Here is a 72089-nt window from a genome sequence, read left to right as displayed (position 1 = left end):
TTAGCTAAACATCCTTCTGTCTGCATTGCCAAGCATGTCTAAGCATCAGCATCAGCAAGTATCTGGGCCTGTGTGGCTCTTTTTACTCCAGTAAACTAATCAAGACCCACCCTGACTGGGTGGGGCCACACCTCCATGGAAATAATATAATCAAAATTATCACCTACTGTTGGGTGAGTCACATCTCCATGGAAACAACCTAATTCAAATATCCCACAAGATTGGATTAAAACATGTCTTCTGGAGGGACATAATATATCCAAACCAGCATACCTACCCAGCTGCATCACCTCTGAGGTCCTATCCCACCATACTATCTCAGGTAACTCTTGTCATCAAGTTATATCACCTTGTTTATTTCCTTCATAGCATGGATTTATCTGAAACTATCTTTTAAATTTTTGTTGTTTACTCACATACAGAGTTTCAGGGGATATTTTCTATTTATTCACAGATGTATCTCCCACACAGAGAAATATGCTTGGCCCATAATAAGTATTCAATGAAAACTAGTTGATTGAATGAATGGGTAATAATGAAATAACCACTGATGTCTGGATTTTTATTTACGACTTAAGCAGTGCTATGCATTAATAATCTCAACACAATTAATAGCACTAGCTTAAAATATTGATGATTATGACAATTATGTTTATAAAGATTTCATGTTTATAAACTGATTGCATATCAATAATCTCATCTGGTTGTCAGAACTTTTACACAAGGAATGAGGTAAACACTATTGTATCCATTTTACAGAGGAGTTAACTGAGGATCAGTGAGGCTACAGGATTTGCCCAGAGCTACATACACAGCTGGCTGAGCTAGACAGGGAACCAAAGTCAACTGCATCTGAGTCAGCATTTTTCCCACTATAATTTTTTTGCTCGGGATTGAAAGTATTTCTGTCATATAGGACTTGCTTAAGTTCTAATGATACTTGGCAAATCCAGGGTTTTACCCATAGTATCCAATTCTCCCAATATCAATTAAGAGAAGACCCCAGAGGATCAGGACCCACACAGGCATACCCAGATTAACAGCCACTGATAATCTTTGATCATGAAAAACAATTTCACATTTATTTATTTCTAGCCTCTTTCTCATCTACAAAATTCATGGCAAAACATTCCTAATGTCAATTCCTTTCTCACCACATTGCACATGGGAAGCAATGTGTGCAGCACACCCTTGTGTCCTTGACGTGGGGTGTCAGTGCAAATACCTGTGTGGCATTAGGAGAAGGTGCAGGCTCTAATCATAGGCACCACCATCATGACAGTTGCCAAGCATGATTGTCAAATTTCAAATTTTTAACCACAACTGTATAGATGGAAGGATAGTTTTAAAAATGGTTATTTCAGCTCTTGTCTCTTGTTTTCAGAGTGTTGTTCTAGGAATGAAAATGTATACTATAAAATGAATCTTTATTATTCTGATATTCAATTGGGACATTTATCCTTAATAAATTAATTAACAGGAATTTAAGACAAAAGAGTAAATATTGATGTATTAAATTAAGGATCTCCAAGCACACTGGTCCAATTTAAGGCATTTAGTGACCCTTCTGTACCCACAGGTGCCTTATATTTTCTAACTGTCAGAGGCTCACTTCCTTTTTTACTGATACCAAGGGACAGAATGACCAGTAAGCATGAGATAATCTTTGGCCTTCAATTCAGATACACAATTATTCCATGACAACTAAGACAACTAGATGAGACTGAGTTTGTCGGTCTGCCCAGGTCATTTTCATACTGTGTACAGATGCACTGCTAGCAGTTCGATGTCTTCAAATTACTAATGCACTAATATACTTGTTTAGTTTTCAATTGCAATGATCAGATTTATGAAATATTTCTATGAACATCAATTTCCATATTGACCAAAAGTCACTTGGTGTTGTTTAGCTGATAGATGAAGGATCCAAATTGGCTTCACACACATGCATGGTGCCTTGGCGAGGAAGACTGAAAGGGAACTGTTGACCAGATCATATACACATGGCCTCTCTGAGATGGCAATCTCGAAGTAGTAGATTTTACATGGCAGCTCAGAGCTCCTAAAGGGAGTCTTCCAAGAGACAGGAAGTGGAATCTGCCAATATCTTAAGGCTGGGCACAGAAACTGGCAGAGCATCGCTTATGCCATATTCTGTTGGTCAAAGCAAACAGGACACCCACCCAGAACAAAGGATGGGGACATTAGACCACATCTCTCAAAGAGAATACTATTAAAGAGTATGTGACTGTCCTTAATCTACCATAGAATCACTCCGTGGTTAAAACACAACTAAACAGCATTCACTAGGGAAACAGTGAACGTTTTTCTTTTCCCATAAATAGTTATATAATTTTATTAATAATCAAAAATGTGCCTATGATAAAATATACACATTTTGAATTTTAAAACTCACTGCAGAGCATGATGATATAAGCAAAGTTTTTTTTCTGTCAAAAAATAGAAATCAAAAATTTTAAGCAGAGCGGTTTTGTGATGCTTGGTTTCAGTAAATGCATTGGCTAATTTCACTGCTCTCTTTTTTTTGGCTGCTAAAGTGGATATGTTAGGTAGTGCTAACAGCTAAAATTTTTTTTGTCCCACAGAATGCTTTAAATAGTTTTACATTAAATTTAATTTCAGACAATAATACAAATTGTTAAAAACAAGATTAATTAACAATTTACTTCAGAAACATTTGAACTCATACCCTAATATTTATAAAAAACAATCTGAACAAATTTGCAGATTTTCTGTTTCATTTTTTTAATCATTAAATAAAACTCTCATCTCTCTGGTAATTATTTCATAGGCCACATTAAAATATCTTTGCCACAATCTGTGCTCTTTTTTTCATAATTCACTTTTCATCTAATTGAATTAACTGAGTTGAAACAAAAAAAAAATCTAAACAAGTCACATGTCCTCTATATAGCCTTGAAATCTTAAGTCTAGCTGGGATATTACCAGAGGAATCTAAAATAATATAATACCTTCACATAAAACACTGTAAATATCAGAGAATTACAGTGGCTCTCAGCAAGCCAAAGTATATGAAGCAAAAAAAAATTTTTTTTAATTGCTTAGAGACTATCAAATATCAGTACAATTTTGGTCAATGAAACTTTTTGATTAATAAACTTAATTTTTAAAAATAATTTTTCATTTAGCATTTGTCTTCTATAAATCCACATATCAACACAAAGCCTTCCTTGTCCTTCTGGTTTAAGGGATGCCAAATGTCAAATAGTTGCTCATTACTGAGACAGCTCTTTTCTTGAAGATGATGACAAAAGTTAAGTGATGTCCCAAACATACAACAAGCCATGGTTCCTTGTGCCTTAAAAAAATCCTTGTGTACTTCTATTTTCTAATGACTAATTGAGTGATGTGTGCAAGAGAAGTTCTTTAATGAAGGAGATTAAGCCAGAAATAGGAAAACTATATTTGACAAATATAGTGATCTATTGTGATACCTTTTATATATTTAAATTTTCTTCATCATTTCCACATTTTACCTTTTTTAACATTTAACATCTACAAAATCAGGATGCATCAAACAATTGATGGTATAGTATAAATATGATTGGCAGTGGGTTTTTCTTCCTTTCTTTGCAGTTGATAAAATAGTGCTGCATTTTACAGTCAATGACATCTTACATTCTATTGTATATGGTATGTTACTTGCTTCACCCATTACATTGGGAGAGTGGGATTTCATGCTACTTCTAAATCCAAGAATTGCCCATTACTCCATAGGTCATTGCAAAGTATAGATACATTGAATATTTTTGCAACTTCACTAAGTCTATTGTCATGGAAATCCAGAACTAAATTAAATAAATATATATAGGTATATACCTAACAATTCCAAATATTATGTTTTAGTTTATAAAACATGCAGCCAAAGATGAATTCTATTCAGTTACTAATGTATATGTTTTCTAGTGCTATCACCTTGTTTATAAATACATGAAAATATTCAAAAGCAGCTGTAAAAATTATTTAAACTTTAATCTTACACAGTGAGGTTAAATCCAAAACAGAAGTTGCACAAGCTTAGTTTTTCCATGCCACACCACTGAATTTATTAAAGAGTACCTTCTCCACCTTGCTGTAATAGACATCTGGCCCCATCCCCAAAAACATCACTTTTCATGTAATAAGAGAGTGTTCATTCACTTACACCCCAACTTCCACAGCATTTTGACATAAAACCGTGATTCTCTGACTCTCCTGTACTGTTTCCAACCATTTCTCATCCATTCTCCACAACCTACCTTTTTTACTACAATGATGCATCTCTCTCCTGCTCTTTGACCATCACATAACGCTTCACTCACATACATGTCATCAGCCAAGACTGCTCCACCACTGAACACTGAAGCTTGCTTTCTGATGTCTACATCCTATCATTCAAATTTTATGTACCTCCTTATTCCCACTGTTCCTACTCTTCAATCTTTTCAAGGCCTCCAGTTTTGTTTTGTTTTGTTTTACCTCCATTGTTTCCAAAACCATCATCAGCATCTCAACTCATGTCCTTCTCTACTAGAAGTGTGTAATGACTTTATACCACTCTCTTGCTAATGCCTCCAGTTACCTTAACTTCCTCCAGGCTCTAGCACTATGGCAAGATGTCCCAATAGCACACATGACACCTCTACACTCTCAACTCTAGACTGCTTTAAATGGGAAAGAGAAACTTCTATTTGGTTAAGCCATGCTTATTTTTGGCCCTTTGTCACAGATAGACTAACCTAACACTAAGTGATACATCCTTACCTCCTTCACTCCTATCTCTTCTGGGCCTAGGTAAATGCCTTTGCCTGTGTTTTTTCTTGATCCCATTTCTCCAGCCCCTTGGAGCCTTGTTTCATCCATTACAATCTCTCTTTCCCACATCTTCAATATACTTGCTGTAACTGGTCAGTTCCCTTTAGGATATAAGTATGTTAAAGTCTCTCATGTTTAAAAGCAAATAGAACACAGATCTTTATCTCAACTTCTCTCCTCCTTTAATTACTGTCACCCCATTCTCCATCATCCACAACCAAATTTCTCAAGAGAAGTGTTTATTTACACTTGCAATGTCCATTTTCTTACCTCCCATTCATGCATAAGTCCATTCCAAACTGGCTCCTTTCTCTTTTTCTGAAACTACTGTTGCTGCTACCACCAATAATCCCCTTATTAAACCTGGTTCAGTGTTATTACACAAATTCTTAGTAGCTCTCTGTACACTGTTTACCCACTCTCTTTCAAAACTCTTTCTTTCTCTTGCTCCAGATTCCAGCTTCTCTTAGTTTTTTTTTTGTTTTTTGTTTTGTTTTTTTTGTTTTTTTTTTTTGTTTGTTTTTCCCCCTCTTACCCTTCTGGTTGTTTCTTTTCAGAAAACTATTTTATATACTTCTCTTCAAGTGACCATCCTTTAAAAGTCAGTGTTCCCCATAAATCTGAAATTGGTAATTTTCTCTTTTTCCTTTACAAACACTCCCTGGATGATCTCATACATCCTCAAGGTTTTAGCCATCCTCTATGTGCCAAAGACTCCAAAATATCCATTTCCAGCTCAGCTATTTGCCCTGTTCTCCAGACCCATATATCCAAATGCTAGCTGGAATGTCCATCTGAGTCTCCACTTGCCCTGTAAAGTCATGCCCAAAAATACATTTGTCATCAGTCTCCTAATATGTTTTCCTCCCTCCTATTCACTAATATTGTGAATGACCCAGTCAACCGACCAGTTACTCAAGAAGAAAAACTGAAATCATCCTTGACTCCTTCCTTTCCTTCACCTCCCACATGCAATAAGTACTCACAACATGAATTCTCTTCCTTGCTTAATATCTTTTGAGTCTATTCTTTTCTTTACATATTGCTACTTCTAGTGCCTGAGCTGTGACTCTCATAATTAATCATTTAAGTTGTTTTAACTGCCTCGTAATAGATACACCTTTGCCCAACCTTGCCATGCTCCTAGTTAATTTTCCACACTTTTTCCAAAGTGATCTTCCTAAAAGGAAAATCAGATCAAGTTTCTTCCTTGCTTAGAATCTTTAATGGCAGGCACCACATGGAACCACACCCCATTCTGGAGAAAGCCTGAATTTCCAACATGGCATACAAGGAATACCACTTTGTCCCTGTTTCTTTCTTTTCTTGAATATTTAAACTCCTTACTTCAAAACACAGCTTGAATATCACTTTGTCCTGGACTCTCCTTGACTGCCTTCCAGTCTGACTTTCTGGGTCCCCTGATTGTTGTCCTCCTTTGTTGCTCTGTGCCTTTCTCCCCAGGAGGCTGTGAGCTCTCAGAGATAAGCTGTTGGGTTTTATTTGGTATCTTGAGCACAAAGTTGCCATTCAATATATATTTTCTAATAAATGAATGAATGAATGAATGAGTATAGTTTATCATATTATAAAATTCCGTTTGAACTCTCATCTAAGGTTTAAGAAAGAATAGCAATCTGTCTTAATGCCCTGGAATTAAAACCTAGACCCACAAGAATTATTTCCCAGAAGGAACTATGTCCATATAATGTAGATAATCCACTAGGTTGGAGAGCAGTCCTCCGAGGCCCTGCTTGTTTCCTGACTCTTGAAGAAAACCTATCCTGAATATGACGTAACAGTGGTCATTTAAAAAGCCACTACCTGTGCACAGACAGGAAACACTTCTGGCTGGCATAAGAATACTCTTAAAAGAAAGACACTGAGCTGGCAGCAAATGACCAAACACATACAGGAAGTAGAATCTTCTGAGTTAACACTCAGAATCTCAGCTCTAATATTCCATGCACCACCAAGTGCAGAATCACAGGACCATTTCTAAAAGTAGTATTAGAGGGAATATATGACACAGTATTTTGAAAATACAAACTGTACTTATTGGGATATATTTTTACTTTCCTAAAATAAGTGCATTCTTTGACACCATAATGAGCATGACTCTGAGTACACAATTCCAGGTGTGTAAAAAGAAAATCTCTATTTTCTATAATAACTTAATTTCTGACTAGAACCACCATTTCTCTGAGACTGTGGAAAACTTAATGTTAGCCCTTCTTGGATTTCCTGTCCCCTTTATTAGGGTTCTTTCAAAGTTCCCAGGATCTTCTGCCAAGCCAAGGCTCTGGGAGAATAAATGGAGAACGGAGTTTCCTGTCTTTACCATCATCCACACGTCACCCTTGAGGTATGCAATGCCCCTCTCAGAGGGTCACTTGAGTCGTTTAGGTCCTTGATGCTCTTTGGGGGACTCTCTGTGGTCTCTTTGCCCAGACTCCAGAGGTAGCTTTTTTTCCTGGGAGATACCAAAAGTAGAACACAGGTTCTCTTTCATTCTCAGCAACCATGGACTTTTCTCCTTTCCTCTCTTCAGACTAGGGACCATCTCTTTATCTGCTATGAATCATTCCCCAACACATGCAGGACATTTTATCTAAATGCATGAATCCTTGGCCTGAACTGGGAATTTTTACTTGTGGAAATGACTAAAAATATATATTTCATAGGTGGATCACTTTCCCTGATCATTTTTCACCTATGGGAAAGCAATTAAATTCTAGATTAATTTAAGTAGTCAATTAAATTCCAGATTACCAGGGCCCTTTCCCCTTTGAAAGAAGTCTGCGATGGCTGTCACATGCCTATAGGCACCGGGCTAATAAGGCATCGAGTGAAGCCGCCAGGCTGGTGAATGTGGGATTTGTCTAAAGAGGGTGATGTCCTTAACTTTAGACCCATCAGATCATCCAATTTTCAAGAGACACTATAAATATGGATTCCTTTGTGTGAAATCTCTTGGATTTTTAAATGTCAGCTCAGTTTTTTAAAAACACTAATTTCCTACACAGTCAGGCTAAACAAAATACAGCCAAAATTGGATTTGACCCGTGAATTGTCAGTTTGCCTAATTGTGACATAGTTTGTCACTTGTTCAAAGAACCAGACTTACTGTCCCAAATACTCCTTTTCATCAGGGATCCTGTGAAAATCTACCACCTTTCTTTTTCCATTTTGTAACCAAACTCAAATTTCCTGTAATAAGGAAAGGCATAAAGTACCTTTTTGGGGGCTCTTCCTCCTTTTCCTTATTATCGTCACTTTCTGAACTCCTTCAGAACACCACTAGCACAACTCAGCCCCTTCTCGGCCAACAGAGTCCCATTCCCATCAACCTTTTCAGTAAATGTTGCTAACTGCTGAGATCCACAAAATCATTTAGAATCAGACCACAGTACAAAATTATACCATCTACATGAGCACATCTTGCCAGTTTCTAAACCAATGAGATTCTGTTCCCCAGAAGCCAAGATTTCACATATATAAATTGTCCTTTACAGTTACACAGGCTGCTCAAGGCACTATTTGCCCTTTTATTTCACAGGGATGTAATTTCCTTGAGTGTACTTTCTGGCATGAAACAGTGATTCCTCATATGTGGTTTCTTCAGTGGTTAAATACAAAAGAGGAATTCTGCAAAACTCAACATGAAACATTATTAGCATTTGCAAAGTTATTAGCACATCATTTAACTTAGTAATCTATCTAGTTGAGGCATAAAAATGCTTCCAAAGTCTATTAGGATTTTGGTTATGTTATATTAGTTATCTGTTGCTGTATAACGAACCATTCCAAAACTTCGTGCCTTAAAACAACAATGATGTAGTATGTCTCATGATTCTGCAGTGTGGCTGATCAGTTCCCCTTTGGTGTTGCCTGGAGTCACTCAAGTGACTGCCTTGAGCTGGAAGGGAAGTGGGGCTGAAGGCTCAGGATGTTCTCACCCAATGCCAGGGAGTGACTGCTGGGCATCTCCTGGGGCACCTCGGTTCTCCCCCACATGGCCTCTCATCCTCTTGTAGGCCATACTGGCCTCCTTACTGTTAGTCTTGAGGCAGAGGGTGAAGGCAAAGGCTTCAGAATTTGAAAATCATTCACTTAACATCTCCTTCTTCTGGTCAAAGGAACGCAGAAGTTTAGTTCCAGTTGTATAGTGCCTCGTGATCTAGCGACTTATATAGTAAAAAAGAGAAAAGGTGTGTGCCAGTCCAGATTCAAGCAGGTGGGAAAACAGACTCCACCTCTGCATAGGAGGAGTCTGCATGCAAGGATGAAAAGAATTCACACCTGGTTTTGCAATCTACCCCTGGATTTGTCAGCATTCCCCAGAGAAACAGAACCTACAGGATATATGTGTTTATATACATATTCACACATACACAGCTAGAGAGATTTATTTTAAAGAATTGGCTCATGGAATTATGGGGGCTGGCAAGTCCAAATTCCATGAGGCAGGAAAATTCTGGTAAAAGTGACATTGAATCTTGAGTCTGAAATCCATAGGGGAGGCCAGCAGGCTGGAAACTCAGAGATAAGCAGAAGGTATAGTCTCGAGGCAGAATTTCTTCTCTTTGGAACCCTCAGTTGTTGCTCTTATAGCCTCCGGCAGATTGGATGAAGCCCACACACATAATCATGACTACTCTCCCTTACTTAAAGTCAACTGATTTTGAGATGCTAATCCCATCTACAAAATACCTCCACAGCAAAATCTAGGCCAGTGTTTGCTCAAACAACTGGACTCTGTAACCTAGCAGATTGACATAAAATTAACCACCATGCCACCTTAACTAAAAAGTTCACACACTTTCCAACTTGTCATGGTCTCCTGCCCTGCTTTGTTTTTTATTTTAATGCCTGTCTGCACACCCTACTTATATAACATGTGGACTCACTCATAACATTTTTGCAAATGTTAATCTGTATATAGAGAGAAACATAGTCTCTAAAAATCCTCTGTAAAAAAACAAGGATGTCACTTCCTATATGCCATTATAAATCCTATCACTCTTACCTCTCTCTTGTTCAAGCTGCAGCTACTCCAATAACTTTGCAGAGGCTGCAATCTATTTTACAGGGGCAGGACCCCTGTTACGGTATGTGGAATCCTGGACCAATATGCTTAATGAAGACCCTGTCTATATAAACAATGTGAATCACACAAAATCAACATGTCAATCCCATTCTGGAAGCTGAATCTCACAGGGGTCACAAAAGAAATACTACTCTGGCCATCTGTCTCAAGACTACCCTGTTGCATGCGGCATCAGACAATCCATGTCACATTTCTTTCCCTATGCTCTGTGGTGGATAGTTGCATGCAAGCTATGACTCAGGCTGACATCTCAAATCTTTCTGCTTTTCAAGCTAGGGGCCTTATCCAAAATCTCAGAAGTCCTCTCAATTCTTATGTAAGCACTACCCAGAAAGGGAAAGAGTTATTGCCCCCCCCGCCCAGGGGTGATTCTCAATAAATGGGGGATGGGAAACAGTGGATAAACTCCCCAGCCTCCCATCCTATGAATGGACAATTCTGAGACACATTCTGCACACTTTCCGAAGTTCCTCGTGGAATAGAGCCCCCATGGCTTATAGCAGGGACTACAATAATGCATTCCTATGTTGTTTCTTTCTCCTTCCCTCTCTCTCTCTCTCTTCCCCAGGTCCCTCACCGCCTGCTTCTTGAGATGACCTCCCAAATAAATTACCTGCCCTCCAAGTCCTTATTAAGGCTCTGTTTTCAGGGAAACCCAAATTAAGATACATGAATCCCCTCTTTTTGTCAACATACATATAATTCAGAAGTGTGGAGAAGGGGAGTTAAGCCATGCAGTGAAGGGTGAAAAGTAATCATTTATAAGACCTCCTTAAGAACCCCTTGGAATTGAACAGTCAGCTGAGCTTAATACCAGTCAGTGGTGAGGTTGATAGCATGCCTTCATATTGGCTATCCCTCCTTCCTTGTCTCACTCTCTTTTTCCCTCACTCTTACTCCCTGAGATTGAGCTTCCTAAAAAAAAAATAGTACACAAGCCTTTAATTCATACTGTTTCCTGGAGAATCCAGGTTAAGATACCAAGCAACACAGAATTCAAGTCAACCAATATTTAGGGGAAAGTATAGGGCAAAATGGTTACTAAGGAGTCAGGCAAAATGACCAACGCTGGCTCTATGATTTAACTAGCTCTTTGCCATTCAGCAAGTGTCTTAACCTCTCATGCCTTACCTTATTCATCCGTGAAATGGGACTAAAAAGAGTGCCTCCTTCACTGGGTTGTTCTGAGGATTAAAGAAAAATAATGTAGATAAAGAACTTAGCACAGTTCCAGGCAGAAAGTAAGCACTTGTCAATGAATGCACGAGAAGCACCCCATGGTACTAAGAAGATAAAGCATAATTAATACTCTCCAGGAGCTCATAATCTAGTAGAAACTATGAGACTATCATGACACTAGTTAATATGATATTTTGTCATAATAAGAAATGTGATTTAATCAGGAGATAAACGTATTATTGCTATCAGGGCCTTAATGAGGAATTCCATTGCAATCTGTTGTAAAAATAGAAACCTTCGGGCACTTTGACAAGTATGAAGAGTGTCTCAGATATTTTGCCTCCATATAGACCTCTGCAGAGCTCAAATCCTGGTACTAGTCAGCTTTATAGCTTTGATGGGCATCACAAACAGGAAGCCACTAAATGCCTTGCAGTGCTAAATTTGGTGCTCATTTAGCCTTACTTAGAAAACCCTATTCCATATTGATCCTCTTACCTCACAAATGATATAACTACCCTTGAGGGAGTGAAAATATACAGAGTGAGGTGAGCTAAGCTTAGCTCAGGGATTTACGCCTGTGAGATGTGAAATGCTAAAGGCAAGGGAGCTCAAGAATGTATTTTCATCAAAAAGGCGTAGAGACTTGTGGTCACAGTTATACAAATAACTCCCTGGCAACCATACTGAAAATACGACTATGAAAAAAGGGAACATATTGGAGTTGTTAATATAGTTGAAAATATATACATGCTTGACTCAGAGCATACAGAAAGCTCCCACAAGCTTCCCTGGACATAGCAGAATTCAGTACAAGAGATATTATTACAGTTAAGATCTTCCCTTCAGAGAGTTATTGCTTAGTGAGGATGGTTTCTGTTTGGGGTGGTGGAAAAGCTTTGGTAATGGATGGCAGTAATGATAGTACAACATTGTGCATGTTATTAATACCACTGAGGTAGATTTGAAAGTATTTAAAATCGGAAATTTTATGTTGTATACATGTTACCACAATAAAAATTAAAATAAAAAAAAACAGAACCATACAACACAAAGAGTAAATCTTAATGTAAAACTATGGGCTTTAGTTAATAATGCAATTTTAATGATATTGGTTCATCAACTGTAATAAAAGCAACACACTAATCCAAAATGTTAATAGGGAAAACTGCACATTGGGGAGAGGAGTAAATAGGAACACTGTACTTTCTACATAATTTTTTTGTACACCTACAACTTCTCTATTAAAAAAAAAAAAAAAAGATATCCCCTTCACTCCAAACCAACTACCAGAATTTACTTTTAATAATAACAAAGTCTTTCGGTGTGGTTCCAAGAATGACTTATAGTAAGGTTCCCATTTGGCAATATAGAATAACTTTAAGCATCACACAGCAGAAACACATGAAAAAAAGAATTTTGCTGAATTCAGGTGGCAAAACAGTCCCTAGCAAGACTTCTAGAATATTACAATTTAATTGGGTATCAAATTAGACTTTTTGGACCACACTAGAAATTCTGATTTTATAAAAGTTACCACAGTTTTTTTAAAAAGATTTAAATGATATTCATGACTCCCTTTCTGGTATTTTATTGGTACTAGGTCATTAAAAAAAAGCAAAGTACAGAATATTGGCATATTTATCTCCCATCATAGTTCAAATAAAATGTAAATTTTAATCCAAAAATGGCCTAAATGGCAAATTTCCAATTTCCATGTTTGCAGAAATCCATTTGTACAGAAAAGCTGGTGTCCCAAAACATTCTTTAAAAAATGAAATATTAAACATTGTTTTATTGGTTTTCAACATTTACAATCAAGGTCTGGACAAGCACAGAAGATACATTTGTGGTTTCAGAATAGAATACAAATGTTAACCTTGACAATGTAAAAGTGTAGCTAAAAGGAGGAGGATGTGGAAGTAGAAAAGGAAAAGTGAGGAGTCCTACTAGTTAGATGTACTCATGTTACAAAGAAAAGAGTTTTATGATATTATTTATAGGTTTAGAAAAATTGAAAATAATATAAACATCAATCCTTGTCATGAGAGATAAGGATGGGAGAGTAATATAAGTGAGTTTTAACCTCAGCTTCCTTAGTAGGAAATCTATTGAGTATGATCTATTGATTAATGGAGGAGAATAGGAATACACACATTATTTAAAATTATCAAGGTAAGCATCCAAAACATTTTTAAAGTAACAGCTAAAAAACGTTGCCTTTGGGGAGTAGAATTGGGAATGGAGAAGACTAAGTGAGAAACAATACAAATGGGGAGGCTCATCTATATTTGATTATTTACCAAATTCATGTACTACTTTGAAAAACTGCATTTTTACATAAAATATTCCTGTGTACACATATTGACATTATAAATTAATAAATCCTTAGAGAGAAATAAGTAGAGGCAGTAATAAGTAATTTTAAAAGAAAACATTTACAGAATATTTTCATCAAAAAAATCACAGTATAATAATAATAAACTTTATTCTGAAAAGCTCAGTATTTTCCAACTTGTTAACACTTCCCCCAATGAAATAGATCTGTGATAGAAAACATTTCTCATTTTTAACCACTGACAACTCACTCAGCAGTGTAATAGAAAGAGGAACTAAAAAGACTACACTTTCAGGCATTGCCAGGAGTGACACCGGAGAAGTCACGTCCTTTGATCTATAAGGCCTTTGTTTCTTCTTCTGCTAAATGAGAGAATTAGGTAAAAAGGCAAAAAGGCTCTGAAGGTTGCTTCAGTCTTTACATCATATCATCTTCAACAAAGCACTACATTTTACGTAATTAGAATTAAAGATATCAAACTTTTTTATCTTAGGAAGTAAACAAGCCTGACCCCCTTATTCTGCAAAGAAGAAAGTGAGGTCTAATGAAACTTCTAGAGCCACAGGAGCTACTGGTGGTGGAATCAAAGCTAAAACTTGGATCCTCCAATGCTGCCACCCATGTCTTCTTCTTTTAAAACGTATGACACAACTTGTTCACATCTCTCCTCTCTGCCAATGTAACACATCTCTCATCTATATTTCTCGTCTATATCTCGTCTGGAAAAAAAATGAAAATATTTCTCAGCTTGACATTGTTTCTCATTTCTAAGTGGCAACTTAGGAGACTAACAGCATAAAGATTTGTATGTGATGCATTTCACACTTTCTCCACATCATAAGTGTAAATTCGAAGACACAAACGGAAAGGTGCTAAGTAATCCCATGATAACCTTCCATAAACATTTGTCATCAGTTGCTCTAACCTGGTCTGCTTATGTAGTCTTCTCTCAGGCAAAATTCCCAAGAGCAAAAACTGTAGACTCATAACCCATTAAAGCTAATGGATTTCTAGAAAGAAAATGTTTTGTTCTCGGTAGTACACTTCTTTTGTAGTCCAGTTTCACCGAACAGTATCCCACATCTTCCATTCAAACTGACAGAAGCAAACAATGTATTCAATGTCAGGGTGAGGTGAGGATTGTATTTACAGTTCTGTATTAAGCAAATGCTTGTGTGCTAATGTCAAAAAGCATATGGAGAAACTGAAATTCAGAAATAAGAATCTGAGAATGGAAAACTCAGTTTTGGAGAAAATTACTGCTTAATTACAACTTGTCTAGAAATGGGAAGAAACGAACATAGCCCAGGGGGTGTGATTTGTTTAGTAAAAGAAAGCCATTATATATATATGTGAGAAGTTACCACACTATAGATCAAGTTTTTTTTTTTTCTTTTTCAAGAAAATCTTCAACTTTAGAATAGGTTTTAGAGACAAAGAGCTAAAGACAGAGAGATTTATGCAGCTTCATCCTCACAGATCATGTGAAAGGAGAGAGTGAATTTGTCTACGACAAGCTCACCTCTTCAGCACCCCCACCCTATAACCACCTCCCTCCACAGAGTCATACAGCCCTTCCTGTGCTTTCAGACCATCCAGGGTAAATACCTTTATTATAACCCTTGTATAGTGGTATGTAGTGTTCTTCAAAGTGTATCTGTACCAGACTCAACTCCATCATCCTTGAATACTCCCCCCACAACACACACACATTTTTATTAAAAATACAGGCTCATTGGCACTACCACAGACCTACAGAATACATGTCTCTACGGATCAGCTCAGGAATCTGCATTTTACCTAGCCTTCAATTGGTTATTCTATACACTACATTTTGAGAATCCCTGCTACGTCCTGTTAGCTCGTCTCTTACCAAAACGTGAGCTCCTTTGATAGCAGCCACTGTGACTTACCCACCTGTTTACCAACAATGACAACCTCAAGCAGGTCCTCAATAAATATTTGCTGACTAGGACCCTGAGGAGCACTGTCACATAAGTAAGAAAAAGACAGAGAGTTAGAACTCAATGAATGAACGACTGAATCTAAAGGATGGCATAACATCTTCAAAATGAATTTAAATATTTCTCTGGCCTTATTTCTTGCCATTTCGCCACTTTCCCTAACCCCTGCCCAATCCCTTCTCAAACAAATACTACTCAGCAAAAACAAAATTACGTGGGGCATTTCATGCCCTCTCATGCTTTGTTCCTCGTTGGGTGTTGTTCCTTCTGCCTGCAATGCTCTCCTATCTTCACCTAGCTACCCATTATTTACTCTTTCTGGCTCAGTTCAGACATCATCTCCTCTGGTGAACCCTAAGTGCCTACCCTTTCCAGGCTCAGCCAGATGTCCCTTCCAGGACTCTCTAAATATTTGTGAACAAATACCTGTCTTAGATTTTTTGACCCATTATTTGCTTGTCAGTCATCTCAACAGTCCAGCAGCTCCTTGAGGGCAGAGAGCAAATCCTATCTTTCAACCCTCTCAGATACATAAACACTCAATAAACATTCATGGAAGGAAAATGGATAAGAGGAAGGCAGGGTGAATAGCAGGATAGTATTAATTCAGGAAAACATATAGTGTAAATTAAAAACCAAGCTGCCAGCTTTGTCTAATATAGGCACTTGCCAGTGGCCTGAGGGAGACCACAGCTAAGAATAAGATCCTAAGCCACTTTTAATTGTATAAATACAGGGCTGTATCTTTCCTTTGTTTAAAAAAAAAAAAAAAAAAAAAAAAAAAGTCAAGTAAAGGCATTAAGAAAGCTCTGATTAAGTAGGCTATAGTCTTGCCTAAAGTACTTGTAATAGCTATGCAGGCACTGCCCTAAGAACATACAACTAACTGCCTAGCAGCAGATTTTAGAACTGAAGACAGAACTATCAAATCACAGTGACTGCAGGGTGTTTTTCTTCCAAAGGACAAATGCATCCACCTATATTTCTGGTACTTAAAATAGAACCATCAGCTTTACACCTGGCAGCAATTGCCAGTCCTCCAGGACCATCCCAGATTATCTAACCGATTTTATACACTGGGTCATTTTAGGGTGCTTAATTTAGAGGAATCATAGATATCCAAACTAGACTTTAATTAAACAGCCCATCCCAGATTTCACACAAGGAAGTGAATTTTCATCTAGTCCTAGGTTTCCCTGAACTATTTGACACTCCTCCACAGCAGATGGGGAAGAAAAGATTTGAGACATTTGATTCAAACTTTCAAATTAATTGCAAAAAAAAAAAAAGCTGTGCTGACAGTATCTGAATTCGGACAGTTGATAGCTCTGTTGCACCAATTCTAACACATTCATTTTGCAGAACAGAGCAGGTTCATACCCGCCGAGAAGCCGCGGCAGAGTGTGTTACCCAGCAATACAAAGCTTTATGACACATAAAGGACTTGGAAAAGAAGTTAAAATGAATCAATTGGCAGCTATTTATTGAGGGTCTAATTGGGCCAGCAGTGTATTACTTAATTACTATATTCATAAAAATTAACATACTTGGCTCTCATATTTCAGAATTAAAACATTTGAATTACGTAAAATCTGATATCAAGTAACAGAAATCAGGAAGTAAAAATTATCGTATTTCCTGTTTCAAAATTTGGGAAGAGTATAAACTGGCAGGAAAAACCTGCAATTGGTTACACAATTGTACAAAAAGAGTATTCTAGAAAGAAAGAAAGAAACAGATTTGGGATGATTGTTCAGAATTGAGTAATTTCCACAATTAATTGGTTACTTTTCTAAGCCTGGAATATATTTTGACAGCAAAAAAACAGAAACTTTCAGCCTGTTTTAAGCAAATAGTGGTATTTGTTGGAAAGATACGTGGATATTTCATTGAACTCACAGGCATCAACAGAGCTGGGCCACACCAAGGGCAGAAACAAGGAATTGGGAGTCGGGAAATGTGGTTATACTCACCATTGCCCTGAGAGTGAAGAATCTCCCATTTTTCACTTTTCTTGCTTTTTCTGCTTTATTCTTCTACTTCTCTGTAGACTGGCTTTCTCAGTCTTGTGGTGCACATGACCCAAACATGACTACCCAAACCCTATTTTTCTATCCCCTCACATCCTACAGGGATTAACCAGAGCCTCTGAACCCAGATTCCACAGTCTTAGGTGGAAAAACCATCTAGGAGAGCTTGAGGAAAGTATCCACTCCCAGATGTTGTTACCTTTGAATTTTCCAGAAGAACCTACTTCCTAGGACTCCAGGTGTGATATCATATTTTGATATTCTACCCACGGCATTGCAAAAATGCTTCAGCACTTAAAACAGCATTTTGATTCATCCAGTGACCAACTGCAGTTACAGAAATGTGAAATAAGAATGTTCAGTGCCAAGTTCTTAAGTTCCAAGATCAATATTGTTGGGTTTCATTCCACCCAACAAAAAGCTCATGCATTTTTTTAAGTGAAGAGTTTCAAGCACTACCTAAGAATATTCAATTTCTACCATGCTTTATTTTTTTTTCCACAAGAGATAAACTCATCTTTACTTACTGAAAAGAGTAGTCTGTGGAGATGTTCTCATCATCAATGTGGGAGCCTCCATTGGGAAGACAAAGCAGTTACTGACTTCTAAGACTGTGTTACACGCAGACTGAGAGTACAAACCACAATTTCTAACCTCAGACGCTTTGTCTTAGAGAATAAGAGCTGTGCTTGGTTACAAAATGCTGGAAGGCATTGAAGTATCCATAACTAATTATTTAAAGACAATGCCATCTTCAGAATGGAATAAGGCACACCGCGATGTAAACGTTGATTTTGTTGCAGGAGTCAAGAATTTCCACACTCTCTCTAGCAAGCCTTTTTAATTTCTACTAATCACAAGTTTCTTTGGGGATTCTTGTCTAGGGGTAAGCTTAAACCATTAATTAAGTCACTGCGTATGTGACGCTGGCGTTCTTCCCTCCTTGTTTGTAATTCATACTTGTCTACCCATCTGAAAGAGGAAAATGGAATGCAGACGCCACAGCTGCCTGTCTCTGCAGAACCAGAGTGTGGGGTGATACCTCCATGAGAGGTTTTGATACCAGATAATTCTCTAATTCTTTTCTTCTGGGTGACCCCAGGTCTTAATGCTGGACATGGAGAGAAACTATACAACAAATTTTCATTCTAAAAAACCAGATGATCCTAAAAGACAGGTCCCTCATCTTCTCATGGCAACAACTGTGTGCTGAGTAGCAGCCTCCTCCATTATAAGAGAGGTACCTCTTCAGTTTCACACCGTCCCCATTATGACCAATTGCCACATCCTAATGGCTCCATTCTTTTGTGATATCTGGATGATCCGTAAGTATTTGAAATTGAGAGCCCCTTAGATGGGCTGCTCAGAACCTAGCTGCTGAAGTCACAGTGCTTCTGGTGCAGAGATGTTGATGAAGCATCCCAATGAGCCTTGGCAGAAGGCAGCAAGCCCGTTAAGAACATTTCCTCTAAGGCAAGTTGACATTGATTTTTTGGGATACACCTTCTGAGGACAAAACAGAGTCACAGAATCAAGGAAGCAATAATTCTTCTCTGGCCAGTGTAATTATTGAAGCAGATTCACCTTGTATACATAACAGATAACAAAAAGTGAGGCCATCCTCCTCTTTTCTACTTGCTTATTTTTAAATTATATTAATTAAGGAAGGAAGGTTATGCATGCAAAGGGGTGATATTGTGGTTCAGTATGAGTTAGAAAGTTTGAATTGTTGCCTGGCTTTTTAGTCAAGGGGTTAAAAGGATTAATTCTGTGCCAGAAAAGATTGGTTGAAAGGTTGTCCTTTGCTGGTTTGTGGTGCCACCCAGCACCACAATAGTTCTTTGCTAATTTAGAGAAGTTGCCTATAATCAAAGAAGCACCTCCAGAGATAGTCTGTTAGCCTCAGGAAACCAGTCTGCTCCCATGATCAGAGACACCCTGCAGGGAAAGAGGCAGACTGTGCTAGGAGTGTCAGAGCTGGTACAAAAGCTGGATAGCAGAGAATGTGTCTCCTTTTCTCTGTCTTCCCCTTGCCCTCTCTATCTCTCCCTCCCTCCACTTTCTCTTGTTTGTCACTCTACTCTCATTCATTGTCTCTCTCCTCACTAAAGCAGGCTGGGTAGACTTTGCAGAAATTTTCTCCTGGGATGGTGGGGTGGTGAGGGAGGATCTCTTTAACTATCAGAATTCAAGGGTTGCTCCCATTGGAGAAAGCTCAGGATTTACCTCAGAACTTGCCAAAGGAACACAGGAACAGGCCTAGTTAGCAATAAAGGCTTTAAAGCAAGTAGCCAGCATCTCAACATTGATATGGGCATTCCCATAAACTAAGGCTGCCAAAGTTCATTTGTTCAAATGCCCAGATGTAATTCAGTGGTCTGATTAGTAAGAAGGTAAATCCATGGTTCCCATCAACCAACACATACACGCACACACACACACACACACACACACAAACACACACACAATCAGTATCTGATACATTTGCTAGTAGCCATTTCTATCTTCCATTTGTAAGGCCTGTGCCTCCTGAGTATGTCAGTTCAGGCGATGGGGTCTGTGTAGTATTCTGTTCTCAGTGTGTACTTAAGAAGTAAAGTCATACCTGCATTTTGTAATTAAGTACCAGACCATATTCTTTCATCATCTCTGCCTTCTTGAACAAAGGCAATGACAGCTTCATACTGACAGAATAAATCAGTGTAAGGTGAGCAGGCAGCTTTGGAAGAGTAAGGGTTACGTGTATTGTGGAGCATGAGAGTGGTATTTAGCTTTTTCAGAAATAAAAATTGGACACATTACTTTCATCTAAGTTGGAAAGAGTTTATCCAAAAGCAGTCAACTCATAATTATACTCAGCTTAACACGCTGGTAGATCATCTTGGGCCTTTCTTTTTCACTTCTGCTGCCTACTCTTTCTCTGTTTCACTGCTCATTACCTTCTTCATCAATGCGTAGAGAGAAAGGCCATGATGATATATAACTCAATTCCTTTTACTTTATCTTCATAGCTCTGCGAAAGATTTGGAGGGGGGGAATCTGAATATGCGACCTAGGGACCACCTAAGGAGTTTAATTAATTCTATGCTCTTTGCCCCCCCAATTTGTACAGTTAATTTAGAGTTGGTTATATAAACTTTTGCATGAGATAAATGCGCTATTTTCTCTTAGTGTGGCTCAGTACAAGTATCACTTCAACAAGCAACGTGGCAAAGGGAAGTCATCAGTAACAGCCACTGCAAAGTGCTTGTTCACCCAGTCTATGATCTGCACCACTTTCTTCCGCCAAGTTCTAGGTCATCCACACTGAAGCTCAATGTCCCTGGTAGCATTTGGCATGAAAAGAAATTGCATTTGAATTGGATGTGGGGCCCTATAATACTATAATTACACGGAGAGCTGTTGCCATATTTGGCCACTGATAAACCCTATTTATCACGAAGAAAGTCACCTAAATTGTATGAATCTCATAAACTCCTCTACAATAATAGATTGATTGCTTAACTTTACAGCGACATGACTGTGAGTTGTGTATATGGGATTTTTCAAACTGTCCAAGGAGAGTTTTAGTGCTCTATTGTTTGAGAGCTCCCTTAGGTTAAAATGATTAATACAATCAATACTATACTACACATTGTATAAATTGTAAATAGACAGGTGGAAAGGGTATCCATGTTACTCCAGGATACTTTGCAATTAGGTCGCTACACATTTCTGTGTTGGATGCATAATCAATCAGGCTTTATGCATGGAATGTATTGACTGCCAGTTAACGTCTATGCTACTTATTCCATTGTTCAAATATAAAGCATTCAAATTAATCACTGCAGAATTTCTTGAGGCTCTGTCCTATGCATTGATAAATATTTGCCTTCTCTCAATTGCAATACTTGGGAAATTATCTCCTGCTAGACAAGGAATACTGGCTTTAATTAACTACAATTTTAAAAATTACTACCCTCTCTTAATATAGTCAGGCTACCATGTTGTCACTTATTTGTGAATAATTGTTGATGCTGCTGTGTAATGATTTCACTTTAAGTGGCATGAGAAAAACAGCTAATGGTTTCCTTTCTTCAGAGATCATTAGAAGTCAAAATGACATAATTGCTAGGGGGTGAGGGCACGGTTTAGGCATCTGTGGAGGGGAGCTTGCTATCCCATGCTTATAAGAATATCTTCTGATTCTGATGACTCAAGCTAAGAATTGGGTCAGGAAAGTTTGACAGCTGTAAATTAATGGAATTACTTCATGCACTAGGTCAGTGTCTGAAGTCCAATTTTTATTCACCCACAATAATGATTTAATGTGTATTAACTGCCACTGGTTAGATTCATCGGGAATTTGCACATTAACGCTAATGAACCAGCAAGCAATTTTATGCAAATAAAAAGCTGACATTCACATTTTGCAGTATAGAATACCACCGGTAATAATACCTCACTAATGCAAAAGAATAATAATAACAACTAACATTAGTTGAGCCCTTTCTAAGTCCCAGTCACTATTCTAAGAGCTTCATATGGATTATCTCATTGAATCCACACACAAACCATTTTGTGAAATTGAGACTTACAGTAGTGTATTCAAGGTCATACAGTTATTAAGGGGCTAAGACTGGATTTGAACTGAAGCAATTTTACACCAGAACCCTTATTTTATACTGGGATGTTATACAGCCTGTAAACTGAATTGTAAATCACATCTCTACATAGCCATGCCTGAAATTGTTTTGGATTAGCTCCAACAGAAAAAATTCCTTTGATGCCACTAGACAGTTTCCTTCCCCTCCTCCACTTCTCAACATTCATAAAGCCCAGGTGCTTTGCAATTATCTTCTGAATTTCATAACTCTTCTCACATCTAGAGCACAATTATTTTTGGCCAACATTAATCAGAAAATGACCACATAAACAAAAGGGCATAGCTCCTTAAGACACAGATTTTTCTTTCATGAGAACAAGCCATATATTAAATAATTATTTTTTAAGCCATCCAGCACAAGTTCTTTATTTGTATTTGTGTCTACATAGATATATGCAGAAAAAACTCAAGATGAAGTTATTATCTCAGGGTACAGCACATCACCCAGAGCACAGTAAACAACAGAACTTTTCTGAGTCACAGTTGTCACTCATAAAGCTCAGGATGATTCACCTCCTGATGTCAGTGATATGGTCCTTCAACAAACAGGTATTGAGTGCTACTGTACACCAGGCCTGGCTGGAGTCAGGAGTACAAGAAGGTTTGCAGTCTAATATGGGGAGAGAAATGTGAAGACAAATCCTGTCACTTCCAAATGACAAGTGCTAAAGAGAGGTATTTACAAAGTGCTTTGAAAAATGCAAAGGAAGGAGTAACTGCTTAACCATGGAATAAGCAGGATTCTGGATGTAGACTGGGAACATTTCATTTGATTGGAAGCTCAAAGGGTGAGAAGAGGCATGGGGGACCAGTGTCTACATTCCAGGCAGAATACAAATGAGGTCTCCGAGATGTTGTCATTCATGGCATATTTAAGGAGCGTACAAGCCTTCCCGATGATACTTAAGTATTGCATGGATGGTGGGGAGTTGCAGGGATTTGACTGCAGAAGAAATTGGGCCCAATGGTTAAAGGCTTTTGAAGCCTTGTGTCAGAAGTTGCCCTTTGTCTTGAAGAAGCATCTAACCTTTCAAGCAATAAAATGTGGGAAATTTTTGTTTTTGGTAATTAACTTTGACCATGGTGAGGATATGGGAATGGAGTAGAGAGAAACTGGAAGCAAGAGAGGGCAGTCAGGAAGCTATTACAATAGTACAGAGAAGAAATAGAAAGGAAAGCCTGAGTTAAGGCAGTGGTGCGAAATGGAAAGGAATGAATGGAGTACAAAAATAGTTGAAAGGTAAAATCCTCAGCCTTGGATGTAGGTGATTCAGAGGACAGAGCATTCAAGCAAGGATGACTTAAAAGTTTCCTGCTTGGTGGATTATGGTGCAAAATTAACACTCCCCTTGTAAAAACCCAAAGCAACTTAGGAGTTAAAGTTAACTAATTCTGGTTCAGAAATGAAAAGAGAAATGGGGCCGGGGAGTTCATAGTCTTATTCTCTTACCCCCTTGGTTACTCATGTCACCCCAACCTTATCTCAGACATCCCCATGTGCACCCTATTCATTGTTCTATGCTCACCACTAAGCCTTTTTCAAAGAAATGACAAGAACCTGTAACATAATTCTCCCTCAAACCACCAAGCCATTCTTTGTCGTTAATTTCAAACCTCCCAAAGTGTCATCTTTCCCCATAAATCCATTCAAAATTGATACTGAAAATCTGTGGTTTAGCTATGGTCACTCTTCCCAAATTCTTACCAATTAGTGTCCACCTATATATATATATCCCCAAATGTGCAAAACCTTGGAAAGATTTAGATGTTCTTTTTTTGCTTTTATTTTTATTTTGCAGTAAGGAAAAGGTTCAAAAATTGATTCTACTGATGAATGCACAACTGTATAATGGTGCTGTGAATGACTGTACACTGTGGATAACTGTAGGGTATGTGAATATATCTCAATTAAACTGCATTTTTAAAAAAAGTAAATGAACAATGGGGGAGGAGGAGAATGGGATGTTTTGGATGTTCTTTTTTATTTTAATTTTTATTTTATTTTTTGAAGTAATGAAAATGTTCAAAGTTTGTGATGATGAAAGCACAACTACATGATGATACTGTGAACAACTGATTGTACACTTTGAATGATTGTATATTATGTGATTATATCTCAATAAAATTGCATTTTAAAAAAAGTGCATATCTTCAAATTTGTTTCTTATAAATTCTCTATATCTAACTTTTCTATTAGATTTACATATTGACCAATATCATTCAAAAACGTTTTCTCATTCAATAGATAAAAAACCATATTACTAAAATGTGTGCATGGGGAGGGATATCTTCAAATGTTTATCACTAAAAAGAACACCTCATAATAAAAATAGTTGACACCTTGATGAATTGAATATGTTGAATATTTTTAAGTATACTTTATTATCTGTTGGAAATTGGTTAGCTAAATCACAATGTTTGCTAGTGTGAAGGCTGCTAACACTTTCGCACACACCTTTTCTTAACACTAGACTGCTCAATTTCAGCTCAGAGTAGAAAAATGAATGGCAATGTGATCATTTTAATAACACCATTAATAGGCTTTTAATTTTTTCTACTCAACTAGATCATTCATTGTTACTTAATAAGAAAAATCATGTAGACATCAAGCACATCTTGTTCTAAAATTTATTTGCTGTGCTCTTGAAAAGTCTTAAGTAGGCAGCACATATCTCCATAGATAAAATATAACTTGGAAAATATTAACTGTTTCCTTTCAATGCAACAAATATTTTTTGAATGTGTGGCCAGGCAATAAGAAGCTTATAGTCTTAATAGGTGAAAAAAAAACAGATGACACATGAGATATTGATGGGTTTATATGACAAGATGTCATACAAAGGTGAGTAGTGGAGTCAATAAATGGGATCAGAACAAGACAGCCTCAGTATACACGTGTTGCAGACATTAGGAAGCCATCTCAAAATGGCTGAAGTTATTGACTTACATGACTCGAGGCCCAGAGGTTCAAAAGGTTTCAGTCAAGATAGTTTGTGATAGCATCAAGACTAGCTGCAATTCTCTACAATGCTCCCAGTTCTTCAGCTCCACCTGCCAGTCTTCAGGATGATGCGCCTTCTGAAAACACAGGGGACTGAAGCAGTTTGAGGCTGTTCCCCCTGCATACCAGCCAAGAGCTCTGTGTCCCATTAGTCCCAGAAAAAGTCCTAAATTTGTCTGATTGCCCAAGATGAGTTCACTTCTGAGCCAGCTACTGCCTCTGGGAGGATGGCGTTTCTTAATTGATTTAGATCTAATCCTATTTATACTCCCAGAACCAGCTGTGGTGTCACCTACCCATATCCATATAGCTTCTAAATTGAAATCAGGGCTAGTAGTCAGGGAAAGGGGAAAAATTGGCAGGCAACCAACAGATATCCACTGTAACTTGTTTTCTTCTTGGCTTAGCTCTTCCATGTATCTGAGAATTTTCATTGTACAATTAACTGCATTAAGCTAAATTCGTCATCATTACCGTATTCTCATATACAAGTAAAACCAGTGTAATGTCCATTTAAGGAAGTCATTGTTAACTAAATGAAGATGACAAATTGGCCAAAACAATCCTAAATTTACATGTAAGTGTCCAGTGTTTCAAAGTGAAATGAAAACAAAACAAGAACTTAATTCAATCTTAGTTTTGCCAGTGCCTAACTGCAAAGTTCCAGTCCACTATACACATCACCTTGATTTGTAAACTGGATATAAAATAGCATGCCTTAGAGGATTGTTGCAGAAATTTATAATAACAAAGGGAAAGCACCTGGCATGTGGAGGTGCTTTAAAAAGTTATTATTATTATTGTTGTGGTTGTTGCTGCTGTTATCCTCCTCATCACCCTTCACATCATCCTCCCAACCCTAAACAGACAGAGAGAAAACAGAGTCATACATGGATAGACTTCCAGGGTAAGATAGCTACCTTAGAAATCAAATAATCAGGGAAGGCCTGCAGTAGAATTTGATCCCCTTCTGGCTATTTCAATATAGGATCAAGGTTGTCCCTTTTAAATGCCTCTTTGAAAGCAATGGCATGGTTTGACCGTTAAATAACTGTGCAATCTAAGGCAAGTTACATAACCTTTCTAAAATTAGTCTCTGCATTTGAAGGGAATATCAAAAATATCTAATTCATAGGATTAACTGAATTAATGTATATATAGGACACATCCCATAAAATGTAGCAAGCTATTTTTACCATTATTATTAAAATTATTATCAAGATGCCCCACTAGATAAACAGGGAAAACAGTGACCAAATTAAAAGTGATTACAAGATACTGTTTCAACAACTGTTTGTTGTTGTTGTTGTTATTTTTAGAATTTGTTTATCCTCATCTTGTTTCTTTGTTGTTGAGACATGGTTGAAAAACAAGAGTTGGAAAGTCTGTCTATGAGAGTTTTCACCTGGTGATGTTCATGACACTAAGTACGTTAGCTGCATTTTCACTCATCTCTATGTACCTTTGTGCATAGGTGTGAAATAAATTTGCTCTAATGTGTCTTTTTCTACTTAGTAAGCAAAGGGTACATTAAAGAGCTAGTTTTGTGGGGGAAAATGAAGGCAAGGGGGACAGCATGTTCCTTCTTTATAAGGAAATGAAGATATCTCTTTAGAAAGCAAATCCTTCATTTCAAATTTTGAATGAAAAAATATTTACCAAATAATTCTAAGTAGTTAAAATTCTGAAAATGGAAAACTCCCATAAAGTTTATATTCTTGACCATTCATTTTATTTGTGTCTGTTAATTTTTCATTCGCTGTAAGCCACTTGCCTCTGGATTTTGAATTCTAAGATAATTGATATTTTAAAAAAGTGAAGGCATTTGTGTTTCAAAAGACAGTATCAAGAAAGTGAAAAAACAACCCACAGAATGGGAGAAAATATTTTCAAATCATTTATCTGATGAGAGACTAGTATCCAGAATATAGAAAGAACTCATACAACTCAGTTAAATATAAGCAAAGAATTTTAATAGATGTTTCTCCAAAAGAAGTTAGAAAAATGGCCAATAAGCACATGTAAAGATCCCCAAAATCATCTGTCATTAGGGAAATGACAATCAAAACCACAGTGAGATAACGTTTCACTCCCACTAGCAAGGCTATAATTGAAACGCCAAACAAAAAAACACATGCTGCTAAGGATGTGGAGAAATTGGAGCGATCATACATTGTTGTGGAAGAGTAAAATGGTGTAGCCACTTTGGAAAACAATTGGGCAGGTGCTCAAAAAGTTAAATGTTGAATTACCACATGACCTAGCTATTCCACTCCCAGGTATAAAAAAAAGGAAGTTGATAGCATATGTCTACACAAAAACTTGTATAGGAATGTTCACAGTAGCACTATTCTAAAAGTGAAGAGAACCCAAATGCTCAACCAATGAATGGATAAATAAAATGTGGCATAACCATACAATGAACTATCAGTCAGCCATTAAAAGGAATGAAGTGCTGACACATACTTCAATACATATGAACCTTGAAAACATTATTCTAAGTGAAAGAAGCCAAACACAAAATGACACATATTTTATGATTCCACTCATATGAAATGTCCAGAATAGGCAAATCCATGGAGACAGAAAGTAGATTAACGGTGTCCTGGTTTGAATGTATTATGTCCCCCAGAAAAGGCCATATTCTCTGATGCAACCTTGTGGGGCAGACATATTGGTGGAGATTAAGTTGGAACATTTAGATTAGGTTGTTTGCATGGAAATGTGCCCCACCCTACTGTAGGTGATAACTAATGAGATATTCCCATGGAGGTGTGGCCCCACCCATTCAGGGTGGGCCTTGATCAGTGGAGCCATATAAATGAGCTGACAAACAGAGGGAACCCAGTGCAGCTGAGAGTGACATTTTGAAGAGGAGCTACAGCCAAGAGAGACACTTTGAAGAAAGCACACGAGCTACAGATAAGAGACATTTTGAAGACGGCCTTTGAAAGTAGACTCTTGCTCCGGGGAAGCTAAGAGAGGACAAATACCCCAAGTGCAACTAAAAGTGACATTTTTGAGGAGCTGCAGCCTAGAAAGGAACGTCCTGGGAGAAAACCATTTTGAAACCAGAACTGTGGAGCAGACGCCAGCCACATGCCTTCCCAGCTAACAGAGGTTTTTCAGACACCATTGGCCATCCTCCAGTGAAAGTACCCAATTGTTGATGTGTTACCTTGGAAACTTTATGGCCTTAAGACTGTAACTGTGTAACCAAATAAACCCCCTTTTATAAAAGCTGATCCATCTCTGGTGTTCTGCGTTCCAGCAGCATTAGCAAACTAGAACAAATGGTTTCCATAGTCTGGGGGTAGTGGGGAGTAGAGAGTGATTGCTAATAGGCACAGGGAGTGATGAAACTGCTCTGGAATCAGGTTGTGGTTACAGTTGCATAACTTTGTGAATATACTTAAAAAAAACCATTTTGAAAGGGTGTATTTTATAATATGTGAATTTTTTAGGAATCTATTAAAAATGGACACCCTCTCTAATGCTCTCTACTTTATTTAAATGAGGTAAATACTGATGACTCTTTATTTGGCTGGCCTATTCCGCACTGAAACATTTTCATTAAATGCCTGCTAAAGAAATGTTGGACTTTAGCAATAACATTTTTCTTATTCATACATCATCCTGCCATTTAATATCTTGCCCCTTCCATTTTGAGTAAATATATTTTTAACAGGGAACTTTTAGAATCAATGCTTTGACCATCCTCAAAAATCTGATGATTGTAATTTTCAGTTGCTGTAAGGAGCTGATCTTCATACAATGACACTTTATGTCATCTTGATAGGCAACCACTTTTACTGTGACTCTACTGTTTTTGCTATGGTAGTGGTTGTTTTATTTGTGGTTATCTTACCACCCTCAAATATTGCCATGGCCTTTTGCTATGCTCTGTTGCATCTACCTGGGAGGCCTTGGGAGAATCAATACACTGAGGAGTGGAGTGGGCCAAGTTAAGTAAGGACTGGTGATGCTTTCTCTATACAATTACACATTCTGACCAACCCACTTATGCTACCCAAAATAAATCCCTGAAGTTTGTTTCTGGTCTACCATCAAAATTATCCAATCCTTATAATTTATAGTAAATTTGATGAGGTTAAATAAAGTTTCAAAATTTTCCTCACTTCAGGACTTATATAGCTTTTGATATGCTAATGTGAGGTGTGAATCTCCGAGGAGGAATACATCATGCCACATTAATAAAATATCCATTAACACTTGTTGGTACACAGCTTGGGACATGCTGCTCTAAGGTTATGCCATTAATTGAGAATCCCACCAGACCAAAAACACAGGAGTACAGAAAGCATTCAGCTTTGCTATGAATATGAGACCTGAGATTTTATATTTTATTATGAAATGTTTAGATTCTATGTTTAACAAGTTTTACCCCCTCATCAGAGAGGGAAACAAAGGAAAGTAGTTAGAACAATAATTTGATCTGAAAATAAGTTTGCTCTACTATATGATCTCTAAGTCCCTCGTAGGTGTAATACTGTATTTGAATCTATGACCTTAATGCCATTACATTACTTGGGTGGCATAACATGATAATGCTAAGAAGTTTCCTCAAAGCTCCAACTTTCAATTCCCCTCACTCTTTCCCCAGCAGACGATGTGTCCCTCTACTTCACATATCAACCTACTTACTTCTGCACCCTTCCCTTCCACCTGTTAGAAGAGCAAAACTACCCGTATCTTCTCTAAGAATTAATCCCCTTCCTCAGCTTTTATTTATTATCCACAAAAATATTCATAAGGTAGAGCTTTGCATCTATATAATATATTAGTTCTTATCTTTCTTGTATTTTCAAATCATACACACACACAAATTTGAATCCATCCTCCCCAGTGGCATTTACCAAAAGTCAAATCCCAGGCAATTAAAAACAACAATGATAATAACCTCCCTTGATCCCCACATCACCTTTCAGCTACCATCCTTACCTGCTCCTCCCCTTACCTCCCTCTAACTCTTCAGCAAAATAACTTGCTGAGGTCATCAATAGCCTTCAATAGCTAAACCCAAAGGATTTTCAGTCCTCCTCTTCAATGACCTCTCAGCGGTTTTGGCATGGTTTGACCTTCCATCCTGGTTGATTTCATCTCTCCAAGTTTTCTTGCTACCTTTCTGGCAGCTACTTCTCTGTCACCTTTCCACTCCTTCAAACTCATAAAATGGAGGATTTTTATGGTGGCTTGGAACTATATATACCCCAGAAAATCTTGTTCTTAAAGCTAATTCATTCGTGCAGTTGTGGACACATTTTATTTAGGATCTGTTGGTTAGGCTACTTAAGTTAAGATGTGGTCCACCTCATTAAATGTGGATATTATATTACTGGAGTCTTTTATAAGAGAATGAAATTCAGACAAAGAGAGAGAAAGCCACAGAAGCAAGAAGCTGAAAGCAACAAAGCCTGGAAGAGACAGGAGAGAGCAGCAGATACCACCATGTGCCTTGCCATGTGACAGGGAAGTCCAGGATCACCAGCAGCCAGTCTTCAGGAAGAAAGCATCATCTTGATGACGTCTAGATTTGGACGGTTTTATAGCTTCAAAACTGTAAGCTTGCAAAGCTAATAAATTCCCATAGTTAAAGCCAATGCATTTCATGGTATCTGCTTTGAGCAGTTTAGCAAATTAAAACAATTTTTGGGGGGGGGACTTTTCTATATCATCTTTTCTTCTCATTCCATATTTTTGCTGTTAGGAATTTTGTCCATATACGACTTCAATTATCAACCACATGCCTAAGATCTCCAAATTTACATCTCCAGCCCATTCATACATTCATTCTACAAATGTATATTGAATGTCTATGACATGCCAGACACCAGGGATAAGACAGTGAATCAACTCAGACTTTTTTGAGTTTGAGACCCATACACCTAACAGCCTACTTGTGATCTCTACTTGAATGTCTCAAAGGCATCTCATATGAGCATGTACTGAACAAAACATATAGTCTTCCCCTCAAACCTGGTCCTCAGCTCACTCTATCTCAGTGGCAGGTACCATCTTCCAAGCAATTGATCAAGCTAGAAACCCAGGATTCAACTTCAGCTTTCTCTGCTCCTTCACCCCTGTATATAACGCAACATCAAGTCCATTTCAGTGTTACCTCCCAAGTATATTTGGAACCCATATATTTGACTTTTCATCTCCACTTTCATCTCCAAGTTACCATCATCACTTACCTGTACTACTGCTATAATCCCTCAGCTTGCTCCCCTGATTCTGCTTTTCTTCCCCCAATCTCTTTTCCATGCTGCAGAAGAAAGTGAAATTTTTAAAATACGAAACTAATATCACCCTCCCAGTCACAATTACCAAATCACCACATTTGGTGTCCTTTCACTTTAAAAACATATCTTGTTCCATCTCATTACAAGTGCTTTACACATGCTGTTCCTACACCTGGAATACTCTACAAAGACCTTCACCCATGTACCTATTTAAATATTCTACCCACATCTCAAGTTTTAGTTTACTTATCAGTTCCTTGGTGAACTAAATCCCAAATCATGCAAGCTTCCCTATTGTATGTTCTCATAACCACCTTCTTTCTTAACACTTACCAGAGTTACAATTTTACATTTGTTTGTTTGACTATTTGATTAATATATATACCTATATATATTCCAAATTGTATTGCAAGTTTGATGAAGGCAGAGGCTATTTTATTTTTTCTGTTCTTTTTTATTCATTTTTTTATTACAGACATTGTAGGTTTACAGAAATATCATACAGAAAATACAGAATTCCTGTATAAGCACCCCCCCATAAGCACAGTTTTCTCAATTGTTAACACTTTGCATTAGTATAGAACCTGTGGTACAATTAATGAAATAATATTATTATAATTATTTGCCTATAGTCTATACCTTCTATCAGAGTTCACTATTCATATGGTATATTGTATGGGGTTTTTTTTTTTAGTTTTTTCTAATCTTTTTTCTAATAATATACATATAATCTAAAATTTCCCCTCTTAACCACATTCAAATATATAATTCAGTAGTGTTAATTACATTTACAATGTTGTGCTACCATTAACACTATCCATTACCAAAACATTTTCATCACCCCAAACAGAAATTCTGTCCAATTAAGCATTAATTCCCCACTTCTTATCCCCACCCCAGTTACTGGTAACCCGTATTCTAGTTTTTGACTCTATGAGTTTGTTTATTCTAATTGTTTCAAATCAATGAGATCATATAATATTTGTCCTTTTGTGTCTGGCTTATTTCACCCAACATAGTGTCTTCCAAGGTTTGTTCATGTTGTTGCATGTATCAGGACTTCTCATTCCTTTTTACAGCTGAATACTATTCCATTGTATGGACATAGCACATTTGATTTATCCATTCATTGGTTGATGAACACTTGGGTTGGTTCTGTCTTTTGGCAATTTGAATAATGCTGTTATTAATGTTGGTGTGTAAATATCTATTCAAGTCTCTGCTTTCAATTCTTTTGGGTATATACCTAGAAGTGGGATTTCCAGGTCATATAATAATTCTATACTTAGTTATCTGAGGAACTGCCAAACTGTTTTCCACAATGGCTTTACCATTTTACATTCCCACCAGCAAAAAATTAGTGTTCATATTTCTCTACATCCTCTCCAACACTTGTTATTTTCTGTTTTTTTGTGTGTGGTTTTTTTGTTGTTGTCGGTTTTTTTTTTTTTTAATAGCAGCCATTCTAGTGAGTGTGAAATGGTATCTCATTAGTTTTGATTTGCCTTTCCCTAATGGCTAAGGATGTTCAGCATCAAGTCATGTACTGGATATTAGTATATCTTCTTTGGAGAAATAGCTATTCAAGTCTTTGGCCCACCTTTTAATTGAGTGTTAATTTTGTTGTTGAATTGTAGGATTTGTTTATATAGTCTGGAAAATAAACCCTTATCAGATATATGGTTTCCAAATATTTTATCCCATTCCTTAGGTTTTCCTTTTACTTTCTTGTTGATGTCCTTTGATGCACATACATTTTTAATTTTGATGAAGTTCCATTTATCTGTTTTTTCTTTTGTTGCTCATGCTTTTGGTGTAAAATCTAAGAAAACACTGCCTAACACAAGGTCCTGAAGTTGCTTCCTTGGGTTTTATTTCTAGGAGAGTCAGTTTTTGTTCTTATATTTAGGTCTCTGATCCATTTTGAGTTAATTTTTGTAACTGTGTTTGAAATAGGGGTCCACCTTCATTCTTTTGCCTATGGATATTGGATATCTCAGCACCATTTGTTGAAGAGACTGCTCAATCCCCATTAAATGAACTTGGCACACTTTTCAAAAATCAATTGGCTATAGATGTAAGGGTTTATTTCTAAACTCTCAGTTTGATTCCATTGGTCTATATGCCTGTCCTTGTGCCAATATCATTCTGATTACTGCAGTTCATAATAAGCTTTAAAATTGGGAAATGTGGGTCCTCCAACTTCATTCTTCTTTTTCAAGATGTTTTTGTCTATTAAGAGCATCTTACCCTTCCATAAAAATTTGATGATTGGCTTTTCCAATTCTGCAAAGAAGGCTGTAGTAATTTTGATTGGGATTGTATTGAATCTGTAAATTACTTTTGGTAGAATTGAAATCTGAATGGTATTTAATTTTCTAGTCCATTAACACAATCTTCATTGATTTATTTTAGCAATATTTTGTAGTTTTCTCTGTACAAGTCCTTTACCTACTAGGTTAAACGTATTCCTATATATTTGATTTTTTTAGTTGTTATGGTAAATGGAATTGTTTTCTTGATTTCTGTGTATTGATCTTATACCCTGCCACTTTGCTGAATTCGTTTATTAGTTCTAGTGGCTTTGTCGTGGATTTTTCAGGATTTGCTATACATAGGATCATGTCATCTGCAAATAGAGAAGGTATTATTTCTTCCTTTCCAAACTGGATGACTTTTATTTCTTTTTCTTGCCTAAGTGCTCTGACTAGAACTGCCAATAAAATGTTGAATAACAGTAGTAAGAGTGGGCATCCTTGTCTTGCTGCCTGATCTTAGAGGGAAACTTTCAGTCTTTCACCATTGAGTGGGATGTTAGCTGTGGGTTTTTCAAATATGCCTTTATCATGTTGAAGAAGTTTCCTTCTATTCCTAGTTTTCTAAGTATTTTTCTCAAGAAGAGGTGCTAGACTTTTTAAAAGGCTTTTCCATATCAATTGAGATGACCATGTGTTTTTTTTCCTACATTCTGTTAAACATTTTTTTTTAATGTTGAACCACCCTTGCATATCTGGGATAAATCTCACTTGATTGGGGCATTTATTTCTTTCAATGAACTCTTGGATTCAGTTCACTTGTTATTTTGTTGAGAATTTTTTCATCTATATTCCTAAGGGGTATAGATCTGTAATTTTCATTTCTTGTGGTATCTTCATCTGGTTTTGGACTAGGAGGATTTGAAGTATTCCTCCTCTTCAAATTTTTGGAAGAGATTGAGCCGCATTGATTAATTCTTCTTTGAATGTTTGGAGAAATTCACCAGTGACACCATCTGGTCCTGGGCTTTTCTTTTTTGAGAAGTTTTTGATTACTGATTCAATCTCTTCACTTGTTATTGGTCTGTTAAGATCTTCTATTTCTTCTTGAGTCAGTGGAGGTGGTTTGTGCATTTCTAGGAATTTGTCCATTTCATCTAGGTTATCTAATTTGTTGGTTTACAGTTGTCCATTGTATCCCTTTTATCCTTGTTATTTCTGTGGAATTGGTAGTAATGACACCCCCCCATTACTGATTTTAGTTATTTGCATCCTCTGAGTGTTTTTTTGTTTTTTGTTTGTTTGTTTGTTTGTTTTGGTCAGTCTAGCTAAAAATTTGTTGATTTAATTAATCTTTCCAAAGAAACAATTTTTGGTTTCATTGATTCTTTCTATTGTTTTTTTCAACTCTCTATTTCATTGATCTCTGCTCTATTCTTGTTATTTCCTTCCTTCTGCTTGCTTTGGGTTTACTTTGCTCTTCTTTTTTGTAGCTCCTCCAGTTGTGAAGTTAGGTCTCTGAATTGAGATCTTTCTTCCTTTTTAATACAAGCATTTAGAGTTATAAATTTCTCCCTCGGCATTGCCTTTGCTTCATTCCATAAGTTTTGGTATGTTTCATTTTTGTTTTCCTTCATGTCAGGATACTTCCTAATTTCCTTTGTGATTTCTTCTTTGATCTATTGGTTGTTTAAGAGTGTATTGTTTAATTTACACATATTTGTAAAATTTCCAGTTCTCCCTCTGATATTGATTTCTAGTTTCATCACACTGTGGTTGGAGAAGATATTAAGTAAATTTCAACATTTTTCTATTTATTGAGGCTAGTTTTGTGACCTAACATATGGTCTATCCTGAAAAATGACCCATGTGCACTAGAGAAGAATGTGTATTCTGCTGCTGCTAGGTAAAGTGTTCTACATGTCTTCTAAGTCTTTTAGGTCTAGTTGGTTTATACTATTATTCAAGTCTTCTACTTCCTTACTGATCTTCTCTCTAGATGTTCTATCCATTATTAAAAGTGATGTATAGAAGTTTTCTACTATTAATGCAGAACTGTCTATTTCTCCCTTCAAATCTATCAATATTTACTCCACATATTTTGGGGCTCTGCTGTTAGGTGGATATATATTTATAATTGCTATACCTTCTTGTTGAATTGACCCCTTAATCAGTATATAGTGACCTTCTTTGTCCCTCATAACAGCTTTTGACTTAACGTCTATTTTAACTATTAATATAGCTACCCAGATGTCTGAAAGTTACTATTTGCATGGGATATTTTTTCCATCCTTTCGCTTTCAACCTACCTAAGTCTTTAAATATAAGGTGAGCTGCTTGTAAACAGGCTTTAGTTGGGTCATGCTTTTTAAATCATTCTGGCAATCTCTGCCTTCTGACAGGAGAGTTTATCCACTTATATTTAAAGTAACTACTGATTATGCAGCACTGTTAGGAATTCCCTCATTTACAGGAATCTGAAAGTCTTCTCTACTCCCTGTGAAATAGACCTCACACCCCCTCTCAGGAGCTCTGTCGTATGGCTTAAAGACAGTACTCCTTTGCCCCAGGCCTCTTGGATTTAATTGTTTCTTACACTGCTTCAGCTGTCCAAGAGCTGCTTCTGCCTGCAGGGCAAATTCTGCATGGTAAACCATAGAGGAGTTTCCTAGTTCAGCCATTCATTCTGTCACCCAATAAATTGGCAACAACACCCACACACCACAACATGCACATAGAGGTTACTCTGTTCCCTCCAGAACACAGCAAAAGAATCACAATGGGAGCTCAGGCTGGCTTGACATTGTGTCAGGGAGGAGGTTAGAGAGGGGTTAGCAAGGGCACTGCAAGTCTACCATTTTTAAAGCTGTGTTTCTTGATTTGGCACTCACTCAATTACTTCAACCCTTTCGCTGTTTTCTGAAGTTTTGAGAAAGATGGCCCTGCCAGTTGTGCTAGTTGTTCAGATATTCTGTGGGAGAACAGCATCTTCCACTGCCATCTTTGTCAACCAGAAATCACCATTTATTTTTGCTCACCATTGTTGCCCCAGGTATAATACAATGCCTGTTACTTGGTAGGGTCTGAATGAAGTCATGTTAAATGGATGAATGAATAAATGAATGGTCAAGAAAGGAAAGAAATCACCCAAAATCCCATTGCCCCAAAACAGGCAGTTTTATTTTGATGTATTTCCTTCCAATAATTTTAAGGCAAATATATTTTGAATGTTTTATAATTTGGGTAAATAACGTAATTTTAATTATAATCCTTACATCACACCCTGAGAATTTTCTGAAATTGTTAAATATTCTTGAAAAACTCCCTCTTTAACTGCTGCATAATATTCCAAATTATGGATCTAGTCTAATGTATTTAAGCTCTTTCCTATTATCAAATACTTAGGGGATTTCTAATAGTTTTACTATTATAAATGATGTTACATTGGCCATTTTTGTAATTTTTTTGCATTTAGATTTATGATTACTTATGTGGAATAAATTCCCAAAATAGGGCAGATTCCAGAGTTCAGATTTATAAAAATTTTTAAGATTTGGGAATGCCTTAATAGTAAGAAAATGAGAGCAATGAATGATATTATAGCATTTATATGTGTCTATGTTGAAACCAATTACTCAGATTTAGATTACAAGGCAAGGATAGACTAATCAGTACATGGCAAACATTTATTCAAATTTTAAAACCATACCTTGTGCATGGGTCAACATAGGGTAAGACTAACAAAATGTTTTACAGGATGGACTTGTTTTTTGGAACTTTGTCCTAATGCCCTGAAAAAAACCCTTTCAAGAAAATGCTCTCCCAGTTTTTTCTGCTTTACAAAATCAGTTAATACTATTGATGGTTCAATAGGGATTTCCACAGTATGTTCCAGGAACAGTTATTTGACATTTTACAAGACGAACATGAAAAAATCAAAGAGACTATGATAATTGTGTATGCTTTAAAGTTGTTCCAAATATTTCATTGGATAAGTTAATAGAGGTCTTGTATCCTGGGACTTTGGATAAGTTAATAGAGGTCTTGTATCCTGGGATTGAGTTTTAAGATCAATTAAAGCATTAGGGGCTAGGACTTTAGGAAGGTGAAATTATCTGACATCCGGTACACTCCCTTCCTCTATCACCAATTACAGGGTTTTCCTCTGGGAGGTTTCTACACAAGGGTCTCAATTAGAAGAGTCTGTTAACAAAAACAAAGTATTCTAGGCTATGTGCGTTGTTTTTTGTGTGTGTGGGTTTTTTGTTTGTTTGTTTGATTTTGCAATAATATTACATTCAAAACAACTGCAGAAGTATTTTCAATAATAAATATGCTCATAATGTTTCTGATGCTCAATATAGCTATCAGAATCATCCAGTTTTCATTCTGAGAATATTCAACTCATAATCTACTCTGTAAGCACATATCAAGCTAAGAAAAGAAATCTCTGTACAGCATGACCTACTTTTGATGCTCTGATTTTTTTCTCAAAAAGAATTAAAAGCTGTCATTAAAAACCCAGACAGGAGTGCATTAATACAATTGATGTAAAAGCATATTTCAAGATAGTAAGAATGAGTTATATTTTTATGAGGTTCTACTACCAATATTTGGGGGGTATATTTTGAAAATGCATTTGCTATTACATATACTATTATCAATTCTCTCAGTTCTCAGAATATGTTTAAAATCACAGTCATATCCTAAGTTGCCTGTTTCGGTGCTTTTCTTTCTTTTATTTTGTTTTTGTTGTTGTTGTTTTGTAGGAAAGAATAACCTCATTATGATGGCTTAAATTTTGATACCATGAGTATTATTTTTTTCTGTCATGCTTATTACCATGTTTTCCATTTAGGCATACCCAGAGAAACCATTTCCCCCATAGCAGAATTTTATTTTTATTACCTAATTCTGCTTTTGTTGTTATGAAATGCATTATAGGTTCATTTTCTCTTACATTCACAACAATATGATGTATGCATGTTTACCCATTTTACAGATGAAGGTACTGAGGCTCATAAATGTTAAATAACTTGCCCAGAGATCAGGCTAGAAAAGACTGGAAACAGGATTTGAACCAAGTTCTTTCTGACTCTACATACACCAGTTCTCCTATATACCTGTACCTTCCACTAGCTTAAGATAACAATTCACATGTCTGTGCTACATGTACTTGTGAACATCAGAAATGATATAATATCTGGCTTGTTGTAGGTATTCAGTGAATGACGCTTGCTTAATGTTAACATCATTATTTTATAGTGTCTTCTAGCTATAAGCATTCCTTTGCCAGCAAAACACCCTATTTAACAAGTCTTTTTCAATCAATGCATATTCTTTTCCCCACTTTCGTTAATCAGTTAGACATGGAACCCAGGGTAAAGAATTCAACTGAATGAGTACAATCATCCTTGGGATATGACTGTCTGGCTGAACTCCCTTTTCTCCGTGCCCCTACACAGTTTACTGCATGAAGTTCAGGCTTTTTAATCCATCCCCCAAGTATCATCCCAACATTTTCTCTTCCACAGGGACAAGTTGAGGACTATTGTGCGATAGAGAGAACACAGGCATGTGTTTCAGACAGACCCACATCTGAATCCCAGCCTCATCAGTTACCAGGTAAATAACTAACTTAGTTACCAGCTAAAGTCATGGATGAGTTACATGACTTCTCTGAGATGAAGATCTTTTCATCTGAAAAGGGAATAATAATGCTTATTTTATAGGCTTATGCAGTTTAGAAACAATGTATGTACAGAGAAGTTACTCAGCAAATAATTGCTCTCATTATTATTGTCATTATAACCTATGCTTTAGTCACTGAGACCACATGTGCCCAAATACTGCCTGGGCTTTGCCACATGGTCAGCCTGTAATCCTTGCCCACCTCGTGGATATCCAGCTCATTCTTTAACCTAAAGTTGAAAGTCCTACTAACCAGAAGGGATCTCTCCCTTATCTGAACCATTGTAGAATTCTGAACTTGCTTATGAGACCCACTCTCATCATGATGAAGCCTGGATCAGAATATATTTATTTTTTTGCCTTCTATGTCGTTAAATTGTAAGAACCTCAAGGATAAGGACAATGTCTTAATCATCTCTGTTTTTCCCACCACACCTAGCTCAGCATCTAGCACTCAATAAATAGAAGAATAAATTAATAAATGGTCTGTGGAATTTGTATCACAACTTTACTATTCTTAATCTCTCTTGTTTATAAATGTGCAATTATTCTCAAGTTCACAATTTTAGGGTTATGACCCATTTCCAAAGTGATTAACCCAAAAAGTCCACTTCTTGGTCATTACCAGAGAACATCCATACTAGCATGGATTTGAAAAAACTGCAACTTCCAGAGGAGTCTTAGGAGCAGTGAGGTGCACTGTAGAAATGTCACCTGCAACAAGTAAACAAACAAAAAAGAATAGGAATATTGGTAATGCTGTGAGCTGAAAGGGAGAAATCAGATGAAAAAATGTTTCTAATGAGAATGAACATCCTTTGGTCAAGAGGAGTTCTTGAAGTATTTCTGAGAATTCAAACAATTCAATATCCTTACAGACCCTTGAGTTTAAAGGGATATAATTTTGACAAAAATAAGGAAAGTCAGCGATCCAAATCTGTGTCATTAATAATTCATCACCCTATTGCTGAACACAGCCACAGGTTTGCAGGTTAATCACTGAAAAAAAGGCCCCTGGCCAAGGGAGAAAGTAGGAACTGAAATCCAGCAGGGACTGGCTGGCAGCTGTGCACATTGGCCTGGGGCTGCTTCCTCCTGAGGGAGAGGTGCCTTTTTAAAACTTGCTGAAAGCCTTGAACCTGAAGAGATGTAACAGGAGACCTGGAAGGTTGTTCCAAATTTCCCACTCTGGTCACCAACAGCCTGTCGATAAATCTTCACGGCATTCCAATAAAAGGCATCCTCTGCTTCCTTTCACTAGTGGGCATGCATTCCTTAAATCTGCTTGTTTTAAAGCAGTAATGTGAATCCTAAAAGCTTCAAAAATATTCAGCATGGCAAATCCTCACCTGTGCTTTGACTATGCATAAATTATTTTAGGGCAAGAAAACCTCTTTAAAGTATTAAACATAGAGAGCTTTTTTGATGAATCTTTGAAAAGAGACATGCTTTCAATCTATTATATTTAAGAATAACAGTCTTACGTGGGAACCCTACTATTTATGCAAAAACTATCAGATAAAGACTTGTCACATATACTCTCCCATGACTTCTCCCACTTCTTAAGAAGCACTCTCTCAAGCTTTTTTCTTTAAAAGCTTTAAAAAGTAGCGGGGAAAGAAAAGGATAACAATGTCACTCCATGTGACAACCACAGTGCACAATGAAAACTCCTTTGCCCCTCACCTAAGTGTATTACATTCCACTGGGACAAATTTTGCGTCTCTGCAATCTTGACCTCAAAGCACTAATAAAAACATCACAATTACAGACTTGCATACTGGCCTGCTGATAGCCTCCCTCCTACACAAGCTGAATAATCAGCGGCATTAGGGAGCCTGAGGGTGGGTCACTTTGTGTGGGACAGTGGGAGGACAGAGGGTAAGGGCGTGGAATGCAGGGGTCTGCAATCTGAGGCTTCATTGAACCTCTGTGGATGGGGTGATGGAAGGACCCTCCCCACCCCTAGAAGCTGGAATGATACTGACACAATTATGTAAGTGAGAACAGGACAAAAATAGGCCAGAGGGAACCATGCATTTCCCTCTGCCTGAAGTGAACTTCCCTGCAGCCAGACACTCCTTTACGGGAATTCTAGAAACCCTTAAGGACCCATAAAGTAACAACACCTCCAGGAAGTCTTTCCTAAATCCCCATCTGCCATCTTCCTTTTCCTCATCCTCCCTCTCCCCTACCAGTACACACCCAGAATTCATCTCAATTTCCTCTATATGTCAACATATATTGTGCTTGCTCCTCTTTACCAGTATTTAAGTGTGTCTTGGTTATTGCTCTTGGATGTTTCTGTGTTAGTCTCCTGTGTAAACCATAGGTTGAGGGTGGAGATCCAACCTCGTTCATCTCTAGCCCAGAAGCAGGCACAGTGGCTTGTGCATAGTGTAGACAGGTCCTCGCATACACCATTTCTTCTGCCCAGGAAGTGCTTCCCTATTCTCTACCCACCCACCCACCTTCACCTACTTTATTCCAGCTTGTTGAGGGAAACATTATTTCCCCATTCCTCATGCTAATATTTGTGAGAAACCCCCATAGAGGGGCATCCATGGCCTTTTGTCCCGCTCTGACTCACTCCTCCCCGCTACAACAAAGAGTGCCTTATTTGCCCCTACGTGAGACGTGACTCCCAGGTGAGTGAATCTCCCTAGCAATGTGGGACATGACTCCCAGGAATGAGCCTGATCCTGGAATCAAGGAATTGAAAGTACCTTCTTGACCAAAGGGGGAAAAGAAAGGTAACAAAATAAGGTCACATTGGCTAAGAGATTTCAAATGGAGTCAAGAGGCTATCCTGGAGGTTTCTCTCATGCAAGCTCCAGCTACAGGATGCCAAGCCCTAACCAAAAGTAGTCCCGAAATACCTAGATCCTTATTGAGATTCTATAAAAGTCTTACTCCCTAAGTTTATCTTTCAGAAACTTAAATCTACCAAAGTGTTCCTATGCCAGACAAGGCCTAAAACCCAGAGGCAGCAGCCTCTTTAAGAACAACAGTCAGATGCAGCCCCTTCCCCATAATGTTGACACCCCTTTTCAGTATGAACAAGGTAGGGTGGTCTCAGTCTAGACACCCCTAAAGACCGAGAAAATGATTAAATGAGCGGACGGGGTAACAACAGACAAGATAGGATTTAACAAAGGATTATGAATACTGAATCTTTATATTAATTTTTTTTAGATGCTAGGGTATTAGAATAGCTGAAGGAAGTAACTGAAAAAGTGGAACTGTAACCCATAACATTCTTTGAAATTTGTTCTATAGCTACTCGTTAAATTGTACTTTGAAAGTTATCACCTTTCTGTATATATGTCGTATTTTACAATAAGGAAATAACTGAAATTGTGGAACTATAACCCATAACATTCTTTGAAATTTGCTCTCTAATCACTTGTTAAATCATGCTTTGAAAGTTATCACTGTTTGTTATGTATATATGCTAAATTTCTGAATAAAAACAGATATAAAAAAAAAAAAAAGAGTGCCTTATTTGATTGGTGTGGTTGCCAGAAAGGACTGAACATGATCAGTCCAGCCCTTATTTTACTCGCCATCCCAGCTTTGGTCTGCATCTTGCCTGCATGTTTAAGCATAACTTCAATTCAGTGTAGTTTCAGCAAGCTCATTTGACTACACCTGTAAGCCACATCCTAAATTGCATCAGTAATAAAGTTTGCATTTTGATTTCCATCTAACTCCTGTGTTTTTCTCAATTGGTTCCAAACTTAAGTGGGAACAAAAGAGGTATTATGCAATGTCCCCCTAAAATTTCATTACCACATATCTTTCAGATTTTAACAAAAACATCTCTTCCTTGGAAACTCTTCCCTGTCCATCAGAACTTGATTGGGTCCTCTTGTCATTGTATAGCTATTTGTTTCCTTAATGGCATTTATCCAATAATATATTTGTTTGTAAGATTGTGTTCTTAAACTTTTTATTATAGAAAATCTCAAAAGTAGAGAGAATAGTATAATGGACCCCCCACACCAATCAACAAGTTTCATCAAATTTCTATATAAGGTCAATCTTGTTTCCCTGCCAACCCCACACTACTCTGAGGGAAAAAATCCCAGACAGCGTATTATTTCATCTGTAAATATTTCCACATGTATCTCTAAAAGATAAGGACCCACCTCTTTTCCTCTACCATTTTTACTTAACCTAATTGTGGGAATACTTATTTTAATGATTGTTACTACACACGCCCCCTTCTGGCCCCACCCTCCCCCCACCCAGATTATAAACATGTGTCAAAGACCTTGTCTATTTTTTATCCCAATTTTATCTCCAGTACCTGGCACATAGTAGGTGCTCAGTAAATGAAATGAAAAGGAAGAAATTATAAAAGGGAACACAGAAAGCCACTTGCAACTCTGGGACCAGCCAGTATCCATTCCCTTCTTTTGATAACAAGACTCAGAATTTCCCTTCAGTCCCCATGATTCGAGGAAGTGTTGGCTCCACCCCCAGCTCCGGGGCCATGGCAGGTGGCTCAGTTCTGACAAATCAGAGCAAGGTAACATCCTGGCCAACATAACAGGTTTTAGGAATAGGCACATCATTCCTTCAAAACAATGTGATGCAAAGAAATTTTCTGGGCAAAATGAGAGAGAGGTAAGCACTCCTTCCTATTGGAAATGAACCTGGAGAATGAACGACTAGTGTCACTATAAAAGTAGAGTGTATTTGAATATAGAACTAACAGGAAGAAGCTGAACCAAGAGATTCTGAAATCAGGCCCTAGGGAAAGCACATGCATCCTTGAATTAAGCCTTACTGAAGCCAACTCCAGCCAAGGATTTTTAAAGTTACATTACTCAATTAATACCTTAGTATTAATGTTCTATTTTTAAACATACTGGTCTACTACTCAAATATCCTGAGTCCTCATGCTACATCAAGTCTCTAGGACTGCGATTCCTCATTTATAAAATAAGGGGAAGTAAGTGATCTCTAAATACCTTTTGACTGAGAAATTCTATGAGTTTGGTAGAGAAAGCCTGGTAGAGCATACTTACGAATCTGAACATCCTTGCTGGAAATAGTATTTGCTTACTGGCGTATCTCCTTTTTTTTTGTTTTTTGTTTTTTGTTTTTGTTTAATTACATTTTAAAGCATTTTATATCTTCCAGGAGAAAAAATAACTTCCAAAATGAAAAAGACTCCAGCTCAGCATTTCTCTGTAGGGCAGTAGATACTCTGGAGGAAAAATAAGTCTTTCCTCATTCATTGTGGCCCAAGACTGTAATGTCAGCATTATGAAAACACATTCAGATATTAGACATGATCAACAGGGAGCCAGGGATAAGCATTTTTAAATTTCCCCAGCAGAGGCTTTGCCCCCTGCAAAGAATAAGCTCACCCTAGCTGCTATGGAAATTGCTTATTTCCTCTTACATGCACACATGTCTTAATTTCGAGCTCCTCTTTTTGAAACAGTATGAAAATGTTCACCTGGTTGAGAGACAAATCTCAGAATAACATTCAAAGGAAAGAGAAAATTCAACTATATTTAAGCATCTTGACTTTAAATCCTGACATGATACTTAAATTCTGTTAGGTGAAAATACATTTCCGGAATTGCAAGTAGAAATTTACTTTAATGAAGATGGTCAGAATAAACTGTGGAGAAAAAGAAAATGCTTGAGAAGCACAGGGATAGGTCCTTTGGCTGTAGACTTCCCATTTACTACCTGCCTTCCTATGTAGAAGGAAGGATACCTACTCCCTTAAATAATCTAATTTCCCTTTAGATCCTCAAAAAGATGCATGGTCTGGGAAGACTGGTAATTTGAAAGTCATCTCTGGTGTCAATGAATATAAATCTATCCAAATTTCTCATTTTTGAGATTCATATAATCTTTCTAGGAGACAGTTTGGCAAAATCGATCACAAAATCTTAAAAATAGGCATACTTTTTGAGGTAGACAGCATCCAAGATAGCCTCGAATGACACTTTCCTCTTGGTATTCAGTCCCAATGAATTATGGCTGTGGGACTGTATGAGTTTCCTATGCTGCTGTGATAAATTACCAAAAACTTAGTGGCTTAAAGCAACTTAATCTATAGTCTTAAATTTCTGGAGGTTGGAAGTTCAACATGGGTCACTCAAGGCTAAAATCAAGGTGTTGTCAGGGCTGAGTTCCTCTAGAAGCTCTCGGAGAGAATCTGTTTCCTTGTCTTTTCCAACTTCTAGAGGCTATGTGCATTCCATGGCTTGTGGCCCCACCTTACTCCAATAGCTACTTCCATCATTGCATCTCCTTCCTTGACTCTGACACCCCTGCCTCCCTCTTATAAGGATCCTGTGAATACATTGCACCCACCTAGATAATCCAGGATACTCTCTTCCATCTCAAAATCCTTAATTTAATCACATCTGCAAAGTCTCGTTTGCCATGTAAGGTAACATAGTCACAAGTTCCAGGGATTAGGGTGTGGACATCTTTGAGTCCATTATTCTGCCTACCACAGTGACCAATAGAATATGGTAGAAGGAATAATGTGTGATTTCCTTGTCTAGGTCATAGAAAGCATTGCAACTTCTGTCTTGCACTCTTGGATGGTTTGCTCTGGGAAACCAGTTACCATGTATGACAAGTAGCTCTAGAGATAGGCCCATGTGGAGAAGAACGAAGACTTCCTCCCCACAACCAGCAACAACTTGCCAGCCATGGGCATGAACACCCATAGAGTGGATCCATCAGGCCTGGTCAAGCCTTCAGACAACTACAGCCAACATTTGACTGCAACTCCTGAATCCTTGGCCCAATAATAAGGGCTTATTTCTGTTTGAAGCTACTAAGTTTTGGGGTAATTCATTAAGCAGCAATACAAGCAATACATTCTTTGACCCAGCTATTCCATTCCTAGGTATTTTCCCGAACAAAAAATTCTGACCAGAGGTGTTCATCATAGTTGTTTATTAGTGAAACAGTAAAATAACTTAAATATTCAGCTATGGGGGTTTGATAAAAAAAAAAAAAAGTAAGAAACATCCATATAATAGATGAACATGTATCATTAAAAATCATATTGTAGAATGGTGGTTTACAAATTTTTTATGAGTAGAACTCTTTGTTTAAATAAAAGTTTTAATAGAAGCGTACACAAATGAAAGCAGAGTTTTTCAGATAGATGTTCAAGTTGGAAGTAGTTTCATCCGCCAGAGCCAGCCCCAGCAATGGTGCACTCCAAGGACACTCAGGACCCTGGGAGCACAGTTCGAAAGTCATTTTTAAGAAAACATTTAATGACGTGTGAATCAATATACCAACTGAAAAAAGCAGGTTACCAGAGCACAAAATCCTACTTTTGTAATATACTCATCTATCTCATCAGTCTCATTTTACCTACTCTGCCCTTGCAATCTGTGCTCTGGCCTTCTGGTTTTTTCAGCTCTCAGCAAATGACACTTCCTCATTACAAACTTACTTGTACACCCTTTCCCTCCCTCAACAGTAACCCAGAATCAGGTCCCCTTGCTTGAGGCCCTTGCACCTCCCTGTACTTTTCTTTCTCACTGCTTATCACCATCTGTTGGGGATTGAATCATTATCTCCCACAAAGACATGCTCAAGTCCTAACACTCCAGTCTTGTAGGTGTGAGTATATGGGATCTTTGAAGATGTTGTTAGTTAAGGTGCAGTCAAATTGAATGAGGCAGGCCTTAATCCAATATGGCTAAAGTCCTCATAAGCAAAGGAAGTAGAAGCCAGAGAATGAAGCAGATAGCCATCTGATGGGGGCAGAGATGAAAGCCAAGGTATTCTAGTTTGCTAATGCTGCCAGAATGCAAAACACCAGAGATGGATTGGCTTTTATAAAAGGGGGTTTATTTGGTTACAAAGTTACAGTCTTAAGGCCATAAAGTGTCCAAGGTAATACATCAGCAATCGGGTACCTTCACTGGAGGATGGCCAATGGTGTCCAGAAAACCTCTATTAGCTGGGAAGGCACGTGGCTGGTGTCTGCTCCAAAGTTCTGGTTTCAAAATGGCTTTTTCCCAGGATGTTCCTCTCTAGACTGCAGTTCCTCAAAAATGTCATCCTTAGTTGCACTTGAGATATTTGTCCTCTCTCAGCTTCTCCGGAGCAAGAGTCTGCTTTCAATGGCCGTCTTCAAACTGCAGTAACTCTCTCAGCTTCTGGGCATACTTCAGAGTGTCCCTTTGGCTGTAGCTCCCTTCAAAACATCGCTCTCAGCTGCCCTGAGTTCCTTCTGCCCATCAGCTCATTTATATGGCTCCACTGATCAAGGCCCACCCTAAATGGATGAGGCCAAACCTCCATGGAACTATCTCATCAGAGTTATCACCTACAGTTGGGTGGGGTGCATTTCCTTGCAAATCTAATCAGCACCAAAACATCTGCCCCACAAGACTGCATCAAAGAATATGGCTTTTTCTGGGGGACATAATACATTCAAACCGGCACACAAGGAATTTCCAAAGATTGCAGCAAGCCAGTACCAGAACACTACAGATTCACTCCAGCAGAAAGCCTACAGCTTGAGACCTTGACTTTGGACTTCTAGCCTCCAAAACTGTGAACCAATTTATTCCTGTTGTTTAAGCCAATCAGTTGGTGGTATTGGTCATGGCAATCCTGGCAAACTGAGACGCCATCATTTCTTTTTTTTATTAATGCCTTTTGTCCTCAGTGGACAGTTTCCAAGAAACTTGAATATATAAATTTATATATCATTCAATATTCATTGTGGTGGTTTGAATCTGTTATGTATCCCATAGAAGACTATGTTCTTTTAATCCAATCTTGTTGGAGCAGACCTATTGTGAAGACTATATTCTTTTAATCCAATCTTTCTGGAGCAAACCTTTTGATTAGTGGTTTCCATGGAAATGTGGCCCACCCAATTGTGAATGGGAACTTTTGATTAGATTATTTCCATGGAGACGTGACCCTACCCATTCAAGGTGGGTCTTAGTTTGCTGGAGTCCCTAGGAGAGCCGAAACAATTGAGACACTGAGAGAGAAAATGCCCAGAGACATTTTGGAGACAGTCATTGAAATCAGAACCAGGAGAGAAGCTAAGAGATGAAATCCAGAGTTTGGCCCAGAGAAGCTGAGAGGACCCCCAGACACTTAGAGAGAAATATGCTGGGAGAAACAAGCAAGGACCTACAGGAGCTGAGAGAGAGAAGCTAAGAGAGAAAACACCCAGAGACATTTTAGAGAAAGCAACGGAAACCGATGCTAACCCCAGGAGAGGCCCAGCAGACTCCAGCCATGTACCTTCCAGTGTGACAGAAGAATCACAGACACCATCAGCCTTTCTTCAGAGAAGTTATCATTTTTTTAATGCCTTATTTGGGACATTTTCACGGCCATAGAACTGTAAATTTGTGAACTAATAAACCCCCACTGTAAAAGCCAATATATTCCTGGTGTTTTGCATTCCAGCAGCTTTAGCAAACTGGAACCTCAATTCTAACTAAAAACTAATGAACCAAAAATATTAAAATGATGACATAATTGTCATGGTCTGTGACATTCAGGAGATCACTCTTTGCTATTACATGATCATATGCTTATAACAAACTTTTTAGCATTAAAAAAAAAACACAGCTTACCTCAAAGATGCCCATCATCTGATTCTAGGGCTAGGGCAGGGAAGATTCAAGATGAACTCATGTAGTATGAGAGAGTAAGGAATAGCTTAAAAAAAAAAAAACAATAAAAAGGATAGAAGCATGTCAGAGGGACAGAAGAACCCATGTGAATGAGCTCCCCATGGTCAGAGCTGGAACAATCTGAGGAACAAAATAAATGAATATTGGAATATAACCTAAAGTACAAAATGAATATACATTAAGTCCATACTGACATAAATATTGTCTTAAAAAGTAAATATTTATATTGAACAAATAAATGAGGTAGGCGAGACAAATCTTCCTAGCAGAAGAATTCCAGTAATAAATGTAGATGCACTCCTTCCAGGAGTGGAGTTTCATTGCGTCCCCACCCTCTTATGGGTTGGTTTCACTTTAGAGACTCCCTTCCAGAGAATAGACCAGGGAAAGGGAAAATGATGAACTTCATGGTGGAAAAACCTGGCAAATACTCCCTTAACCAAGTGATGAAGGTTAGCATCACAGGTGATGTCATGAGATCACAAACCCCCTGAAAGGATGTGACGAGGTCACTTCACCTCTGTGGAATTCTTTCCAAAAACCCATAATCCCTGTCTAATCATAAAAAAAAAAAAAAAAAATAAAAATAAAAATAAAAAAAACAGACATACCCAGATTAGGACATTCTATATGTGGCCAATATATCTCAAGACTGTCAAGGTCATTAAAAAAAAGACTGAGAAACTGTCACACATCCAGGGAGCCTGGGAGAGATGATGACCTGCAATGTTGCAATTCAATCCGGGAATAAAAGGAAAGGAGGACTTTAGTAGTAAAACTGGTGAAATCCAAAGGAAGTCTGGGGTTTAGTTTTTTAAAAGCTTATCAAGAATAGAAATTCTATTCTAATATCTAGCTCAGAGGAAAAATTAAAATTCTCATGATTCCCTAGAAGCAGGTAACTCATATTTCCAATACACAATGGGAAAAGAGGGTGATAACCTCACTAAACCCACAGAGGAAGTCCCTGTTAGAATCCAGAGTAACTTGTTGCATATTTTGGCTCTTGTGCTGGGTACATTAGAATCCTCCTGATAATTCTTGCATAAGATATATTAGTAAAATAATACATTTCTTTCCATTTTCCCTCGCACATGCCATAGCCTGCATGCCAATTCAACTTGAAATTATGTTATATTAAGAAACTATATTTTCACTATAAAGTTTTTTTTAAAGCTTCAAGTTGAATTAACAGATCTAAAACAAGTCACATAATATACCCAATGTGAATACAGCTTTAATCCCTTTAAGGGAGATTGCCAAGGGGTACAAAACTTCCTAGAAAAAAGAAAAAATGTGTAAATGATTTTTAAAGAAAAGAAAAAGTCGTGAATAATCTTGCAAAATCATATCGAGGGAGGATTTCTTGTAAATTTAAACTAATAACCAGAACAATATCTTTCATTTCAGTTGTACTATAAAAAGCCACCACATTTAGAAGCTTTTACAAGACTCTATGAGAGCGAGAGATACTAAAAAAAATATGTGTACATTGTCTTTTGCTCAAATAATCCTTTGTTATCCAAACTGCTGCCCTCCTTTTCTGGCCTTTCCCTTTTCTAATTTCTTAAATCTATCTTTCTCCTACTTCTACAATCAGAGAGCATAATTAGAGGGCATGTGGCTCCACCTTTTATGGAAATGACCATATCCCTTATTTGCATATGTTTGGACCATTTGCCAGCTGCCAGCAAAAGCTGGAGGGTGACCATACCTCCTTGTTATCCAGGCAGATTTTGTTCAGAGCCAAAGATTGGAAGAGTGCAAATGGTCGAAAATAGCTTTTCTCTCCGAAAAATACAAGAGCAGTTTAAAGTGAATAGAAATTAGTGGATCGGTGAACTGGAAGGAAACATTATTGCCTCTGAAATAGCCTTGCTCCCACCCACCTTTGCATAACAATATTCCACTTGCTATTATTCAGCAGGACTTCCAGCCTGCTTCCCTGTCCAAATCAGGAGAGTTTCCCTTTCTACTGATAGATTTGTGGGAGTGAAATGCACAATGTAACCAAATGCAGTGAAACCTATTAGAGAGGACTTTTTTTTAAGTCTAAGCAATTATTTCTGCCATTAATAGGTGTAAAATGTCTTCTAACAAGAAAGTGCAAAATAGCAAATGTGCTTTCAAAATATGCAGCACAAGTTGCATATAAATAAGACATTCTAGGAGTCTATCTGCTTCTATTTTAAAGCAGATGTCTGCTGTCCTAAGCAAATAGTTCAGGTTGTTTCCAAAATATGGAGGCAAAAAGTAATAGAGGTACCATTTACACACTCATTAGTTAGAGAGGAAATGCATCTGCTTTGGAAAATTGCTGCTCACTAAAAAGCAAGTTTCCCTAGCAACAGCTTCATCACATAACTCTTAGACCACTTTTAAGCTATGTAATAAATTATAGGGAGATTTATAAGAAGATTTTTATCATTTTTTTTTATATTTGTCATGGAGGCATTCACCCCAAACAGGTTTGCCTAGAGAAATTGAGACTTGCCACACACACACAAAAGGATGTATTTAGAATTACCTCTCATTGGTGAAGGCAAATCAATGTCTAAAAGATGGAAAATCATCTATCATCCTCGAGAGATCAAGTAAAAACAGTGAAATGGATGGATGGGAGGAGGTTCCCCACCTTTGGCACCACCTCAATTTGGGGTATGGTTGGTTTGGTCACCCTTAACTCCATTCTTTGCTTTGTGGCTTTTCTTATTCCCTTCCTTAACTGAAGAAGTATTACAAATCGAAGAATTTCTAATTGGATGACAGAGTCAACAGGTATACACTTTAAAACCCATAATTAATTCAGTTTACAGTTACTTAATTTCACTCTCTACCACCCCGAGCTTTCAGAGATGTTTTCAGGGGAGGAGGTGGGCATTTCTTTTGCCATCCCTCTGTCGAAAAGCTTTCACTATTCAAAAAGGCATTTAGAATTTTTTCAAAGTTCATCTAAATCCAGTGGGTTATATCTGAATTTTTCCAGGAAAAAAATCCATAAAATATGTCCCAGCCATGAGCACTGAAATATGTCTAAAAATAAATTGGAACATCTGAATTTGCCAGCATTTCTGGATAGTTCTGATGTATGTGTTGTTTTAACTGAGCTGCTGCTTCAGAATATAAGCACATTTTCTCTCAGTGAAATATTACCTTGTGCTACCGTATTTGAAAATACTTAATTGCTGATTCCTGTTTTAATTCCATAAATAATATCTTGTTTGAAATGTCTCTTAATTGCACCAGGTAATATTTAACAGTTTATCTCTTCCTGAAGGATCATTTTCAGCCCTAGAACAGAGAAAGCAAGCATGAGGGGGCTAAGATAGTAAGAGAAATCTGAAACACCACCATTTTCATGGCACTCTGAGACAGAAAAGAAGAAACAAAGCAGTCAGTATATGGATTTAAATTTAAATGCATGATCCTGCAAATACTATGAAAACTGCAGAAGGAGAAAAGAGCTGAGATTCCCTCAGTAGCTGTTCTGTGCCATGTACCTCTGTGGGGACTGAATCATGCCCTCCACAAAAGACATGTTCAAGGCCCAAACTCCCGTCCTGTGGGTGTGAACCCATTTGCAAATCAGAACTTTGAAGATGTTATGAAGATGCTAGTAAGGTGTGGCCAAGCTGAATGAAAGTGAGCCTTAATTCAATATGCTGAAGTCCCTACAAACAAAGGAAATTCATTGGACACTGACATAGAATCCAGATTTCAGGGGAAACCATAGGAACAAACACATTGAGAGAGAGTTCGCCATGTGAGGTAGGAGTGGCGAACGCTACAGACTCTGGGAGAAAACAAGGCCTGCCAACACCTTGATGTTGGACTTCTAATCTCCAAAACTGTGCTAATAAATTCCTGTTGTTTAAGCCAACCAGTTCCATGACATTCGTCATAGCAGCCCTGGCAAACTATTATTAAAGGCATTTTTCTGATGAAGCTCTTGAAATTCAGAGATGAAGTAAGTTGGCTAGTGTTCTAGTTTGCTAATGCTGCCAGAATGCAAAACACCAGAGATGGACTGGCTTTTACAAAAGGGGGTTTATTTGGTTACACAGTTACAGTCTTAAGGCCATAAAGTGTCCAAGGTAATACAACAATTGGGTACCTTCACTGGAAGATGGCCAATGGCATCCGGGAAACCTCTGTTAGCTGGAAAGGCACGTGGCTGGCGTCTGCTACAAGTTCTGGTTTCAAAATGGCTTTCTCCCAGGATGCTCCTCTCTAGGCTTCAGCTCCTCAAAAATGTCACTCTTAGTTGCTCTTGGGGCATTCGTCCTCTCTTAGCTTCTCTGGAGCAAAAGTCCGCTTTCAAAGGCCGTCTCCAAAATGTCTCTGTAAGCTGAAGCTCCTCTCTCAGTCCCAGTGTGTTCTTCAAAGTGTCTCCCTTGGCTGTAGCTCCTCTTCAAAATGTCACTCTCAGCTGCACTGAGTTCCTTCTGTTTGTCAGCTCATTTACATGGCTCCAGTGATTTAATTTAGACCTACCCTGAATGGGTGGGGTAACACCTCCATGGAAATTATCCAGTCAAATTCAACACCCACAGTTGGGTGGGGCACATCTCCATGGAAACACTCAAAGGATTCCAATCCAATCAGCACTAAAATGTCTGCCCCACAAGATTGCATCAAAGAATATGGCTTTTTCTGGGGGACATAATACATTCAAACCAGCACAGCTAGCATCACCCAGTAATAGTGTTAGAACTGAGATTTAAACCCAAGTCTGTCTAAAGCCTAAGCATGCGCTCTCTCTGTATCACTCTTTGCCCCCTCGTAGCAGGGGTGAGGGGATGTTTTAGTCAGTTCAGTATTTCACCTGAACCTTTCTTTGGCAGGATCACAAACTGTTGAGCCTTTGTTTTCTTTAGCTAAGATAGTTTTGTTTAACATTTTGAATTAGTAAGCAAATCTAAAAGCCAGAAGATTTCATTTAAAACCCTGATTTGGGGCTTCTCCTTAAAAATGAAAGCATAAAAGGATCTGACAGCACCAGGATTCCCTCACCGCAACTGTCAGCCACGGCTCAACAGTGGCCTTGCCCTTTTGTTGGAGGTCTCCAGGTCACCACAGCCTGTCACACACATAGAAGATAACGGCCTGACTCCAATGGGCAGCTGAGTTTGCCGTCTCTGGATGAATGGTATAAAATGAAGTCACCCAATATTCACGGAACAGTATCTATAAAAAGGACCAGCCCCTTCCAATTTTGGTGCAGTGGGTATTGGTTGGGAGCTGTAAAACAGAATGAGGGAAGTGGTACTCAATAGCAAGATCAAACCTATAAATTCATTTAGATTTGTTCATGCTCTAACCAAGGAAGATAATGGGCCAAAAATGCTTGAAAATTAAATCATAAAAAATTTAAAATTACAAACACGTTCTCAGCTGAATGATTATCTTCCATGAATTTCAGCTATGGAGATAAAAAGAGCATGATTCCAAGAGTCCCAAAAATAGAATTCTTATTTTTACTCAGTTACTAACCTACCCTGTGATCTGTAAATATCACTAAACTGTGATTGGCTCCAGATCCAATATCTGTAAATGGAGAGGACTGAACTAAATCAGAGACTGAAAACTCCTGTGCTTGCAGGAGCCCTATGGGTAATATAAACAGGCAGGCAGCGGTTAGGGACAGGGGCAGCTGCTAACCTAACTCCAGACCATTGTTGCCTGGTGAATCTGAGCTTTGTGTTGTGAGATTTTCCCACTCTCCCAGTGTAGCCAGAAATATGTGTGGGTCTGTGTGTGTTTTAATTTGAAATTTTGATATCTGACTTTAAAATATTAACAACTAATTCAAAAAATTTAAAACACCAATAAACCAGTGGTGGGCAGGCAAAACAAAATGTCTTTGGGCTGCATTGGCTCTCAAGTCCTCGGTTTTCTTGCCTAAACTCTATTGAGTTTCTGTGATTTTAAGTACTGAGGAGATATCATCATCTTTGGGAAGAAGAGAGGCATACAGGAGGGTATGTTTTTGGTGGAAAGTCTTGAAAAGATGAAATATGATGCATTCACTAAGTGGCCCATTTTGTCGTTCTCCTCTGAATCTTATATTTTGTGAGCACAAAGCAAGGGGTGTGGGCAGATGCAATGTCTGAGCATCCCTCAAAGAGACTGAGGGAGGCAATGCTGCTGGTGAAGGAAAAGGGAGCAGAAGGTAGAAATTATTCTCCAAGGAAGTATGAGAATTGTCCCACTTTCTAGGAAAGTCAAAAAGGAAGTAGGTAAGGACATATTTAAAACATCTACTAGGTGTTAGGTGATTTTTATATCTTATTTAATCCTTAAACTTTCTAAGGGAAGTGTTGTTATTTCCCATCATTATAATGACAATAATTTACTGTGTATTCATTACCTGCCAGGCATAGTGCAAAGTAATTTAACTTTAACATTAATGCCTTATCTTATCAGCACTGTGAGGGAAATTCTATTATGGCCATTTTACAGGTGAGAAATTGAAGACTTCAGAGAGAGAGAGAGAGACAGAGAGAGAAATTGATCCAGCTACTTGGCCCAAAATTAAACACTAATTAATTAGCAGTAGGATTCAAACCAAGGTATCTTGTCTGCACAGCACTTGCTCTTTATCCGTTTCTGCTTCTCCAAGAAGTTGGCAGGCAGATTCAAGTTGCCAGGAAGCAGTAGAGTCAAAATTCCACCTCAGGGCCTCCAGTTGCTTTTCCTGGTATTTATCCCCTGGAGCACAAGTCCCCAGGGTACAGTGCACTTGAAAATTGTCACCATAAATTATTTCTTGAATTCACATATCTTTATCCTTTAGTTTTCCTTTCTGGAACACAGCGCACATAATCCTGGCCTCACCTAAAGACTGAAAGCAATACTAAACTAGGGCAATTGGCAACATTTAATAATCATTGTTTCTTCTACTCTAACAACAAAAATATTAGAAGGTGTGAATGATGCAGTTGTTTTTTTTAAAAAAGAGCATCTGGAAAAGAGCGTTAGTATATGTGGAATATATCTTCTATTCAGTTTTCCTCTTGCTTATCATGTGAGAAAAATATTATAGACATTATTTCCAAATTAAAATAAACAAAATACCAAAACAAAGTACAGAAACATCCTGAGCTACGTAGAGCCTACACCACCCACACTGGCATCAGTGAGCATCTACTCTCTGCCAGGCCCCGTCCTAAGCACTTCACATGTATAATTTCATTTCATCCTCCAAACAACTCAATTTTTCAGATGCGGAAACTGAGATACAAAACGATGAAGGAACGTGCCCAAAGCGACACAGCTAATAAGTAGAGGAGCCAGCATCCAAGCCCAGGCACATGTTCCCGACAGCAATGCTTGAGCAGCCACTCAAAACAGCCAAGTGATTGAGAGCATGACCCAATTTGACCAATATATATGGATTTGTAGAATTTGAAGACTTCTTTTTTCTTCATTCTCTAAAAACACCATGATTACTTTAGAGTGATGCAGACAACCACTTTTTTTTGTTTATTAAACAAATATTTATTTGTAAAATACCATCCTAGAAATTATAGTAATTGTAGCATGAATGAAATGACAGAAGTTAAACTAAAATGAGTTTAATCAATATTACTTTGAAAGACCAAAGACCCAGAAGATGTTTTGCCGTCGTTGAAGATAGCGGGGGTTCAGTGGCTGTGAAAACTGAATCAAACTTTTAGCTGGAAGGTTGAAGTTGGAACATCAGTGGCAAAAGGCCAACTGGGAAAAACTGGGACTCCACCTCTATTTTTGCAATATTCCCTTCTTGCAATCATTTTCCCTACTTAGAATGTTGAGCTTCCTCTCAGTGGCCAGAGTGCCAGCTCCTTTTGTCGAGCTTTCCTCACATAGTACATAATAAGGTCGTCATTGAAGGCTCCATTTCTTTGTCCAGGTCTTCAGCCATCTTCTTGTAGAGGTCGTGCTTCTGATAGGCAAAGTCGATTTTTCTATTACTTGGTGAAGTTTCCTCTCCATTTCCGAGCAGAAAGATTCCTCCTCAACTGAACTTCTCTTAAGTTGCTGCACATGTTTTTGGTAGACCTCAGGAAGTATTTGATCTGAAACTTCTCTATTTCATTTTTCAGCAGCAAATTTTCAGACTGCAAACATTTTTGCTTATTCTGCAGACTTTTTACTTGACATGTAATCTCTTCATTCATTTGGTTTTCTTCACACACTTTCTTGAGTATTTCTTGTTTTTCTCCTTCCAGCCTTTTAGAGGAAATATTTAGGTACACAATATTAGTGAGTTTATTCAGACCAATTGCCAACTGATAGACTAGGTGATCTCCAACTTTGGATTCCCTCTTTCTGTCTGCTTCCAAGTTGCCATCACCCATGTAAGGGTCTCAGATGTGGTCAGGCCAGTGTATGATCTTCAGCACAGTGTCAGTGAGAGATATTATCTGACTCTCTTTATCCTCCACAGGCTCTTTCATTCTTGCATTGAAGGGTTCACTCACTTTTAGCTGTTGTTCCTTTAATTCTTGAATACTTTGCTTCCATCCCACAGTTTCTTGGGCAATTACTTGTAGATTCTCCTGAAGATGAGTGTTTTCCTTCACAGCATCCATTCTTTTCTTCTGAAGTTTTTCTACATTCATCTGGGATGCTTTTAAGGTCTTTTTTGCATCAGTCATGTGCGATTGGAGGAATTCGACTGCCCTGTGGAGTGATGGAGTCTTTTCTTGAAGGCAAGCCATCATCACTCCACGAGGTGGGAGTTTAGGAGACTCACAGCTCTGTTCTTTTTCCAGAAATTGTCTTGTAGCCTCGAGTGAAGAGCTGTTCAGATTCCTATTTAGTGCTGCCAAGCACCGAGCCTATAAAGTCAGAGGACCAGCCTCCTCCACGTAGGACTCGAGGGCTTCATAGGCTGGTGTCATCAGGCCAGTCTTCTACACAGGCAGAAATAATGTCAGCTAGCTTGTGTTGCCTCCTTATAGCATTTTGGCACTTTAATATACAAACCACCACAATACATATCAGGATCTTCCAGGGAAAACCAATCAGATCTGGGAGTTTTCTCAGGCTTTTGGAAATCATTAACATAGCATCACAAAGCTACTCTAGCACCACCTGGAGAAACATTTGGGTGGCCATCAGTAAGCCCTCCATGGTTCCAGAGCTCACCGCAACTCTGCCTCCGAGTGCCAGTATCCTTAGGCACAACTGACTCTCCAGAATCCTTGGAGGGGGCCGTCTCCAACAGAAACAAGCCCCTGGCAACCAGGACACACTGTCAGTTGGGCAGGGGAAGGAGAGACCAGCAGAGTTCTATAAAGGAAGACTCGCTAACTTTACTCTCAATACAAGGCCAACTCACCATTTCTTTTTTTTTTTCAATAATTTTTTTAATTGTAGAATATAACATATATACATAAAAGTGATAACTTTCCGAGTACAATTTAACAAGTAGCTAGGGAACAAATTTCAAAGACTATTATAGGTTACATTTCCACAGTTTCAGTTACTTCCTTATCATGAAATATAACATATATACAAAAAAGTAATATCTTTCAAACTATGATTTAACAAGTGGATATATAGGAAATTTCCAAAGTTATTATGAGTTATATTACCATAGTTTTAGTTGTTTCCTTATTGTGAAATATAACATATATACAAAAAGGTATAGCTTTCAAATTACAATTTAACAAGTAGCTATAGAACAAATTTCAAAGAATGCTATGGGTTACAGTTTTACCATTTCAATTCTTTCCTTCTAACTATTCTAATACCCTAACAACTAAGAAAAAGAAAATTATATAGAGATTCAGTATTCATAATCCTTTGTTAAATTCCATTTTGTCTGTTGCTACCCCTTCCTCTAATCACTTTCCCAATCTTCAGGGATGTATGGGCAGTGACCACCCTAACCTGTTTATGTTGAAAAGGGATGTCAACTTTATGAGCAAAGGGGACACATCTAGTTGATGTTCTTGAAGAGGCTATTCCCTCTGGGTTTTGGGACTTAGCTTACATAGGAGCACACTAAAGGATGTAAGTCTCTGAAGAACAAACAGTGAGTGAAACTTCTAGAGTCCCAGATAGGGACCCAGGTATTCTTTAAGGTTTTCAGAACTACTGTTGACTTGGTCTTATTGTACTGTGGTCATTTGGCATATCTAAGTGAAGTTTGCATAGGAGTAAACTCCAGGACAACTCTTGACTCTATTTGAATTCTCTTAGCCACTAAAACCTTATTTTTTTGCCTTCCTTTTCCCCATTTTGGTCAAAAAGGCATTCTCAATCCCTCAATGCTAGGGTCAGGCTCATTCCCAGAATCCATGTCTCATGTTGCCAGGAAGACTCATTCATCTTGGGGGTCCTGTCCCATGTCAGGGGAAAAGTGATGAATTTTTTTGAAGAGTTTGGCTTGGAGAGAGAAAGTCCACATTTGAGCAACAAAAGATGTTCTCTGGAGATGACTCCTAGGCATAAGAAGGTGGGCTTAGCCTCCTCTTTACAACCATAAGTTTCACCCAAGCAAGCCTCAATATCAAGGGCTTGACTTATAAAGTAGGGGGTTCCTAAGTTCACATAGCATATGTTATGTCCACGATAATCCATCCATATATCACATTATCATCACTTAGCTGTACAATCATCATCACTCTCAATTTTAAACAATTCTCATGACCCAAAACATCTCAAAGCTCTTATCAGCCCTTAATTATTTGTCCCTAGTATTTGTGTAATACTAGTATGACATTCCTATTAATTATAGTCCCTACTATGCAATATGTGGATTTTTTCCATATACCCTTCTGTTATCAACTCTCTGTGCTAGTATCATACCTTAGAAGTATATCATGCAAGCACCTATTTATATTTGTGGTACTGATTTGTGGGAAAAATGCCTTTAAACAACCCTTTTAAATCCTATTCCTCTTCAATACAACTCTGAAACTTATAATCCCAATAACAAGCCATCGTCACCCCATCCGTTACCATACCTTTGACTTCACCATCATTAACATATCTGAACATATTAGATTATCATTCTCTCTCACTAGTTACTGTCTATCACTAGGTCCCCAATATTCTTTTAGACATTGCTTTTACATTGTTCAGATAGTTCATAGAAGTGGTAACATACAATATCTCTCCTTCTGTGTCTGATTTATTGCACTCAGAATTGTATCTTCAAGTTTCATCCATGTTGCCATATGTTTCAGGACCCTGTTGCTTCTTAATGCTGCATAGTATTCCACTGTATGTACATACCACATTTTGCTTACCCATTCAACTGTTGAAGGACAGATGGATTGTTTCCATCTCTTGGCAATTGTGAACAATGCTGCTATGAACATCAGTGTACAAATGTCTGTTCATGACACTGCTTTCAAATCTGCTGGGTATGCTGAGAAGTGGAATTGCCAGATCATAGGGTAATTCAATACCTAGTTTTCTGAGAAACTGCCAAACTGTCTTCCCAAGTGTCTGTACCATTATACAGTCCCTCCAGCAATGAATAAGACTTCCAATTTGTCCACATCCTCTCCAGCATTTGTAGTTTCCTGTTTGTTTGATAGCAGCCATTCTTACTGGTATGAGATGGTATCTCATTGTGGTTTTGATTTGCATCTCCCTAATAGCTAGTGAAGATGAACATTTTTTCATGTGTTTTTTAGCAATTTGTGTTTCCTCTTCAGTGAAATGTCTTCTGATATCTTTTGCCCATTTTATAATTGGGCTGTTTGTACTATTGTCATTGAGTTGTAGAATGTCTTCATATATGTAAGATATCGGTCTCTTATGCGATATATGGCTTCCAAATATTTTCTCCCATTGCATTGGCTGCCCTTCACCCTTTTGAAAAATTCCTTTGAGGTAGAGAAGCTTTTGATTTTGAGGAGTTCCCATTTATCTATTTCTTCTTTCATTGCTTGTGCTTTGGGTATAAAGTCTAAGAAGCGACTTCCTAATACTAGATCCTAAAAATGTTTCCTTACATTATCTTCTAGGAGTTTTATGGTACTATTATATTGAGGTCTTTGATCCACTTTGAGTAAATTTTTGTATAGGGTGTGAGGTAGGGGTTCTCTTTCATTCTTTTGGTTATGGCTATCCAGTTCTCCCAGCCCCATTTGTTGAAAAGACTGTTCTGTCCCAGGTCAGTGGACCTGAGGGTCTTATCAAAAACTAGTCGACTGTATATCCTGGGGCCCTATTTCCAAACTCTCAATTAGATTCCATTGATCAGTATTTCTATCTTTATGTCATTATCAGGCTGTTTTGACCACTGTAGCTTTATAGCAGGCTTCAAAGTCTGGAAGTGTAAGTCCTCCAACTTGTTCTTCCTTTTTTAGGATGTTTTTGACAATTCTAGGCCCCTTTCCCTTCCAAATAAATTTGATAACTAGCTTTTCCAAGTCTGCAAAGTAGGTTGTTGGAATTTGGATTGGGATTGCATTGAATTTCTAGATCAGTTTGGGTAGAATTGGCATCTTAACAATATTTTAGTCTTCCTATCCATGAGCATGGAATATTTTTTCCACCTATTTATGTCCTTTTTTATTTCTTTCAGTAAAATTTTGTAATTTACTGAGTAGAGGTCTTTTACATCCTTGATTAAGTTTATTCCAAGGTACTTGATTTTTTTAGTTACTATTCTAAGTGGAATTTTTTTTTTTTAATTGCCTCTTCAGTTAGGTCATTATTAGTGTATAGGAACATTACCAACTTAGGTGCATTAGTCTTATATCCCGCCACTCTCCTAAATTTGTTTATTAGCTCAAGTAGCTTTGTAGTCAAATTCACAGGATTTTTCAAATATAAGATCATTATATTGCAAATAATGAAATTTTTACTTCTTCCATTCCAATTTGGATAACTTTTTTTTTTTTTTTAATCATCATTTTATTGAGATATATTCACATACCACGCAGTAATACAAAACAAATTGTACTTTCGATTGTTTACAGTACCATTACATAGTTGTACATTCATCACCTAAATCAATCCCTGACACCTTCATTAGCACACACACAAAAATAACAAGAATAATAATTAGAGTGAAAAAGAGCAATTGAAGTAAAAAAGAACACTGGGTACCTTTGTCTGCCTGTTTGCCCCCCCCACTTTTCTACACATCCATCCACAAACTAGACAAAGTGGAGTCTGGTTCCCATGGCACCCCCAATCCCACTGTCACCCCTCACAAGCCACATTTTTATACAACTGTCTTCGAGATTCATGGGTTCTGGGTTGTAGTTTAATAGTTTCAGGTATCCACCACCAGCTACCCCAATTCTTTAGAACCTAAAAAAGGTTGTCTAAAGTGTGCGTAAGAGTGCCCACCAGAGTGATCTCTCGGCTCATTTTGGAATCTCTCTGCCACTGAAGCTTATTTCATTTCCTTTCACACCCCCTTTTGGTCAAGAAGATGTTCTCCATCCCACGATGCCGGGTCTACATTCCTCCCCGGGAGTCATATTCCATGTTGCCAGGGAGATTCACTTCCCTGGGTGTCTGATCCCACGTAGGGGGGAGGGCAGTAATTTCACCTTTCAAGTTGGCTTAGCCAGAGAGAGAGGGCCACATCTGAGCAACAAAGAGGCATTCAGGAGGAGACTCTTAGGCACAAATACAGGGAGGCCTAGCCTCTCCTTTGCAGCAACCGTCTTCCCAAGGGTAAAACTTATGGTAGAGGGCTCAACCCATCAAACCACCAGTCCCCTATGTCTGTGGTCATGTTAGCAACCACGGAGGTGGGGTAGGCGAATACCCCTGCATTCTCCACAGGCTCCTCAAGGGGGCACTACATCTTTTTTTTTTTTTTTCCTTGTTTGTCTTTTTTCTTTTTTTTTTTTTTAACTTTCCCTTCTTTTCTAAATCAACTGTATGAAAAAAAAGTTAAAAAGAAAACAAACATACAATAAAAGAACATTTCAAAGAGACCATAACAAGGGAGTAAGAAAAAGACAACTAACCTAAGATAACTGCTTAACTTCCAACATGTTCCTACTTTACCCCAAGAAAGTTACATAATATAGCAACATTTCAGTGAACTTGTTCCAACTACATCCATCAGAAATTAACAGACCATAGTCATTTCTGGGCATCCCCAGAACGTTAAATAGCTTATCTGTTCTTCTTGGATTATTGTTCTCCCTTCCTTAATTGCTCTCTACTGCTAGTTCCCCTACATTCTACATTATAAACCATTTGTTTTACATTTTTCAAAGTTCACATTAGTGGTAGCATATAATATTTCTCTTTTTGTGCCTGGCTTATTTCGCTCAGCATTATGTCTTCAAGGTTCATCCATGTTGTCATATGTTTCACCAGATCGTTCCTTCTTACTGCCGCGTAGTATTCCATCGTGTGTATATACCACATTTTATTTATCCACTCATCTGTTGAAGGACATTTGGGTTGTTTCCATCTCTTGGCAATTGTGAATAATGCTGCTATGAACATTGGCGTGCAGATATCTGTTCGTGTCACTGCTTTCCGATCTTCCGGGTATATTCCGAGAAGTGCAATCGCTGGATCGAATGGTAGCTCTATATCTAGTTTTCTAAGGAACTGCCAGACTGACTTCCAGAGTGGCTGAACCATTATACACTCCCACCAACAATGAATAAGAGTTCCAATTTCTCCACATCCCCTCCAGCATTTGTAGTTTCCTGTTTGTTTAATGGCAGCCATTCTAACCGGTGTTAGATGGTATCTCATTGTGGTCTTAATTTGCATCTCTCTAATAGCTAGTGAAGCTGAACATTTTTTCATGTGTTTCTTGGCCATTTGTATTTCCTCTTCAGAGAACTGTCTTTTCATATCTTTTGCCCATTTTATAATTGGGCTGGCTGTACTATTGTCATTGAGTTGTAGGATTTCTTTGTATATGCAAGATATCAGTCTTTTGTCAGATACATGGTTTCCAAAAATTTTTTCCCATTGAGTTGGCTGCCTCTTTACCTTTTTGAGAAATTCCTTTGAGGTGCAGAAACTTCTAAGCTTGAGGAGTTCCCATTTATCTATTTTCTCTTTTGTTGCTTGTGCTTTGGGTGTAAAGTCTAGGAAGTGGCCTCCTAATACAAGGTCTTGAAGATGTTTTCCTACATTATCTTCTAGGAGTTTTATGGTACTTTCTTTTATATTGAGATCTTTGGTCCATTTTGAGTTAATTTTTGTGTAGGGGGTGAGGTAGGGGTCCTCTTTCATTCTTTTCGATATGGATATCCAACTCTCCCAGCCCCATTTGTTGAAAAGACCATTATGGCTCAGTTCGGTGACTTTGGGGGTCTTATCAAAGATCAGTCGGCCATAGATCTGAGGGTCTATCTCTGAATTCTCAATTCAATTCCATTGATCTATATGTCTATCTTTGTGCCAGTACCATGCTGTTTTGGCAACTGTGGCTTTATAATAAGCTTCAAAGTCAGGGAGTCTAAGTCCTCCCACTTCGTTTTTCTTTTTTAGAGTGTCTTTAGCAATTCGAGGCATCTTCCCTTTCCAAATAAATTTGATAACTAGCTTTTCCAAGTCTGCAAAGTAGGTTGTTGGAATTTTGATTGGGATTGCATTGAATCTGTAGATGAGTTTGGGTAGAATTGACATCTTAATGACATTTAGCCTTCCTATCCATGAACATGGAATATTTTTCCATCTTTTAAGGTCCCCTTCTATTTCTTTTAGTAGAGTTATGTAGTTTTCTTTGTATAGGTCTTTTACATCTTTGGTTAAGTTTATTCCTAGGTACTTGATTTTTTTAGTTGCTATTGAAAATGGTATCTTTTTCTTGAGTGTCTCTTCAGTTTGTTCATTTCTAGCATATAGAAACATTACTGACTTATGTGCATTAATCTTGTATCCCGCTACTTTGCTAAATTTGTTTATTAGCTCTAGTAGGTGTATCGTTGATTTCTCAGGGTTTTCTAGATATAAGATCATATCATCTGCAAACAATGACAGTTTTACTTCTTCTTTTCCAATTTGGATGCCTTTTATTTCTTTGTCTTGCCGGATTGCCCTGGCTAGCACTTCCAGCACAATGTTGAATAACAGTGGTGACAGCGGGCATCCTTGTCTTGTTCCTGATCTTAGAGGGAAGGCTTTCAGTCTCTCACCATTGAGTACTATGCTGGCTGTGGGTTTTTCATATATGCTCTTTATCATGTTGAGGAAGTTTCCTTCAATTCCTACCTTTTGAAGTGTTTTTATCAAAAAGGGATGTTGGATTTTGTCTAATGCTTTTTCAGCATCTATTGAGATGATCAATTGATTTTTCCCTTTCGAGTTTTTAATGTGTTGTAATACATTGATTGTTTTTCTTATGTTGAACCATCCTTGCATGCCTGGAATGAACCCCACTTGGTCATGGTGTATGATTTTTTTAATGTGTCTTTGGATTCGATTTGCAAGTATTTTGTTGAGGATTTTTGCATCTATATTCATTAGGGAGATTGGCCGGTAGTTTTCCTTTTTTGTAGCATCTTTGCCTGGTTTTGGTATTAGATTGATGTTAGCTTCATAAAATGAGTTAGGTAGTGTTCCATTTTTTTCAATGTTTTGAAAGAGTTTGAGTAAGATTGGTGTCAGTTCTTTCTGGAAAGTTTGGTAGAATTCCCCTGTGAAGCCATCTGGCCCTGGGCATTTATTTGTGGGAAGATTTTTGATGACTGATTGGATCTCTTTGCTTGTGATGGGTTGGTTGAGGTCTTCTATTTCTTCTCTGGTCAGTCTAGGTTGTTCATATGTTTCCAGGAAATTGTCCATTTCTTCTACATTATCCAGTTTGTTGCCATACAGTTGTTCATAATATCCTCTTATAATTTTTTTAATTTCTTCAGGATCTGCAGTTATGTCACCTTTTTCATTCATTATTTTGTTTATATGGGTCTTCTCTCTTTTTGATTTTGTCAGTCTAGCTAGGGGCTTGTCAATCTTGTTGATCGTCTCAAAGAACCAACTTTTGGTGATATTTATCCTTTCTATTGTTTTTTTGTTCTCTATGTCATTTATTTCTGCTTTAATCCTTGTTATTTCTTTTCTTGTACTTGGTTTAGGATTGGTTTGCTGTTCATTTTCTAGCTTCTTCAGTTGATCCATTAGTTCTTTGATTTTGGCTCTTTCTTCCTTTTTAATATATGCGTTTAGTGTTATAAATTTCCCCCTTAGCACTGCTTTTGCTGCATCCCATAGGTTTTGGTATGTTGTGTTCTCATTTTCATTCGTCTCTATATATTTAGCAATTTCTCTTGCTATTTCTTCTTTAACCCACTGATTGTTTAGGAGTGTGTTGTTTAACCTCCAGGTATTTGTGAATTTTCTAAGTCTCTGATGGTTATTGACTTCTAATTGTATTCCATTGTGGTCAGAGAATGTGCTTTGAATAATTTCAATCTTTTTAAATTTATTGAGGCTTGTTTTATGTCCCAGCATATGATCTATTCTGGAGAAGGTTCCGTGAGCACTAGAAAAGTATGTGTATCCTGGTGATTTGGGATGTAATGTCCTGTAGATGTCTGTTAAATCTAATTCATTTATCAGATTGTTTAGGTTTTCAATTTCCTTATTGGTCTTCTGTCTGGTTGATCTATCTATAGGAGAGAGTGATGTGTTGAAGTCTCCCACAATTATTGTGGAAACATCAATTGCTTCCTTTAGTTTTGCCAATGTTTCTCTCATGTATTTTGTGGCACCTTGATTGGGTGCATAGACATTTACGATTGTTATTTCTTCTTGCTGAATTGCCCCTTTTATTAGTATGTAGTGGCCTTCTTTGTCTCTCAAAACATCCCTGCATTTGAAATCTATTTTATCTGAGATTAATATTGCTACACCTGCTTTCTTTTGGCTGTGCTTGCATGAAATATTTTTTTCCATCCTTTCACTTTCAGTTTCTTTGTGTCCCTGTGTCTAAGATGAGTCTCTTGTATGCAACATATTGATGGTTCATTTTTTTTGATCCATTCTGCGAATCTATATCTTTTAATTGGGGAGTTTAATCCATTTACATTCAACGTTAACACCATGAAGGCATTTCTTGAATCGGCCATCTTATCCTTTGGATTATGTTTGCCATATTTTTCCCTCTCTCTATTAATATCCTTTATTGTACCCATACTGAATCTCTTTAGTACTGAACCTTTCTCCAAGTCTCTCTGTCCTGTCTTTGTTTCTCTGTCTGTAGGGCTCCCTTTAGTATCTCCAGTAGGGCAGGTCTCTTGTTAGCAAATTCTCTCAGCATTTCTTTGTCTGTGAAAAATTTAAGCTCTCCCTCAAATTTGAAGGAGAGCTTTGCTGGATAAAGTATTCTTGGCTGGAAATTCCTCTCACTCAGAATTTTAAATATATCGTGCCACTGCCTTCTTGCCTCCATGGTGGCTGCTGAGTAGTCACTACTTAGTCTTATGCTGTTTCCTTTGTATGTGGTGAATTGCTTTTCTCTTGCTGCTTTCAGAACTTGCTCCTTCTCTTCTATGTTTGACAGTGTGATCAGTATATGTCTCGGAGTGGGTTTTTTTGGATTTATTCTATTTGGAGTTCGCTGAGCATTTATGATTTGTGTATTTATGTTGTTTAGAAGATTTGGGAAGTTTTCCCCAACAATTTCTTTGAATACTCTTCCTAGACCTTTACCCTTTTCTTCCCCTTCTGGGACACCAATGAGTCTTATATTCGGACGTTTCATATTATCTATCATATCCCTGAGGTCCATTTCGAGTTTTTCAATTTTTTTCCCCATTCTTTCTTTTATGCTTTCATTTTCCATTCTGTCATCTTCCAGGTCACTGATTCGTTGTTCAACTTCCTCTAGTCTTGTACTATGAGTGTCCAGAATCTTTTTAATTTGGTCAACAGTTTCTTTAATTTCCATAAGATCATCCATTTTTTTATTTAGTCTTGCAATGTCTTCTTTATGCTCTTCTAGGGTCTTCTTGATTTCCTTCATATCCCGTACTAGGGTCTCATTGTTCATCTTTAGTTCTTTGAGTAGCTGCTCTAGGTGCTGTGTCTCTTCTGGGCTTTTGATTTGGGTGCTTGGGCTTGGGTTATCCATATCGTCTGGTTTTTTCATATGCTTTATAATTTTCTGTTGTTTTTGGCCTCTTGGCATTTGCTGAACTTGATAGGGTTCTTTTAGGGTTTGTAGACCAGTTGAAGTCCTTATCTCTAATTTATCAGATCTACAGCTTCGTGGAGTACACTTTCTCTAACTAACCAGCAGGTGGCGTCCACGAGCCACCTGTTCTCCACAAGCCAGTTCTCCCCTGCTTAGCCTTTTTGGTGAGTGGGGGAGTGAGTCTTGTGGGGCCCAATTGGTGTACCAAGCTTGCGTGTGTAGTTGGTGTTGCCTGCCCTGTATGTGGGGCGTGTTTCTGGGCAGTCGGGGAGGGGGGGTGGCCCTAACAATCAAATCTCCCTGATGATCCTAGAGTTTTAAAGCTGCTGCAATAGTCTAATCCTTCAGTTCAGTCCTGCCACAGTTTGTCTCTGCCACTGACCCACAAGTCTTTGGTATTGGCGTATGGCTCCTGAGACTTGCAAGTGGGCCCCTCTTCCAGGCTGTGCACCCCGGGTCCTCTGTTGAGGGATGACTGTGCTATATCACGGGTGAGTGCCGTCCCCCCAGGGCAGTTCTGGGCTGCTGGGCTGTGTTGGAAGGCTCCCAGTCTGCTCAAATGATGGCTGAATGGGGATCTGTTAATTCACACTGCTCCCCCTTCCCAGCTCTGGGACATTCAGCTGAGGTTGCAGGGAAGGCTAATGTCCACGCCCAGTTTTGTGGTGTGTGCCTGTTATTTGAAGCACTTCCGTCACACTGGGTTGTCTGGGGCAGCTCTGGGCTATGGGGCTGGCGATGGGCAGGAGTGTTTCCTGTCCACCAGGATGGTGGCTGTGAGCGGACACCCCCCTTTTCTTGGGAAGTTGTGTTGTTTAGTGAATTTTCTCAGCCACTGGATTATTGCCTTTTGTCTCAGAGCTCTCTTAGTTCTGCTCTTGACTTGACGTGCCCAAATTTCAATTCTTTGAAGCTTTCTGTATTGAGCTTCTTAGAGTAATTGTTTTAGAAAAAGCAAAAAGGATTTAAAAAAAAAAAAAAAAAAAAAAAAAAACGGCCCTCCTCAGAGATCTAATGGGTTATTGAAATGCTAATAGACAAAGCAACCAGGGCCATTAAGGAAAGGTGCACAGGGCAGAGAGATCAGCTTTGCTTCGGGATTTGCATATGCGCCTCAAGGCCTGATCTCCGCCCTTCCCCTTTCTGTGTTCACCAGAACTCCAAAAATCCTCTGCTTTTATTTTGGAGTTTTTCGTGTTGTTTTTTTTCTATGCCTGTCTCCTCTCTGCTGGGCTGGCTGCTCTCAGAGTCTCTGGTGTCTGGTCTCAGTCTATCTATGGTTGGAGTTTGAATCAGTAGAATGAGTTTCCGATAAGAGCAGCCACTGCAATTCTCCCTTCTCCTTCCCGGAGCTGACAGCCCCTCCTCCCCCGGGACTGAGCCTGGCAGGGAGGGGCGCGGATCCCCTGGCCGCAAAAACTTACAGATTTCGCTGATATCAGCAGTTCCACGTTTTCATGAGTGTTCAGTATGAAGTATGCCCAAAGACAGATTGCTCTGTGGTGTCCAGTCCACGCAGTTCCTGGCTTTTTACCTACTTTCCTGGAGGAGTAACTAAAACATACAGCTCACCAGTCTGCCATCTTGCCCCGCCTCCAATTTGGATAACTTTTATATCTTTATCTTGGTGAATTGCTCTGGCTAGAACTTCTATCACAATGTTGAATAATAGAAGTGACAATGGGTATCCTTTTCTCATTCCTGATCTTAGGGGCAGGGTTTCCAGCTTCTCACTGTTGAGTCCTATGCTTGCTGTGGGTTTTTCATACATGCCCTTTATCATATTGAGGAAGGTTCCCTCAATTCCTCCCTTTTGAAGTGTTTTTATCAAAAAGGGATGTTGAATTTAGTCAAATGCTTTTTCAATGTCTATCAAGATGATCATTTGATTTTTTCCTTTCAATTTGTTAATCTGTTGAATTACATTAATTGATTTTCTTATGTTGAACCACCGTTGCATGCCAGGAATGAACTCCACTTGGTTGTGGTGTATAATTATTTCAATGTGCCTTTGGATTTGAATTTGATTTGCAAGTATTTTTTTTAGGACTTTGCATCTGTATTCATTAGCCTATAGTTTTCCTTTTTTGTAGTGCCTTTTTCTGGTTTTGGTATCAGGTTGATATTAGCTTCATAAAATGAGTTAGGTACTGTGCCTGTTTGGATGTATTATGTCCCCCCAGTTGCCATGTTCTTTGATGCAATCTTGTGGGGGCAGATGTATTAGTGTTGATTAGGTTGGAATCCTTTGATTGAGTGTTTCCACTCAATCAACTGTGGGCAAGACTTCTGATTGGATAATTTCCATGGAGGTGTTACCCCACCCATTCAGGGTGGGTCTGAATTAAATCACGAGCCATATAAAACAGCTGACAAACAGAAGGAACTCAGAGCTGCAGCTGAAGGACAGTTTGAAGACGGCCTTTGAAAGTAGACTTTTGCTACAACAGAGTTTGCTCTGAAGAAACTAAGAAATCCTGGGAGAAAGCCATTTTGAAACACAACCTGGGAGCCAAGGAAGAAGACACCAGCCATGTGCCTTCCCTGACAACAGAGGTGTTCCAGATGCCATTGGCCATTCTTCTGTGAAGGTACCCTATTATCGATGCCTTACTTTGGATACTTTATAGCCTTAGGACTGTAACTTTGTAACCAAATAAACCCCCTTTATAAAAGCCAATCCATGTCTGATATTTTGCATTCTGGCAGCATTAGCAAACCAGAACAGATAGTGTTCCTCTTTCTTCAATTTTTTGAGAGTTTGAGCAGGAATGGTGTTAATTCTTTGGGGAAAATTTGGTAAAATTCCCCTGTGAAGCCATCTGGCCCTGGGCTTTTATTTGTAGGTAGGCTTTTGATGACTGATTGGATCTCTTTGCTTGTGATTGGTTTGTTGAGGTCTTGTATTTCTTCTTGGGTCAGTGTAAGTTGTTCATGTGTTTCCAGGAAACTGTCCATTTCCTCTAAATTGTCTAGCTTGTTGGCATACAGTTGTTCGTAGTATCCTCTTATGATTTTTTTTATTTCTTCTGGATCTGTAGTAATTATCCCCTTCTCATTTCTGATCCTGTTTATTTGGGTCTTCTCTCATTTTGACTTTGTCAGTATAGCTAAAGTTCTCTCAATCTTGTTGATCTTCTCAAAGAACCAACTTTGGGTGTGTATTTATTTTCTCTATTTTTTTTTCTCCATCTCATTTTTTTCTACTTTAATCCTTGTTTTTCCTTTTTGTCTACTTGCTTAAGAGTTAATTTGCTGATCATTTTCTAGCCTCTTCAGTTGTTTGGTTAGGTCTTTAGTTATAGCTCTTTCTTGCTTTTTGAAATATGCCTTTAGAGCTATGAATTTCCCTCTCAGCACTGCCTTTGCTGCATCTCCCAGGTTTTGATATGTTGTGTTCTCATTTTCATTCATCTCTAGACATTTACCAATTTCTCTTGCAATTTCTGCTTTGACCCACTGGTTACTTAGGAGTGTGTTGTTTAACCTCCATATATTTCTAAAAGATCTGGTTCTTTGGTGGTCATTGATTTCTAGTTGCATTCCATTGTGGTCAAAGAATGTGCTTTGAGTAATTTCAGTCTTTTTAAATTTGTTAAGACTTGTTTTGTGCCCCAGCATATGATCTATCCTGCAGAACGTTCATGGGCACTAGAGAAAAATTTATATATAAAGTCTATTTATCATGTTGTTTCGGTCCTCAGTTTTCTTACTGGTCCTCTGCTTAGCTGTTCTATCTATAGAGGAGAGTGCTATATTGAAGTCTCCCACTATTGTAGATGTGTCTGTTGCTCCCTTTGGTTTAGCCAATGTTTGCCTCATGTATTTTGGAGCTTCTTGGTTGGGTGCATAAACTTTTATAATTGTTATTTCTTCTTGGTTCATTATCCCCTTTATTATATATAGTGTCTTTCTTTATCTCTTATGACATCTTTGCATTTGAAATTCTGTGTTGTCTGATATTAGTATAGCTACCCCAGCTTTCTTTTGATTGCAATTTGCATACAATATTTTTTTCCACCCTT

This window comes from Choloepus didactylus, chromosome 13, assembly GCF_015220235.1.
Source record: "Choloepus didactylus isolate mChoDid1 chromosome 13, mChoDid1.pri, whole genome shotgun sequence".
NCBI lineage: Eukaryota > Metazoa > Chordata > Mammalia > Pilosa > Megalonychidae > Choloepus > Choloepus didactylus.
The sequence above is the reverse complement of the archived record's forward strand: the minus strand, read 5'-3'. Positions refer to the sequence as shown.